Here is a 72089-nt window from a genome sequence, read left to right on the forward strand (position 1 = left end):
TTACTTTTGGGTTGTAAAAATTATCACTCTATGATTGAATTACTCTAGCTATGAATGGTTCGTTTCCAAGATAATAACCTGTAAGTGTGTGTGTGTGTTAAGTGTGGGGTCGTAAAGCGTGAGTATTTATATATTGTAGTGTGAGTTATGTGGTTGTAGTAGTTTAGATGGCGTGGCCTCCGAGATTCCTGACCCCGGGTTTTTGGGGCGCCACAACTAATGCTCACACCAAGAAGCTTCTTCAAGCTCATCTCAATTCTCTCCAACTGCACCAAATTCAATCTCTTCAACACAATTTGGATGTCACTGCAATAAAAACAGAGATTGATCAGGTCAAGAAGGATGTTTCTGAGAGGTTGGATGCTAAATTTCCAAACACAAACATGATTGACATCAACAGACAACTGAGGAAAAACTCTAATCTTGCAACCAAAGTAGACTCCCTGGATACAAGACTAAAAGCAGTGGAAGCCTCTCTCACTGCAATTCAATTACATCAAGCTCAACAAACCCAGTTGCTTCAAAAGCTAGTGGGTGCACAAACTTCTACCTCCACTCAACTTGATGCTAACAAAAAGGGGGAGAAAGATCCAATAGTCCCAGCTAGTCAATGAGAGCCAACAAGTGAGGGGGAGAGTGTGCTCAATATACAAGTCAATCAAGTAATTATTCCAGAAATTACTTATCCTAAGCCACCAGTTTTGGACAGCATTGATCTGATCCAGATAGCAGATGTTAAGTTGAATTCAAAGTCAGATTTTAAAAGGCTTGATGTTGTAGCATCTGAAAAGGAATTAGATGATAAATGAAAGAAGATTGATGAAAAAATTCAGAAGAAATTTGGTCAGATAAAGAAACCAGACAAGATCTTTCATCACTACTCTCAAGTCAAGCAAATTTATGTAAATGAAATGGGTCTGAGTTATTTTGAAAAGGGCCAAACTTCATGCATTAAGTCTCCAAAAGCCAACATGGTTTTGAAGCCTAAAAGAAATTATCCAAAGTCATCATACAAGAATCCCTTGGATCTCATGTTTGAGACTCCAAAACCAGATGAAAAGAAGCTGTTGTCAAGGTCCATTGCATTCTTCAAAGATCCAATTGATTCAGTATAAAAGAAGAGAATTGCCAAAATATACAAGAATGGGAAAAAGATCTGTATGGTGGCTGTACACCCTTAATTTGCAGCAGCTAAAAAGGAGGAAAAAGAAAGAATCAATCAAGAAAAGAGGCAAGCTGCTTTAGGTGCTAAGAAGCTCAAACAGAAGAAAGGGCAAGCTGTTATAGTAACCAAGCTTCAAGCTGTGAAAGCTGCAACTGAAATCTCTGAAAAGCAACCTGTAGTAGCTAAAGATCAGCTAGAGAAAATGCACAAGGAACCTTAATAAAAAATAAAGTTCAGATACAAGCTCCATTCCAAAAGAAAATTGGACTTCAGTGATGAGGAAATGGAAGATTACATTCCCAAACAGTCTACAACTTCAACTCAAACATCTAAGCCCTCAGTAGTACATGAGGAATTTATGGTGGATCCAATAAAGAATTTTCATGGTGAGCCTATAGTTCCCAAGGATGAGCCAATAGACTGGGAAAGTTTGCCTATACCTGAGCTTAATTTACCAATTTTCAACAAAGCAAAGAAGACAAAGATAAGAGCAATCAAGAAGATCAAGCTCGTGACTCTCAGAACCAAAACCTTAGCCAAAGCTCAACCAACTGTCAATAAGGGAGATCTTCTATATATCTGTGACATCAAGGAATTTTCAGATATAAATCTCTACTCGGATGAATTGGAAGAAGTAAGAGGGATTGATGCTCACAGACATCTCCCTAAAAGATTGGTATTCAGATACAAAGGTGGTAGAGAGATCATATGGCCCCTTCACAGAATTCTCCCAGAAAGTTGTAATATTTTGATAAAGATCTTCTCATCCTTCAAGAAGAATTTTGGATTCAACGTGACAGCCAAGAAATTGGTTCTAAAGAAGATAGAATAACTGAGGAGCAGAAAAGCCTCAAATGCACTTCCAAGAACTCTAACAATTCCCTTCACATGAAGTACGGTGCACTTGAGGCCTTACTGGCTGATGGAATTCATGGATGATAAAGGTGTTAGAAGATTCTTCAGATTGGATGACCAATTGAGCATCTCAAGCAAAGAGGCTCTACTGGAAATGCAAGAAAAGCTAGATCTGTCAAATGCTGAAGAATTTGAATTCCACAGGCATTTCCAAAATCAAATAGAAGAAAACAACTGGAAACTTGGGAAGAAATCAAGACCATCAAGGAAATAGAAAAAATCTGCTCAGACTAGAGGAGCACCTTGATAATGATTGTGAGAACTCTTTGTACACTCTACTTTGTTTAATTTTTCAAATAAAAAGTAGCACTTATTAGTTTTATCTACTATATTTCAATCTGTACATTTAGGGTGTTTTGTTATCATCAAGTTTCTCTTTATTTATGGCTACAATTCCAGTAGACATAAATTGGGGGGGGGGGATTGTTAGGTATATGTTGTGAACTTGATGATAAGTTAAACAAAACACCTTAGTAGATTTAACTTGGTGATTTTGTAGCTCTCGATGGGTGTTCTAATATAGTCCTGACGGATGATCTTTATAGTCCCGACGGATGACAACTGAACATCCATCGAGAGTGTAGCTTATGTAACAATAAGTATTGCAACATATTTCTGCAAACAACAATGTTTTTAGTCTAGTAGATTCTTTAGGATTCTCTAAGTCATGTTGACTACTAAATTGATATACAGAATAGGTTGACTAATTATAAATATGAGATGTCTTGTAATTCTGTATAAGTGAAATAGAGTCAAGTGACAGAAAGGCTATCAACGGATGATCTACAAAGGCTCCTGATGGATAATCAACAAGGCTCCCAACGGATGATCAACATAATCCCGACGGATGATAATATTCAAAATAGCAGTTGATAGTGACAACACAATCACATGCGTCGGGTGTTTGCAAATGAAATTTGGCAGCCTAATTACAGGTTTTAGAGAACAAAAAAGCATTACCATTTCTATGCAATTATGAAGATATTCAAAGATGTTAAAATAGAGTAGTGAAACAGCATGGAGTAAGACTAGATATAGTTTGTCTTATTATCTTGTCTTACTGTCATGTAACTCGGTAATATATAAACCAAGTGTAGCAAGTAGAACTAATAACTAAGTAAGCATTATTTTCAGAGAGATAGATAAAGCTTTATCTGTTAATAATTTCTCTGTAAGTTTGTAAGTTCTCTTGTAAGCAGATGTGTGCTATTCAAGCATCACAAAGTTCTCATACTAATATATATCTCTGGTGGATAAATTCAAATCCACCAGAAAGTTTTAAATCTTTGTGTTTTGATTTCAATTCAAGTTTCACTCCGCACTTCTTGCAAAATTAAACACTGTTATATATATATTAAGTAAGAACAGTCTTAAAATTTAAAAAGGAGCCAGAATTATATTCAACCCCCCTTTTGTAATTCTTGTTGCATTGCTTGGGAATAACAACGTACAACCAAAATATTTTTAATCACTAGAATCATAGAATTCTGTAAAAAAAACTGTAAACATGGCACAACAACTATCACTCAATAGTCTAAACAATCATTGAGCATAAACTGTTTTCAGTGGTACACACTTTATTTTTAACAAAAAATCGTGCAACCTGAAATTTTAAAAATTATGTACAATGTATTCCTGAACATTCCTAAAAAAGGGCACGAGTCTCGCACATTTTATTATGCTAATTATTTAATATAAAAACGTATTCTTATATCAAATTAAGAAAATAAACAAAAAATAATTATCAATAAACAAGAAAGTAATAAATTTTAATAGACTACAAACAAATAAAATATCTTCGTAACTAAAAAAGCAGTACGTGATGGTTAATAATAAATAACAAATATCAATTAATCACCATTACTCGGATTCAAATTTTGGTAAAATGGCACAGATTTTAGTATCAATCTCTTTTGATATTTTAGATATGGTATTTAATCGGTAATTAATGTGTCTATATATGCAAGATTATATTGAAAAGAATATAAAATAAAATTTGTGAAGAAAACGATCTTGAGTATAAAAATAGAAATTTGTTGAGCCATTAAAAGAAAAATGTATATATAAATGATTATTTAGATTTAAGAATATATTAATGAGATTGTTGTCGATGTGTTGCAAAATTTTATTCAATTATTATTCCTTTTATAAATATATTTTTTATTTATAACAATCAATTTCCTTAAAAAATCGAGGCTTTTTCATCGATTTTCGTCGGAAGAAAGTTTCAATCATTTATTTTTTGTTTATTTTTCTTAATTAAAATTTTGTTTTCATTCAGTATTCTCTCAATTTATTTGGATTTTGTTTGGTCTATTTTAATTGTGAGAGTTTGATTTAATTTGGTATATTTTAATGTTCTTCATGTCCGAGATTATAAATCTCTAGTATTTTCATAAGTTTGATTCAGTGATGTTGTGCAAGACATGCCTTAACATAATAAGATCAAGTCACATTGACAATCTTAAGATTTAGTTGACTTGTAATTTTTATGTGGTCTATAATGGTATTTCTTAAGTCTGTAAAAATATTTGAATAAATTAGACTGAAGTATTTTTCACTAAATAGACAAAAGGCTAGGAATAAATCTCTAAAGAAAGATCAAGCCTGATCATACCTCAGAATGATGATAAACAACTTGATGAAGAATAATATTGTAGATTGAAAATTATTCTAAGTCAGATGTCAAGAAGTCACAGATCAAGTAATCTCATGAAGTATATCGAGAAGTCAATCTTTACTCGTAGAGAAGTCACTTTACATGTAGAGAAGTCACATTACTTGTATATAAGTCAATTTGACCTATATAGAAGTAGAGATGTCGATAAGTCAGTTTGATATATAGAGAAGTGGAGATATCGACATGTCAAAACACATGTGGAGAAGTGGAGATATCGACAAGTCATTTACACATGTAGAGAAGTGGAGATATCGACAGGTCAAAACACATGTAGAGAAGTGAAGATACCGACAAGCCATTTACACATGTGGAGAAATGGAGATATTGAAAAGTCATTTTACATCTCGATACAAACATCTCTATACACTTTGAAGATCTCGATAAGAGCTTCATTTACAGAATGCATCAATCATGAAGATTCAAGATTATTTTCAATAAACCATTTTATCATAAAATAAAAAGTCTATAAATGCATCTTGAAGAGTGCAAGATGAAGGGTCAAGATGAACTGGACAAAGGAAGGTAACAAACCTGGAAGATTGTATATGCAGATTTGTAGCACTTAAAATAGAAATAGCCAAAAGCACTTTAGAAAATAAGTTAGTCTATTTTAGTGCAAATTTGTCTATAAAACATGTTACGGGTCCTTAGTTCTAGTTGTAACAAAACAGTCTAGAATTTCTTGTAATCTTTCAAGAAGGTGTTTTGAGTTCCAAAGTCTAAAACAAAAAACTTTATTTTCTTGAAAGTAATTTATAAAGTTTTGAAAAAAAATCAAGAAATATTTACCCCTATGTTCACTATGGTTCATAATAAATAACAACTATCAATTAATAACCATTACTAGTATTCATTTTTTGGTAAAATGGCATCAGATTTTAGTATCAATCTTTTAAAAAATTTAAATATGATATTTATTCGGTAGTTATTGTTTTGTATCTGCAAGATTATATCGATAAGAATATAAATTAAAATTTGTGAAGAAAATATTATTTAGTATGAAAATGAAAAAGTGTTAAGCTACTAAAAGAAAAATGTAGATATAAGTGATTATTTAGTTTTAAGAATATATTAATGAGATTGTTGTCGCATAACAATGAGATTGTTGTCGCTGTGTTGCAAAATTTATTCAATTATTTTTCCTTTTTTATATAGGATAAATATATTTTTATTTATAACAATCAATTTCCTTTTAAAAAAATCTGTTGGTTTTCCATGATTTTCGTCGGGATAAAGTCCCAATCCTTTTTTCGTTTATTTTTCTTGATTAAATTTTTATTTATTTAATAATCTCCCAATTTATTTGTATTATGTTGAGTCTCTTTTATTTGTGATTAGAGATTTTCGTGATTTTGATTAGTGATAAAGAATTTCACGGATGAATAGTTGAAAACAACAAGTACATATATTTTTATCATTTTCAAAAAACCCCTAATTAAAGGATAAATGATAAAACAGTTTAAGCTGTTGATACCTTATAACTTTTATTATTAAGTTGATTTCCTTTTTTCAAAAAACGTAATTAATTTTTTATTATATTATATTAATGTAATAAACGCGAAGCTAACTTTATTTTTAAAAGATTTTATTAGTAAACAAATTGGTTTGTAAAAAAAATACGGCATGAAATACCCTTTATCAACTGTAAAAAAAAGAAGAAGTACCCTTTATCATTTATGATATTTGTAAAAAGATTAAATGTTTAATTTTTAAATGCTATAAAATTTATTACATTTTTTTACAATTATATATTGAAGAGATAAATTTTTTACAAATGCTTGTAATATTTTAATTTTATTCATTATCAATAGAAATAAATTAAATCTTCACAAAATGTTAACTTATAAAATTATTAATTTTAACCGAAAATATAATTTTTAGTTTAAAAACAAAATAACTAAAATAAATTATATAGCTCAAGTTTAATTAATCATAAATAGATTGTTATAAAGTAAATAAAAGTGTTCGTTAGATAATTATTAAAACTTATAAATTTGATAAAATTATAACTTGCATTCAATATAGTTATAATGCACATAATATCAAAAGAAATATACTATATAGTTTTGTGAATATAATTACAAGGTATTCAAGTTATACCTTTTAAGAGAAAAAAGAATTATAACTACAAATAATATCATATTTTGTTATCCCCTCAAGATAATTTTCAAAAATTTATATATTTTTTGATATAAATTTAATATATCATACTCAATAATTTGATGTAAACTGTTATATCACGTAAAATAAAAAAAATAAATTACGTAGAATTTATCAACATTTTTATATTCTCATGAACAAGTTTATAAATTTTTATTTAAAAATTAGTTCAGACAAAAAAATTAGTTAATTTGTACGCAAAAATGAGATTTATAAAATATTAAAAATCTTGCTAAATAATATAAAAAAAGTAGGAATATAATATTGTGCCAAAAAAACAAAATAGAATATATAATTGGTAAATTAAAACAGGGGCTGGTGAATAATGTCATAACTCAAACAGTTGGATCACACCTTTTTTCCACTTTGTTATCTCCTAATATCCTCGCATCATTAATATTACATCCTGTCCTATCCACTATTGTCTATAGTATATTATATACACACACAACTATTATACACTAACTTTTATTTTATTTTATTTTGTATTATTGTCCTCAATATACTCTCCTTTCCATTTCTCTCTCTCTCTCTCCATCTCTCTCTCTCTGCAAATTTCACTGTCATGGAACCTCCTAACTCAGATCTGCCGCCGGCCACTCCAATTCCCAGCGCCACCGTCACTGCCGCTGCACAACCAAACCATCCACCCTATGATGAGGTATGTGTTTCTTGATTTTAAAGTTTTGATTTTTATGTGTGTTTCTTGATTTGTAAAGCTTTGATTTTTGTGAATGTTTTGTGGGTTTTTATTTGTTTTGTTTGTTGTTGTGTTAGATGATTACTGCTGCTATTTTAGCTATGAAAGAGAAAGATGGGTCCAGTAGACAAGCTATAGCTAAGTATATTGAGAGTGAGTACAAGAATTTATCAATTAGTCATGCTACTTTGTTGACTCAACATTTGAGGAAGATGAAAAACATGGGGAAGCTTGTCATGAATAAGCATTCTTATATGTTGCCTGGATCTGGTGTTGGGGTTGCCCCGTCACAGTCTCAGTCTCAGTCTCAGTCTCAGGCTGTTGTTGGGGAGGGTTCTTCTGTTGGGATTAAGAGGAAGCCGGGTAGGCCTCCCAAGATTCTGTCGAATGGTGGTGGGGTTGAGGCTGGAAATGGAGGTGGAGGTGGTACTTTTAGTGGGGTTTTGGGTGTTACTGCTAAGGTTCCTGTTGCGGTTCCGTTTGATCCAATTGGAGCGGTTCCAAATGTGGTTCCAATTGGTGATGTTAATGGTGTGAGTGGGGGTTTGGGGGTTACTGTTCCAGCACCTGCTCCTGCTCCTTTTGATCCGATTGGGGCTGTGCCGAATGTGGTGCCAATGGGTGAGGTTGATGGAGGGACAGTGGTTAAGAGGCGTCCAGGAAGGCCACCGAAGATGCAAACAGTTGCTGTTGAGGCTGAGCCGATTGCAGTGGCGGAGCCGGGTGTTGGGGCGGAGGTGGTTAAAGTTGGTGCTAGGAGGCCAGGGAGGCCACCGAAGGTTAGTAATGAAAAAGAGGTGGTTTCAGTTGGTAGGAAGCCGGGGAGGCCACCTAAGGTTCATAATGAAATTGTTGCTGTTGGAGAAGGAGGGTCAGTTTTGGGGAAGAGAGCAAGGGGAAGTCCGGTGAAGAAGACTGGCATGGTGTCTGTGTTAATGGGAATTGGTGGTGGTCTGAAGAGGGCGCGTGGAAGGCCACCTAAGATGAGAGCAATTGGGTTGGTTATGGGACAGAGACCTAGAGGGCGGCCTAGGAAGGGTACGGTTCACAAGCAAAGGGGTAGGCCCCGAAAGAATGTTGGTGGGGTTGGTAATGCAATAATTGTGCCTCTGGAGGGGATGGGAGATGCTGGAAGACCTTCCAAATTAGCTGTGAGAAGAAAGCCAAGAAAACTTAGTGGAAAACCTTTGGGAAGGCCAAAAAAGGTAATTTTCTTATAAATTTATGGTTAATTTCAAGTTTGGTAAATACTGCATCTTATTTGCTTTGCCTTATACATCTTAATTATCTTTAAGGTGGTAGATTTTATTAATATTCCGTGTTATAGGGAATATCAAAATTTTATTGAAATTAAAATGTTTTGTAAATGTTACAAGGATGTTTTATCCTATCTTTTGATTCTATTAATCTATAAGTTTTTTTGGTAACAAGTCTGGTTTTACATTCCTACTTAATTTTGGAGTATGTGCAATTTTTTCTTTTTATGTTTGATGCTAAGTATCTGCAAGTGGTGCAGTTATTGTATGTGTGTATTTCTTCCCAATGTTTTTCACTTGTAACAGCTTGAAATACAGAAAAATTTGGAAATAATATTGATTAGAAAATAAAATAGATTTGGAAAAAGCTGGAAAGATAGTCAGATATGAGAATGATATAGGCAAATAAATAAAACTTGGGAAAATTCTGCTCCGCTTAAAAGTATATGTCATCAGTTCCTCACCAGCTCATGTCCCAAGCGCCAAGCCTATGGTAAATAACTGAAATATTATAGGCGAGTAAACAAAGTAGAAAGTTACAATTAGTAAGTGGAAGAATTGTCTCGCTTACAAGTCTATATTCTTAATCCTTACCTCAAAAGTCTATAATTGTGTAAGTTAGTTAGCTGCCAACTACATTTGTTGATTAAACCGATGTTTTAACACCTATGATAATAAATGCTGCATTTGGTTATTATTCAAGTACCTTCACTAACATTTTATCTTTAATTTAGTGTTTGGTCGATTCGAAACTGCATGTATTTAAAACAGCCTTTTCATCATTTTTATAAATATGCAATTAATCTGTATCATTTTGGTACTCTCAATGGAAAATGTCGTCCTTTTACAATTTTAAATATGATAACTAGATCAAATAGTGCATGAGATTGTAGGATCATGAAAGAAACTGAAATGTACACTTTAGAGATCGTCCAAATTGTCAAGATAATATTGTAATGTTAGCACTAAGAATTAGTGATTTTAGGAGTATTATTTTCATATTAGCTGCAAGTTGATTCTGAAAATGCACCATATACACAAGGACACAATATTTTAAATTTAAATGAATTAAAGTATTGATTGATCTTGTTTATTATTAAATTATAAATATACCATCAGATAATCTATGTATGAATTGATTACTATATAGCAGCACCTAGTTTTATTACCCTTATAGTTACATTGATACTATGTTTCTTTACCCTTTCGTATTAATGTCAGGTGCGTGCATCGAATGAAAAGTTGAAAAAAAACCCTCCCTAAACTCTGTTTCAATCTATCATTCAAGAACGCTTGCATATGCTTAACCTACTTTATTTGTCCTTCATATTTTCCATCTTTTATTGGTCAGATTTCGAAATTGCCATAAGAATCTATTGAGGGTGGGGGGGGGGGGTTAAAATTACACTATTATCTCCTGATAACCTGGGCCCAAACACATTTATTCTGTGCATTCTTTCTGAAATTTATGCGAAAAATTGTTATTACTTTTGCAGTGCAAATGTTACATGAGAAGCACTCATTTAATCGCATGTTAATCAATATAAATTTTGATTCGGTCACTTAACTCTATAGTTTATTTTTTTTTATATAAAGTCTACCTCTCGCACTATGCATTGAAGAAATTATAGAAAATCTAAATTTATTTTACTCATCCCTTTTTGTTTATCTTAAATGACGTTTTACAAGTTTCCCTTCATCTTACTTTTTCCAACTAGAATTTGATGCACTTATAACATCCAAATTTATTCTACTTTGCACTTGGTTTTCTGTGAGTGCATCATAGTTGACTTCATTTCTCTTGATTCTCTACTTTATCTTCTAAAGTTATGCTATAATGTTATTCATTCCAAAAAAAATAATAACCAACCGAGTTTAATGAACATGAACTGAAAACTTGTGATAATTCCATTATTTGATAAATTTATAATTTTGTCAGCTCTGTAATGCACACTTAAATAGGGAGAGAATAATAATTCCTGGACGTGGCAATAACTGAAAAGATGGAGAGATCTAGAAATAGTATAGGTAATCAAATGGAATTGAAAGTTATAAATGATACTTTGGAAGAATTAGTCTTTAAAGTCTATATCCTGGCCTCAAAAGTCTAATATTACTTAGCAGAAGTAATATAGGTAATAGGTAAGTTAATATAGTAGAAAGTTGTTGGTGATACTTCGTAAGAATTTTCTTTGCTTTTAAAAAACATACTTACATGATCATTGACGCATGCGGTATATTTATTCCTTTCAGCTTGTCACATGTGTCGATTGATCTAAAATAATCTACAGTTATATTAACTATATTCCTTGAAACACATTTTCAGTATGGAGTGATTTTTGGCACCTTTAATTTGATGATCCTCCATTAAAGAAAAAAAAGTCTTGAAACTATGACTTCAAGTATAATTTTAGCTTTTGAGACAGCTCCTTGAGTATGTTCATATGTGTATTAGTTTTGCACTGATAATATAAAGGTAAATCTAAAACAATATGTTTTTTGTTGTCGAAAAGAAAAGATATAGACTTCATCTCTAGTTTAGACGAGAAACTTAACTGTATGTTTAAGTTTGGAACATCACAAACTGCTTCAGAGCTGATCTAAATGCATATGTCCTAATGAAGCTGAAGTCGAGAATAGGAGTGTTGAATATGGGTTTAATGTTCTCACCGCACATTATTAAACTTTTTGGTCTCGCTCATTGGCTCATTACACTACCTTGACAATTTGAACTATAGGGTGCATCTGCTATTCAATCATCGAACCAGCAACAGTCAATATCCTATCAAGACCTGAAGGGGAGATTTGAACATTTTGTAAGTCCACATCAAGTATTTTTTGCATTAGCAATTTTGTTTAATTTAGATTTGGAGAAGCATGGTTGGCATCTTGTTTATGTGTTCCCATCTTTTTATGCAGCAAACAAGAGTGAAACACGCTGTGGATGTTGTCAAGCCTTACCTGAACAATGAACTTGCTCCTGTTGCCCTAGGTGTGCTGCAAGAGATAGAAGGGCTTGCTTTGATGGATGTGTGTGCACCAGGAGGAGCTCTTATTGGTGAGAGTGAAGCATTACCAGTCCCAAATGGTGGACCATTTAGTGAGCAAAGGGGACCTGTCAGTGATCCAGTAGCAGCTTTGTCTGCTCAAGGGTCAGAACCTCCCTACCAAAATTAGGGTCTCTTCTATCTTCTAGGAAAAGAGCATCGTTTCGAGTATGATGATTCATGTTATGATAATCGAAATGATTGATATAGTGTCTGTAGAGATAATTGAGGTAGGGCAGGTGCAGTTAGAGAGACAGGATCTGTAGTGAATTTGACGACTTCAAAATTGACAAAACCTGTTGTAGTTTATATTTTCAAAGTCTGTTTGTGTGTAGTTATTTCGAATAAGAAGATTTTTAGGCCAATGTAATGTCCGTAGACCAGACCGTAAATGATCAATTCTCTATCTAATATGTTACATGTTCAGCTTTAAAGTTATCATTTGAAATGGAAGCATGGCTAAATTTTCTACAGGGGTGTAGTCAAAATCTGTGAGTGCTAGAATTCCAGTCAGAAGCAACAGGTATGTTTGTGTTTGCTGACGTGTTTCTGCAATGATCAACTGGTATGTGTTTGCTTAACATTATGTGTTTCTTTTATTTTAGCCGTTTACTGAGTAGATCATCAACTGTTCTTGCTCATGGTCGCATTATATGCTGTTTTAAGTGCATTACCTCAGCATTCTTGTCATGAAAACATGCCATATATCTTTTGCATGTTTGGCCTTGGTTTTTGTGACTTTTGGGTTGTCGGAAAACTCTTTGTCGAAAAGGTTAACAGATAAACACTGATATTAAACTCATCGGAATTTAAAGATGATTAATCTATAAATTAAATTTGTCTACTAATATTTTTTATGTAAAGAATATATATGAATATCTTTCTATCTATCATTCAATTTGCGGGAATTCTTGCATGGTAATCAGTAGTACATCTATGTGCTAAAATTGTGCAAACAAAAAAGAAACAGAAAAATTATCGAAAATATCATTTTTTTAAAGTTTGTTTTTGCAATTTGACCTTTTCAGAAAATATTTGGAAAAATATCTTTTTGCAACCAGATAAAACATCTTTCTTTTTTTCTGCAAATTATTCAAGTTGTTTTCTTTTGTTGTCTTTAAATTAAACAGTACCACTTATTGAGTAACGGAATTTGGGATGAACGATGATTTTAATACTAATTTTTAAAGTTGAAATAAATATTGATTGATTTAAGTTGCCAATACTATTGTAAAGTTGTAAAATGTATTTTAACAAATACTTTTTTTAAAGAAAACAGTTTTTTTTAATATTATATTGTTGCAAAATATTTTGACAAATGAAGGTATTTTGTAAAAAAGTTTCGCCACTTTATTATAAAAACCCCCCAAAAGAAGTATTAAAAGAATTTCACAAATATAAAATAAACGAAGCATGATCTAAAAACAGTACTAGTTGTGAACACAAAAGAAATATAATAAGATTTTGAAAAAATAAAATGAATGATACATGCTAATTTTTTAATAATATTGTGCGACAGTTAGATCGTTACAAATGTTCTTAAAATTACTAATTTATTCGTGATTCACACTTGATAATTTTTGAAAAGTTAATCCTAAACAACTTAAGGATTTTTTAAGAACACGATAACACCATATTATGCTGATGTTTTAAGTAACGGTCCAAAATAAAATCATAAAAATGAAACAAAATTTTTTGTGTAATAAAATTAGAAGAAAATTGGTTTCCATAAAAATTCAGCTAACACATTCAGAATAAAAATTACAAATTACAAAGTTCACGAAAACTGAATACAATTTTTATTAAATAAGAGTGAATAACTTTCTAAGACACACCTTTTGCAAGCGTTTGAATTCATGACAATACATATTCCTCTAAACGATCATATATTATTTTTGCAAAAAATATAATGGCGGTTTGAGAAATTTTAAAATAAGTAACTTATGACTTAAAATTAATAAGTGACTTAAAAGTGATAAGTAGATGAAAACTTATAAGTTATGTAAATGTTTGGTTAATTTACTTATAAGTCAGAATTTTTTTAAAATTTAAATAAACTAAAATAAATAATTTTTAAATATTATTATCTTAATTCATGATTTTTAAATTAACTTAACATTTAAAAACATATATTTAATACTAAAATTAATAAAAAAGTAAAAATCAAAATAAGTTGAGAAAAAGTAGTTATTACTAATATTCAATTTATAACTTGTAAATTCAACTTATAAATTGGATCGACAAACAGTGCAAAATAAATACTAAGTAACTTATAAACCCGTACACAAATAGGTCATATTTTATATAATATGTCTTATTAAAAAGTTAAGTGAATAGTACGCACTAACAAACATAACACCGCCAAATATAAAATAATGTTTGACATGTATATGTGATCTTACTGTTATCGGTATAAGTTGTACTAATTGAAATTGTTTTCGTTGTAATTATTGACAATATATTTATGTTGTAACCTAATGGATGAATAATTTATTTGTTTATACATATATTGATATATGTTTGCAATGGTGCATTCGCAAAAATAAATAAATTAAGTTAGTATACGCTTTTGGCCACTTCATATTTAAATGGTATTTGTAATATTTTAATACTTAGAAAGTAAAATAAATATAAGTGATTATGTGTGTCTGATGTATATCAATCAGTCTAAATATAGTGTAATTATTAATTTGTTTTTTAATTATTTAATGTGTTTATGTGCTAGAAATGTGATTGATGAGTCATACTATATAAAAATTGACGCCAATACTGTAAGTTTACTCACTGAATGACATATGATACTCTCTATCTCAAAAACTTTCTATTTTGGGATGTTACAACAGATTATTAAAATTTTCTAAAATAACACATTATCTTGATAATAACTCCAAAATTTACCTCTACTTTCTTAATTTTTTTCAACATAATTCATTTTTTTAATATATGTGTCTAACAACAATGTTAATAGCGAAGTATAAATCATACATATCTGTATAAATAGTTTACTTCATTTTTTATTTCATTGAATTTAATATAATATTTCGCCATTTCATTATGTTGGAGTGCGAAGTTAGATAGATGATAAATAAGAATATACGAGTATGTATGTGTGTGTATGTGTGACGCCCTCAATCTCGGGGTTAGGAAATGAGGACTCACACACCTTTAATCTAATAATTAAATATGCATAAACCCCGATTATTTTCTAAAATCACAACAACAAACACATACAAGACAAGATCACCACAAGTTCACTTCATCTTGTTTTTATAAAGCAACAATTCGGCCTAGCCGAACCTACACACACGCACACAACCCACATGCAAGTATCAAACTATGCATGCTATAGGATTAGAGCTCATAGATGGAACAAGAACGAATTTTCATGGAAGAATCCAAAAAAAATCAATTGTAGAAGAGTGATATACCGAGTGGAATAGAGAGAGAGAAAATGGTGATCTTCGAGAGTGAGAGAGATGAGAGAAAAAGAGAGAATGAAAGTGTGGCCGGGTGGAAAGAAAGGAAGGAGGAGAAAATGAGTGTATATATATGCTTAGAGGGCAGGGGCGTTTTAGTAATTAACTAATCCCCGCTTATGTTGATCAATCTTTTTCTTTTTACTCAAATAAGATAAAAACTAAATATAAATTATATCTCTCTCAAAAAGTTGAAAATTATTGCAAATGACAATTTCAAAACGTAGATCTCGAAATTAGCTTTCCGACCATTACTCATAATAAGGTTTTGAGCGTACGGTTGATTTTATATGAATTTCGCAATCTCGCCTTAATAATAACATTTTTCCACATAAAATCAATTTAAAAATGCAAAGACCACCAAATAAATCCACTTATCATTTTTAAAAAGTCTCTAAGACTACTAAGAAGATATCAAAACAAATCCCATGTTTTTATCTTACTCAGATAATTTTATAAAAATGCACGAAGGTTAATTAGACCTTTATTTAAGTCACATAATTCCTTAAAAATTCATAAAAATGTCACGGAACACATAGTTATGCACACAGACAACAACCTCACATATATAATCACATAACGACTCAGGTCTAATCATGGAATTTATCCTTCTTTAATCTTTATCCTTTTCTACGCGTACCGGGTCACGTTTAGCCTGACGGCCCGACGCTCAGCGTTTCGATTACGCTTCTCATTATCTTTTCCAATCAACACGTCTCTTAGGACGAAATACTTTATTTAGTCATTCATTTCATTCAATCACACATAATTTACATTTTATATTCTTTAATTCCTTATTAGGACGGGTTCCGTTCTACCTGACGGCCCGACGACACAGCTTAACTCCTAAGCTGACTCTTTAAATTGGAACGTTTTTATTTACACTCCTATATTCTAATATACAGCAAAGACATTTGATCAACACTTAATCACATAATTATAATCACATAACATACTTTATTGACTTGATTACGTCGCAAATTCTCAGTCGTCTCAATCTACCCTCCTTAAAAGGATTCTGTCCTCAGAATCTAATCTAAGCAAATAGATGGGGATACTTTTCTTTCATTTCGCTTTCTAATTCCCAAGTCGATTATTCGACTAATGGATTTCTCCACAACACTCTAACTAGAGGTACAACTTTATTTCTAAGCGTCCTTTCTTTTCGATCCAAAATTCGTACTGGTTGTTCCACATAGGACAAATCTGGTTGGATCTCCACTAGTTCCAATTCGATCACATGGCTCGCATCAGCATTATACTTCTTTAGAAGAGATACATGAAATACATTGTGCAGATGTTGCATTTGCGGAGGTAGCGCCAATTCATATGGCACTTTCCCAACTCGACGTAATACTTCAAATGGTCCAATATACCTAGGACTCAACTTCCCTTTCTTTCCGAATTGGGTTAAACCTTTCCAAGGAGATATCTTTAACAAGACTTTGTCTCCAGATTTGAATTGCACATCTTTCCGTTCTTGAATTGCGTACTTTGCTTGGCGATCTTGAGCTGCAATTAACCTTTTTCGAATCATTTCTACCTTTTCTTTCGTTTGTTGAACTAGCTCTGGGCCAATTAATTTGCGCTCACCAACTTCGTCCCAATAAGTAGGGGATCTACACCTTCTTCCGTACAACGCTTCATAAGGTGGCATGCCAATACTCGCGTGATAACTGTTGTTGTAGGAAAACTCAATTAAGGGCAAATGATCGTCCCAATTTCCTTTGAAATCAATTGCACAGGTTCGCAACATATCTTCAATTGTCTGAATTGTTCTTTCACTTTGTCCGTCTGTCTGCGGATGATATGCCGTACTCATTTTCAACTTAGTTCCCAAATGTTCATGGAATTGTCGCCAAAATCTCGAGTTAAACCTTGGATCTCTATCGGACACGATAGACACAGGAACTCCATGACGCATCACGATCTCATCCAGATACAATTTGATCAACTTTTCCAACGAAAACCTTTCAATTATTGGCAAGAAATGTGCTGACTTCGTCAACTGATCGATTACCACTCAAATCGCATCATGATTTGACTTGGTTTTAGGTAATCCTACCACGAAATCCATCGCTATATGCTCCCATTTCCATTCAGGTATATCTAGTGGCTGAAGCAATCCGCTCGGCTTTTGATGTTCCGCTTTGACTCTTTGGCACGTGTAACATTTACTTATTCATTCCGTAATTTCCTTTTTCATGTTGGGCCACCAATAACTTTCTTTTAAATCCTGGTACATTTTCGTACTTCCAGGGTGAATTGAAAATCTCGAGTTATGCGCTTCTTGCAAAATCTCGTGCTTTAGTTCCACAACATTAGGTATCCAAATACGTGAGCTAACACGGTATATTCCTTTCCCATCTTTTTGAGTTTTAATTTCTTCTCCCGTCAACCTATCCTTTTCGCGATTCATCACTTGCTCTTGACAGCATCGAATCTTTTCCAAAATTTCAGGTTGAAATGACATTGCATATATAGCTTCACCTCCAAATTCTGAAGTCTGCACCTCTATTTCCATCTTTTCAAAATCCTTGATTATTTCTTCTGATGATGTTAACAGATTCAATCTTTCTTTTCGACTTAAAGCATCGGCTACCACATTTGCCTTTCCAGGATGATAATTTATCACACAATCATAATCTTTGATCAATTTCAACCACCTTCTTTGTCGCATATTCAATTCTTTCTGAGTAAAGATATACTTTAAACTCTTATGATCCGTATAAATCTCGCATTTTTCCCCGTACAAATAATGCCTCCAAATCTTAAGGGCAAACACAATTGCTGCCAATTCCAAATCATGCGTTGGATACTTTTGCTCGTGCGTCTTGAGTTGCCTTGACGCATATGCTATTACCTTCCCGTGTTGCATTAACACACATCCGAGTCCTTTATATGAAGCATCACTGAATATCACAAATTCCCCTTTATCATCTGGTAGTACCAACACTGGGGCGGTTACCAACCTCTTCTTTAACTCTTGAAAACTTTCCTCGCACTTTTCTGTCCAAACGAACTTCTCGTTCTTTCTTGTCAACTTTGTCAACGGAACGACAATCTTAGAGAAATCTTGCACAAATCTTCTATAAAATCCGGCTAATCCCAGAAAACTTCTGACTTCCGTAGGAGTCTTGGGTCTTTCCCAATTCATTACAGCTTCTATCTTGGCTAGGCCTACTTTGATTCCTTATTTGTTAACTACATGACCAAGAAATTGCACTTCCTTTAGCCAAAATTCGCACTTTGAAAACTTAGCATACAGCTTCTCTTTTCGCAGAATTTCCAAGGAAATCCTCAAATGCTCCTTATGATCTTCTTCCGTCTTGGAGTAAATCAGTATATCGTCGATAAACACAATAACGAACTTATCCAAGTACTGCTTGAACACTCTGTTCATAAGATCCATAAATGCGGCTGGCGCATTTGTCAAGCCAAACGCCATTACCAAAAACTCATAGTGTCCGTATCTCGTTCGGAACGCTGTCTTGGGTATATCTTCTGCTTTAATCTTTAATTGATGATACCCAGACCTTAAATCAATCTTTGAAAAACACGAAGCTCCTTTTAACTGGTCAAACAAGTCATTGATCCGCGGTAAAGGGTACTTATTCTTGATCGTCAACTTATTCAGCTCGCGGTAATCAATGCACAACCTCATACTTCCATCCTTTTTCTTTACAAATAACACCGGTGCGCCCCACGGGGATACACTCGGTCAGATCACTCCTTTGTCCAACAATTCTTGCAACTGAGCTGCCAATTCTTTCATCTCGACCGGCGCCATGCGATAGGGAGCTTTTGACACTAGTTCTGTTCCAGGAGCCAAATTAATCGTAAACTCGATCTCTCTGTCTGGAGGTAGTCCAGGCAATTCATCGGGAAACACGTCCAGAAAATCTCTTACTACCGGAATATCCTCGATCTTCACAGATTCTTTCTCCACGTCCACGACATGAGCCAAATAAATGTCGCATCCTTGACGTATTAACCTTCTTGCCTCAATTGCCGTTAGAAATTTCTTCTCTTGCCTCTTTCCTTTGAATATCGCTTCTTCACCATCCTTGGTTCTTAATTTCACCTTCTTACTTTTACATTCTATTTGCGCTTCATGGTTTGACAACCAATCCATTCCTAGTATAACCTCAAATTCTCCCAACTTAAAGGGAATTAAGTCAGCAAAAAAGTGCCGACCTTCTATAGTCACATCACAATCAGGACAAATCTTACTAGCAATAACTTTCTCTTGATTTGCTACCTCTATAATCATATTAGGCTCTAGAGGGTACGCAACACAATTTAACTTATCAAGAATACTTTCAGAAATAAAAGATCTAGTTGCTCCAGAATCCATCAAAACTTTTACTTCTACTGAGTTTATATCAAGCATACCTGCTACCACGTCCACATCTTGCACCGCATCTTTCATCGTCATGTTAAAGGTTCTAGCTCTGGGTTGAGCTGATGGTGCTGGGAGAGACGGAGGTCCAACAATTCTGAGAACATTAGCCTTCTGAACAGGCTCCTTGCAATTCTTGGCCATATGGCCCACTTTACCACACTTGAAACAAGCCGAATCAGGCTTCCTTGCTCCACTTGGGCATTCTGAAGAGTAATGCCCCTTCTGGTTGCACTTGAAACACGTTATATCCAGCTTATTACACCTTTCCGGGTGTCTCTTTCCACAATTCCTGCATTCTTGCATCTGGGGTCTGTTGTCCTTCCCCGGTTGTCCAGCTTTCTGGAAACGGTTCTTCTGAGCTCCATTGCCGGGTTTAAACTTCTGGAACTTTTGGTTCTGACCTCCACCATTCTTTCCAAACTTCCCTCTGAACTTTGAGCTTCCTTGCTCTTTCTCAGAGCTTTCAAACTTCCTCTTTCTTCCTTCGTTTTCTCTTCTTGCAGCTTCCCGCTCACCTTCCACTATCATTGCTTTTTGAACCAAAGCAGCATAATTCTTGATCTCCAACATTGCTATTTGACTCATAATCCACGACTTAAGTCCCTGTTGGAATCTCTTAGCCTTCTTCGCTTCTGTATTCACGTACTCAGGTACGAATCTAGACAATTCCGAAAACTTCACCTCATATTCTGCTACTGACATATCCTCCTGTCTAAGGTCTAGAAATTTCATTTTGAACTGATCTTGCATATAGCTTGGCAAATACTTCTCCGGAAACATCTCAGTGAACTTCTCCCATGACAAGTCTTTGCCTTCCAACAACGCCTTAGAAGACTCCCACCAGAAACTTGCTTCATCTTTTAGGTAATAACTTGCATACTGAGCTTTCTTGTCGTCCTTAACTTCTGCTAACTCAAAGGCTTTTTCCATTTCTCTCAACCACGACTGAGCTTTAATCGGGTCTGGAAAACCTAAGAATTCTGGGGGATTAACAGATTGAAAGTGCTTGAAATTTCCAACTTTAGGGGCCACAGGTTGTTGCAAAAGCTGAGCAAGTCTGCTCATCATGGTGGTTTCTGGGTTTACTTCTGGGTCTTGGGTAGGAATTTCTCCTTCTTGGTGATCTGGTGAGTTGGACATTTCTTACAAACCTGATTGAGCAATTATTTAGCAATACGATGGCATGGCAGATATATAACAACAGTTTCTATAAAATCTCTTTTGTGGGTTTTAAGTTTTACCCAATTTTGCACATGCAATCCTATTACTACATAATTCTCATATCAGTGTTGTTTTATCATGGCACTGAATATGGTTTTATGATCTTTAAACATGGTTGTACGAAAACATGGTTATATAGAAACATAATATTAAGAACAGTTTATGAGATATTTTAGGTGCACAATGGAAAGCAAGACAATGGATTTATTTAAACAAGGGTACATAAAGATAGTTCTGGATATCACAGGTTCTAAAATACGGTACAATAAATAGCAGGGTTAAACAGAGGAAAAACTGGAAAATATCCCCCTATCTACCCCTAACTTCCAACTACTACTACTACAACACCGATCTGAAATACAACAAGATAAATGAAAAGGGATCCCGGCATCTGACCAAGTATCCCAAAGCCTACCGGCACTGAAAAATAACAATCTACGGGCTCAACCAACAGCCCCGTCTAATCGTCCAGAATCTCTCTCAACACAACCAACATCCAGCGAATGATCTTATGCAGCCTCCGGGCCTCAGCATCAGCATCACTAGTGGATGGTCCCTCATCCAATCTCCTCATGGCAACCTGCTCCACCAACTGAATCCTAGCTCTCCACTCTTCCATCTCTACTGAAGTCCTCTGCCTAGAATCTCGAATCAACCTATCCACCAAAGCTCCCAACTCAGGAATGCGGGAGTACAAAAAGTCTCGATCCTGGGCTAACTTGCCACCAACACTGACAGGTACAGTCTTAGGCATCTCGGACTCTAGCTCAGGGGCAGGGGTCTCTGAATCTGGCCTCAAGGGTGAAATCTGCATAGGGATCTCACTACTCTCAGAAGGGTCCTCCTCTGGGTCTGAACTAACATACACAGGCTCCTCTAGAGAGGGTAAAATGGGGTCCACAGGGGTACCAGTCAAACTAATCTCTGAATCTGAGTCACTACCACTACTAGGATCCTGAGAGAAAACACAAAACAACAACCAAGAAACAATGTTAGGGTTAAATAAAGCTTCCAGCTAATTCACACCCTAACTCTAGTTTCCACTTTACCAATCAACACTTTTCTTAGACTATACCTAATAGTCTAACTCAACTCTATATGAGTCAAACTCTCTCGCGATATAGATATATTCCCAACATACCCTTTTTAATCCTAACTTATCTCAGGGACTAGATCCTGTAGCTCTGATACTAACTTGTGACGCCCTCAATCTCGGGGTTAGGAAATGAGGACTCACACACCTTTAATCTAATAATTAAATATGCATAAACCCCGATTATTTTCTAAAATCACAACAACAAACACATACAAGACAAGATCACCACAAGTTCACTTCATCTTGTTTTTATAAAGCAATAATTCGGCCTAGCCGAACCTACACACACGCACACAACCCACATGCAAGTATCAAACTATGCATGCAATAGGATTAGAGCTCATATATGGAACAAGAACGAATTTCCATGGAAGAATCCATAAAAAATCAAGTGTAGAAGAGTGATATACCGAGTGGAATAGAGAGAGCTTCGAGAGCGAGCTTCGAGAGTGAGAGAGATGAGAGAAAAAAAGAGAATGAAAGTGTGGCCGGGTGGAAAGAAAGGAAGGAGGAGGAAATGAGTGTATATATATGCTTAGAGGGCAGGGGCGTTTTAGTAATTAACTAATCCCCACTTATGTTGATCAATCTTTTTCTTTTTACTCAAATAAGATAAAAACTAAATATAAATTATATCTCTCTCAGAAAGTTGAAAATTATTGCAAATGACAATTTCAAAACGTAGACCTTGAAATTAGCTTTTGACCATTACTCATAATGAGGTTTTGAGCGTACGGTTGATTTTATATGAATTTCGCAATCTCGCCTTAATAATAAAATTTTTCCACATAAAATCAATTTAAAAATGCAAAGACCACCTAATAAATCCACTTATCATTTTTAAAAAGTCTCTAGGACTACTAAGAAGATATCAAAACAAATCCCATGTTTTTATCTTACTCAGATAATTTTATAAAAATGCACGAAGGTTAATTAGACCTTTATTTAAGTCACATAATTCCTTAAAAATTCATAAAAATGTCACAGAACACATAGTCATGCACACAGACAACAATCTCATATATATAATCACATAACGACTCAGGTCTAATCATGGAATTTATCCTTCTTTAGTCTTTATCCTTTTCTACGCGTATCGGGTCACGTTCAGCCTGACGGCCCGACGCTCAGCGTTTCGATTACGCTTCTCATTATCTTTTCCAATCAACATGTCACTTAGGACGAAATACTTTATTTACTCATTCATTTCATTCAATCACACATAATTTACATTTTATATTCTTTAATTCCTTATTAGGACGGGTTCCGTTCTACCTGACGGCCCGACGACACAGCTTAACTCCTAAGCTGACTCTTTAAATTGGAACGTTTTTATTTACGCTCCTATATTCTAATATACAGCAAAGACATTTGATCAATACTTAATCACATAATTATAATCACATAACATACTTTATTGACTTGATTACGTCACAAAATTCTCAGTCGTCACAATATGTGCCTGTATTAATTAATATATATGTATATATTTATTGTATATATGTATGTATGTGTATATGTATGCACATATTAATTATACAAATGAATGACGAGGTGAATTAGATGTTATATAGATTTTAGTGTTGGGGTATAATTGTCATATGAATTAATTTGCTCAACAAACCCCCATAACAATATTTACAACCTATGAGACGGTGAGAGTATATGATACATGTCACATAATTATTAATAGTGAATTATAAATTGTACATATGTCTATACATAGTTTATTTTATTTTTTTATTTCATATAATTTAATAAAATATTTGGCCATTTCATTGTGTTGGAGGACGATGTTAAATTAATGACAAATAAGAATACATGAGTATGTGTGTGCACGTATATGTATGCATCTGTGTATGCATGCATGTATGTATGTGTTAGGGCTAGAACACGCGCTAATATTCATGCAAGTATACGCGATCACAAGTAATATAAAATTAATTCTAGTTCGTTACCACTTTGACTGGTTTAGGTTAATTTTAATCAATGTATTTATGCAACACTAGTATGATTATTATTATCCAATGCTAAGAAAAATAACAATTTGAGGTTGTTTAACTAAGATTAACTACGCGTTATACTAAAAAACACAAACTAGGAGATTAAAGAGAGCTGAATAATATATGACACAAACATGGGATTCTAACTTCATTAAATACTTCATTCAATAGCCTTTTCATTCTTAACCTTAGCATGTAATGGTGATGACACTAATCAGATTACACGAAACTGATAAACACCAACTTTCGTTGTACGAATACCATACTACCAGACATCCACAAAAGAGATAGAAGCTGAATAGACACCAATTATATTGAGACCCTATATGTCAATAGAATTTGATAACATAACGGATCAATGCACAAGTTATCTATCGTGATTATATAGGGCAAGTAAGATGGTTAAAATTACATACGAATCATGCATATCACATACATGAACCTATGCTAGCATGGCAAGTTCTAAATCCTTAAATTCACTTTCGCTTCATTAAAGATTAACACACTTTCTTATAAGTTCGTGACACTCATAAGATGAATAAGTACAACCAATACTAGGTTATCATACAATCACCACACACTAAGGCATCGAAATGAATTAGCTAAAGAAATCCATAAATAAATCCGTTAGAACCCCACGATAACGACTAGCCCATAATCAGACTCATCATCAATGTGGGTTCCGATGAAAGCATGGTATAATAAACGTAGTGTTTATACTGAATAAATAAACCAAGTATGAAACAAGAGTATAGGTTCAGGAATAAGAAAACTAGCATCCAAAGTTACAACTTAAAATAAAGAATCACAAGATTAAACTAGATCTTCTTCGCCTTGGTTGAATTGTGCTCTATGGTCTTCTTACGCCTCTCCTTGAGCTCTGATACGTCTTCTTATGAAAAACGAGCATAAGTTATGTTTATATAGCAGCCCATGCAGAGTAGAAGTCCAACAAATCAAAATTCCAGAAGAAACAAGATTTAATTTTCCCGACCCGGCGCGGCCGCGCGCTTGACCAGAGCGGGCGCGCTGACATTCTGCCATTTTGGCGCGGCCGCACGCTATCACATCGCGGGCGCGCCGTCTCTCTGGAGAAATTTCTAACTTCTTTCTTTTCTTGCTGATTTGAGCTGGTCTTTTCACTAGCTTTTATTCTAGACACCATCCTAACACCAAATTAGCATCCAGACAATGCCAATGTACCTGTATTCCTGATAAATGTCTGAAATGCAAAAACACTACAAAAACACGTTAAAACACCAACAACTTGAGTACAAAACATCAATCCAAAGCTTTACGGAGCGTTATAAAGTGTCATAAATGCCACTCAACATACCCCCAAACTTGAACCGATGCTTGTCCTTAAACATAAACAGACTCAAAGAACAAGAAATAAAAATGCATGAATGCAACGATCCCCATAAAATAACTAAACCAATCAACAAGCAAAATCTCAGCAAATGCAGTTATTCGCACAAAGATCAATCAAACCCCACAAATCAACTTACAATCCAGAAACGTGCGTGTGTGCAAATGCTTACAGATATACTATCGCAACTAGATCAATAATCATGACTCACTAATCATCAAAATAATCGCAAGGTTATAAATAGAATCAAAGCTAGACACAAAATAACTTATAACACTTCTATTCTTATATTGGAGTTTTACATGGATTCACACTTTTATTCTCAACACAAAAATAACACAAATATGCTTATTTGACTGTGCAATGAGTGAAGTCCACGAAAGACTTATACAATAATACCCATGTAGCGAGCGTTAGGTTAGTGGATCCCAGACTATAAAAGGCCTTAGGTCAACAGGCACAAAGTCCCCTAAGAACTTAATAACTCGAGTATTAAAGAGCCCACTCGTGATCAATTATACATAAACACATAATTTTTTTTTCTTTTTCTTTTTTTTTTCCTTTTTTTTTCTCAAATTTCTGAACGAGTGCGTTTCACTCCATCTCGTTCAACCCTATACTACTCATATAGAATGAGCCAGCTACTAGCCATTGGACACCTAGCCACAACAACTAGCCATGAAATCCAATTTTCTCCAATTTTTAAATATCCATGCTATTTTATCATTAAGAGAATATCCTAAATCCTAAATATAAACAAGAGATTAAACTTCGACAAACAAATAAACCATGACCATGATCTAGCCCTCAAGCAACCTATAAAAATTAGTGAAATACAATTGTCTCTAGCCTGCAAATCAACTCGACAAGACTTAACATCACTAAGCACGACATCCCTACACTAACATCAATATCATAAATCAATCAGAAAAATCATCTAAGGGATCATGTTATTATGCAATGCATGAAACTATATGAACAAACTATTATAACAACTACTAAAATAAAAATAAAAGAACTACTACATGGTAAATATGCAATTATATGAACTAAACTAGCATGAATATGCAACTATATGCGACTCACACAAAACACATAAATCCTTAACTACTACCCCTGTTATGGATAAAAAACTAAGGTTATTATTTGCTGTATTTATTACTAAGATTCGGGAGCTCAAGGCCTTTAATGGCTGCTCTCGTGTTTCGTGGCTCGATCTGCCTTTACGAGATGCCTACGTATCTCTGTGAATTAGAGAATCAAGCCAAAAAACGTAGTTCTGATTTGTGGGGTGAGGCCCCTTATATAGATGTTGGGAGTCCTTGAATTGGACTTGGTATAGGAGACTTGGTGGGCAAGTCTCATAATTAGAATGGACTTTGGAGTCCTAGATAGTAGGAAACTGATTCCTTATCCTTTTAGGTCCCCTTGAGGCTAATCTATAAGGATTTATATCCTTATCGGGACTCTTCTCAATAGCTGATTTTTCCCTTATTAATTAATTACGAAATTAATTAATAATCAGGGCTTTTGGGCCTTCTTTATTTCATCAGGCCTGATCTGGTCCATCAGGCTTAACCTTTCTGGTCTGAGTATCATATATCTTTTTATTGGGCCTAGCAGCCCACAACTTGCAGTATTTAATTATACTATCATAATTTATTTATCCCTATCATTTGCCCCCCAACTTTTGGGAAACATTGATTAGGTTTCGCAGAAGTTAAGTCTGTTTATTCTCTTACAGGGTTTCGTTTTCGCGTAAAGTGTGGAGCGACCTACACATTTACAATGAATTTTCCTTTTATTCAGGAATTATCTTAATTTCCAGGAATTTTTCCCTTATTCCCGAGATTTTTCCCTAATTTCCTGGGATTTGTCCTTAATTTTCCGGGATTTATCCTTAATTTCTGGATTTTTCCCTAATTTTCTGGGATTTGTCCTTAATTTCTGGATTTTTCCCTAATTTTCTGGATTTTTCCCTAATTTTCTGGGATTTATCCCAAATTTTCTGGGATTTATCCTTAATTTATGGATCTTTCCCTAATTTTTTGGATTTTTCCCTAATTTTCTGGAATTTATCCCAAATTTTCTGGAATTTATCCCAAATTTTTGGATTTTTCCCTAATTTTCTGGGATTTTTCCTTTAATTTCTGGATTTTCCCTAATTTTCTGGGATTTTTCCTTAATTTCTGGATTTTCCCCTAATTTTCTGGGATTTTTCCTTAATTTCTGGATTTTTCCCTAATTTTCTGGGATTTTTCCTTAATTTATGGATTTTCCCTAATTTTCTGGGATTTTTCCTTAATTTTTGGATTTTTCCCTAATTTTCTGGGATTTTTCCTTTAATTTTTGGATTTTTCCCTAATTTTCTGGGATTTTTCCTTAATTTCTGGATTTTTCCCTAATTTTCTGGGATTTTTCCTTAATTTCTGGATTTTCCCTAATTTTCTGGGATTTTTGCTTTAATTTCTGGATTTTTCAGATTTCCAGCCCTTTTTCGACCAGGATCCTAGTCGAAATTTCGACCTGGATCCTAGTCGAAATAGGGGTCAGCCTTGCCATCCTGGTCGAAGGAATTCGACTAGGATCCACGACCTGGAATTCGACCAGGATCCTAGTCGAAATTTCGACCTGGATCTAGGACCTGGAATTCGACCAGGATCCTAGTCGAAATTTCGACCTGGATCTAGGTCGAAAATTCCCCCACTTTTTTTTTTCAGCTTCTGGTCTTGAGCCTATCGACTAGGATTTCGACCAGGATTCTAGTCGATATTTCGACCTGAATCCTGTTCGAAAATTCTTTGGTTTTCTTGCTTCCTGGTCGAAGGATTTCGACTAGGATCCACGACCTGGAATTCAACCTGGATTCTGGTCTTTATTGCCCGTTATTTTCGGGTGTCTGCTCGAAAAATTTCGGGCATGATTCACGACCTGGATTTCGACCTGGATTCTGGTCTTTATTACCCGTCATTTTTGGGTGTCTGCTCGAAAGATTTCGGGCAGGATTCACGACCTGGATCTCGACCTGGATTCTGGTCTTTTTCTAGCCTTCTCCCTTGGGCCTTACATCTTTTAGGGCTAAAATTGAATTTTCCAAATCCTAATTGGATTTGGGCCTGGCTTTCTCTATTGGGCTTCTTCTTTATTCAACTTGGAATGGGCCTTACTTGGGCCTTCTCTTTTTCCAAATCCTAATTGGATTTGGGCTTTGATTTGGGCTTGTATCCTTCCAAATCTTAATTGGACTTGGGCCTCTATTTTTCCAAATCCTAATTGGATTTGGGCTTTTTATCGGGCCTCTTCCTAATTATAATTGGACTTTAATATATTTAAATACCTCCTTTAGAATTCTCTAGAATTCTTGGGAATATTCTTGAATTTTTCTTCCCTGTTCATTTATTTCCTTTAGAATTTCTTGGAGTATTCTGGAACGTTCCACTTCGGGCCTTTCTTCTTTGGGCTTTTAAACTTACTGGGCTTTTTGTCCCTTAAGACTATCGATTTGCGTTTAGCCTCAGCCAGGCTTTTCTGATCGTTTTCTAGTAAACGTTTTATTCTTCATGAAACTTGTTTTCATGGATGTCCTAGTCTTCACGAAATTTGTTCTCATGGACTCTTTAGCCTTCGCGGAACTTGTTCTCATGGACTCTTTAGTCTTCGCGGAACTTGTTCTCATCGGGCGCCTAATTTTTCAAGAATTCTCAAGGAATTTCATAGGAGTTCCACCAGAAAACCTTTAGGAGGGTCTGGATCAACCCTACATAGGTTCCCGTCGGCTATGAGGCCTTCATGTGGCCCGGTCGGCGAATTCTGCTCTTTTTGGACGTTTGGCCCTTTTTTTAGTGAGCGTTATGTACTTGTTCTCGTGAACATTCTATTCTTCACGAAACTTATTTTCCTCTGTGAAGGTTCTAGTCGGCCTAATCCTTCCTTGTGGAGGGCTAGGCGTCACTGACTCTTGGTAGCCGTGAGCGTCTTACTCTTCGTGAAACTTATTTCCCTCCGTAAGGGTTCTAGTCTTTACGAAACTTGTTTTCGTGGAAGTTCTTGTCTTCATTAGGAACATCCCTTGGCTCTAGTTCATGGTTTTCTTGGAACCTTCTCTTAGGGGCCATCCCTATTAGTTCTGGACGTCTCTAGACGTTCCTTTGAGGACATCCTAGTCGGCCTAACCCTCTATGTGGAGGAGTCAGCTTCAAGGACTCTTGGTCGGCCATAGAGACCAAGCCCTTGAGGCCCTGGTCGGCCGTAACCTTAATGTCTAGAGCTTCCTGGCCCTTCGGGATCCTATTTCATGGAAGTTCTTGAACTTCAATATTCTCAATATCAATTCGTGGATTTGACTTCTCTCTTTTTTATTCGAGGGAGTGCCTTGCCGGGTGGGGACCTCATCCAAGAAACCTTGTTAAAGTTGGCCTAACCCCTCTTATCTTTCCATTGGTTAAGTTTGTTCCAATTAGGCGTACAGCTTCCTGAGGCGGGGATGTGCGGGGCCCATGCCTTGTATTTGGTACATCTATTCTTTTTAGAACTTTCAGTACTTCACAAATTAAAGGAGGAGCTTGGCTGGCTTAGGGCATCCCTTGGAGGCCGGTCTGGCGGAGCCCTTTCTAAGGGATCTCCAGTTGGTCAGGCTTTCTCTTGAGGCTGATCAGCCTTCTTTGGTAGGATGGAGTTTGTAATGTGGACTCCAATTGACCATATACATTTTGTGAAGTTAGATTTCCAATATCTTTTTCTTATTAGGCCAACGCCTACTTCGCAGCTTCTTTCACTAGGAGTGCAAAATGAAGGAGTGAGCACATGGCCTTGGAGGCATTGATGAAGAAACTTGAGAGAAAGTTTCAGGACTGGGATTCTAGAGCTCTCTTAGCGTTTATCGACGGTCAGAAGACTTATTCAAGATGATGGACACCCATGATGATGCGTTAATATGTCCATTGGCTCTGTTCATAGCTCTTACCCGGATATGGTAAATTTGCGGGGCTTTCCTAGCCTTTGGGTTGTTTCTGAGGTTACCATTATTGGCCAATCATCTGATTTTGGACTATAGATTGTCCTTCAGTGTTTAGGCCTTGCATGGCTTTGTTTGTCGTGTGTGGCTTTTATCTATTTACGGTCCTTTATGGACTTGAACATCTTCAGTATGTAACCTAATTGTTCATCATGACTTGATTTCTGATCCTTCAGGATCTCCTGCATTTGTAGTTTGATTTCATATTCGTCTTTTATTTTCGAACTGTGGTCCTTCGGGAATTTTATTCATTGGATGCTCGTACACTGGTCGACCTTATTCCTCCTTTTACTACTAAGTACCACGAACATGTCTTTCATGTCCTGAACATATTAAACCTTCAGCTTCGAAACGTGCCAGGTATGAGGCACTTTGTCACTGCTCAGGGTTTCCGGCTTGTAGGATCCTCGTCCTCATGTTTTCTTGACCTTATACGGTCTTTCCCAGTTAGGGATTAGCATTTCTTTCTCTTCAACTCCCGAAGCCTCAATCTTTCTTAAGATCAAGCCTCTTTGGTAAAAGAACCTTTCTTTAACCCTTTTATTAAAATAGAGGGAGGCTCTTCATTGATGCTCTATATTATCAAATTATTTCCCATTATCCGTGACAAGAATGCGTGGGATTCCATATCGGCACATGATATTTTTCCACAAGAATTGCGCAACCTGTTCGGTTGTGATTTTGGCTAAAGGCTTGGCTTCAATCCACTTAGTAAAATGATCAATGGCTACAATCAGGAACTTCCTTTATGCCATGGCCATGGGGAAAGGCCCAAGTATATCCATTCCCCACATAGAAAAGGCGATGGGTGAGTTGATGGAGGTCAGCATCTCGGGGGTTGTCTAACGACAGGTGCATGCTTCTGACAGTGGTCACACTTTTTCACATACTCTTTGGCATCAGCCATTATTTCTGGCCAATAGAAGCCTAAACGGGTTATCTTGTGAGCTAGTGCTCTGCCCCCCAAGTGTTGTCCACAAATACCTTTATGCACTTCTTCAAGAGCCAAGCGTGCCTCATCGGGCCTGAGACACCTTAAATAAGGAACCACGAAAGACCTTTTGTACAAAATCCCATCTATTAAAGAGTACCTTAGTGCCCGAACAGTTAACTTCCGTGCTTCATTTGCGTCGCTTGGCAACCAACCGGTTTGAATGTGAGCCTTAATAGGATCAATCCATGACGTCCCCAGGCCTATAGGAGCGACAAGTTTAACATCTATGCTTCTAGTCTTCAAAACACGGAAGTAACTTTGATAACGCATCTGCCTTAGCATTTTCTTCCCTTGAAATGTGCTCAACATGGCATTCATTAAATTGGGCTATCACAGCCCTTACTAGGCGGACATACTTAGCCATCGTATCATCCCTTGCCTCAAATTCTCCCTTTACCTGGGATATAATCAGCTTGGAGTCCCCACGGACCTTTAAGTTTTTGACTCTAAGTGTTCCTGCTAGGCCAAGGCCAGCTATCAGGGCTTCATATTCTGCCTCATTATTTGTGGTTGGGAAGTCTAGCTTCATAGCGTACTCAATTAAGAACCCATCAGGGCTTTGCAAAACCAATCCTGCTCCACTGGAGTTTGTTTTTGATGCTCTATCAAAATAGAGAACCCAATATTCTTTTTCCTTACCATCCTTCTATTTGCCCCCATCATCGACTCCCTTGTCTTGTGGTGTGGTATCTCCCTGCCCCCCGACTTCTTGGTAGGGTATGGTACACTCCAACACGAAGTCAGCTAGCGCCTGGGCTTTTATTGCCGTACGCGGCTTATACTTGAGATCGAACTCTCCCAGATCTATTGCCCTCTTAATCAATCTCCCACTTGCCTTGGGATTGTGAATGATATTTCTCAGTGGCTGATTTGTTAGCACCTCAATCTGACGAGCCTGAAAGTAAGGACGCAGCTTTCTCGAAGCCATTACTAAGGCTAGAGCAAATTTCTCAATAGTTGAATAATAACACCATGCAGAATTTTGCTGACATAGTATACGGGTTTCTGGACTTTCAGTTCCTCCTTAACCAACACCGCGCTCAAGGCGCTCTCTGAAACAGCCAAGTACAAGAATAAAACTTCACTCTGAACTGGCTTGGCCAACAACGGGGCCTGGCCCATGTACTTCTTTAACTCTTCAAATGCCTTCTGATTTTCCTCACTCCATACAAAGTCTTTGATGTTCTTTAGTGACTTGAAGAATGACAAACACTCGTCTCCTGACTTGGAGATGAATCGTCCTAACGCAGCAACCCTTCCTGTGAGCTTCTGAACATCTTTGATAGTTTTTGGTGGTTCCATGTCCAGGATCGCCTTTATTTTATCGGGGTTAGCCTCAATTCCCCTTTTTGAGACCATCAATCCCAAGAATTTTCCAGATCCTACTCCGAAAGCACACTTCGTAGGATTCAACATCATCTTGTGGTACCTCAGGACCTCAAAAGCTTCCCTCAAATGGGTTATGTGATCAGTCTTTACTAGACTCTTGACTAACATGTCATCAACATAGACTTCCATAGTCTTACCAATAAGATCCTTAAAAATTCTATTCACCAACCTTTGATAGGTGGCTCCTGCATTCTTGAGACCAAACGCCATAACAAGATAACAATAAACACCAAAGTCAGTGATAAATGATACCTTTGGAATGTCATCCTTATGCATTTTGATCTGGTTGTATCCGCTAAATCCATCCATGAAACTCAACATCTCATGTCCAGCAGTGGCATCAATCAAAGTATCAATTCTAGGCAGCGGAAAACAGTCTTTGGGGCAAGCATCATTCAGATCAGTGAAGTCTATACACATCCTCCACTTTCCATTAGCCTTCTTTACCATTACAGGGTTTGCTAACCACTCCGGAAATTGGATCTCCTCAATGAAACCAGCCTCTAAGAGCTTTTCTACTTCCTGTTTTATAGCCTCTTGTCTTTCCGGGGCAAAATTTCTTTTCTTTTGTTTCACTGTCTTCCGGCTTGGATCCACGTTTAGCTTGTGAGTAATTAACTCCGGGTCTATGCCTGGCATATCAGCTGCTGACCATGCAAACACATCACTATTTTCTTGCAAAAATTTCACCAACTTCCCTCTAAGGGGCTCCTCTAATGTGGCTCCAATGAAAGTCATCCTCTCAGGATTCTCGGGGTCTAAAGGAACCGAAACCAATTCTTCTACCGGCCTTCCTCTATTCTCATCATTTTCTCGAACATCCATATCTTCAATAGGAAGAACCTGCCCCCCGACTCCATCTGCCCTCAAAGAGGCCACATAACAGCTTCTAGCCATTTTTTGATCTCCTCTCTCTTCTCCAATCCCGTTTCGGGTGGGAAACTTCATGACTGAATGGTAGGAAGAGGGGACTGCCTTGAAGGCATGTATCCCTGTTCTCCCCATGATAGCATTATAAGTTGAACTAGCCTTTACCACCACGAAATCCAGCATCTGCGTTGCTTGTCTTGGCTCCGTACCTATGGTGGTTGGCAATTTGATTATCCCTTCCACAGGACATTCTACTCCAGCAAATCCATATATCGGCATATCGGTTGGTGTCAACTGGGAGTCGTTATACCCCATCCTTAGAAAGGTGTCGTGGAGCAAGATATCCACAGAAGCACCATTATCCACAAGGACCCTCTTAACCGGGCTATTTCCTATTATCGGTGTTATGACGAGCGGGTCGTCATGGGGAAACTTCACGCCCTCTAGGTCGGAATCATCAAAAGCCAATGTTACTTCTGTCCTGGCCCTCTTCGGGGCTTCGCCAACAATATGCATAACCTCCCTGGTGTATGCCTTTCTGGAATTTTTGGACAATCCAGCAGCAGTTGGACCTCCAAAGATCGTGTTTATCACAGGTCCTCGAGGGCGTCGTGGTCCTCCAAAAATTGCATTTATAACCGGCCCTCTAGGTTGGGGATTCCGCCCCTGATCGTCTTGGTCCCTCCTACGATCTTCAAAGTTCTTCCTTCCATTATTGTTTCTGTCCCCTCCATCTCCAGTATACTTGTCCAACCTTCCTTTTCGAATCAAAAACTCAATTTCATCTTTCAATTGCCTACACTCATCGGTGTCATGGCCAACATCCTTATGAAACCTGCAATACTTGCTCTTATCTAGCTTGGCAAGATCAGCCTTCAAAGGCTTAGGCCAGCGAATATCTCTATCTTTCTCAATCTCCATCAAAATCTGACTTCTAGGAGCACTCAGCTTAGCGTATTCAGTGAACTTTTGCCCAGGTCCTCCCTTCTTGGGGGTTGAATCAGGGTTTTGTTCGGTTCTAGGATATTTGTCCTTAGCGATATACTCCAGATCAGTTTTTCGCTTCTTGCCTCCAGTGGGCTCATTACTTACTACGGTCTTCCTCATGCTTTCTTCAACCTTGATATACTTCCTTGCCCTCTCTTGGAGTTGCAACATGTTTTTAGGGGGACGTTTGGCCAAGGACATCTTGAAAAACTCATCCCTGGTTCCTTGTTGCAGTGCTATCATGGCTACCTTATCATCAAGGTCTGGGACTTTTAAAGCCTCCTTTGTAAAATGATTCAGGTAATCTCTCAAGGATTCCTTAGCTCCCTGCACAAGACTCATAAGAGATGCTGAACTTTTCTCATGGACTCTTCCACTGATGAATTGCTTAATAAAAGCCTGACTTAATTCTCTGAATGATCCAATAGAATTTGGGGGCAGGCGGCTGTACCATCTTTGAGCCATACCCGATAGGGTTTGAGGGAAGGCCCGACACTTTATAGCATCATTCACGGGTTGCAGCAGCAGTGCATTAGAGAATGTCCTAACATGATTAGCGGGGTCTCCCGTGCCATCATAGGCTTTGATAGTGGGCATCTTGAATTTTCTTGAGATATGGGCATTCATTATCTCTTCTGTGAAGGGTGGAGTTGGATCATCAGGATCTCCAAGGGGAAGGAGATTGCTTGGATCAGTTCTTGGGATAGCAGCCCTTCTTCTTACCGGACCATCCAGGTCTATGACAGGAGGAGGATTTCTCCCCCTAGGAGGTATCTGGGGTCTGGTGGCCTGGTGAGCCTCCAAATCACGCCTCAGCCTTTGGATTTCAGCCTCATGAGCCCTGATCCTTTCCTGCACTTCTTGGGGATTCGCCCCTGGGGTGCTTTGGGGGCGTTGCCTTCCATCGGCCATTGGCTCTTTTCCAGGACGCCTCCTTCTCGGGGCCACTTCATCATCCGAAGATTCGGAGTCTCTCTCCGTGTAAGGACCAGAAAATTCCCGATCCTCAGGGATAGGACCCAAACCTCGTATATAGGGGGCGACTGCCCTCGTGCTTCACTTCGCCCAGCATATCCGCTTCCTCCAACCTCAGGGTGAAGGGGCATCCCATAAGGGGGGTTAGTAGTAACAATAGTTGAATATTCATACCCGACGGGTCGAGAATTCACAGGTATATGTACTTGTTGAACTTGAGGATTCGTACCTTTAATAGTCGGGGGAGTTGTCCCTTGTGGCTGAGGTTGAGTTGCCCCTGTCTGGGCTTCCCCCTGAGTAGATGCATAAGTTGAATGGGGAGGAACCTCCACGATTGATGAAATCACCTGGGTTGTCTCTGATGGTGTTCCTTCCTCTAGAGCTCCAATTGTTCTCCGTGTTCTCGCCATGGTTGTTGTTGTGCTTTCCCACAGACGGCGCCAAATGTTATGGATAAAAAACTAAGGTTATTATTTGCTGTATTTATTACTAAGATTCGGGAGCTCAAGGCCTTTAATGGCTGCTCTTGTGTTTCGTGGCTCGATCTGCCTTTAAGAGATGCCTACGTATCTCTGTGAATTAGAGAATCAAGCCAAAAAACGTAGTTCTGATTTGTGGGGTGAGGCCCCTTATATAGATGTTGGGAGTCCTTGAATTGGACTTGGTATAGGAGACTTGGTGGGCAAGTCTCATAATTAGAATGGACTTTGGAGTCCTAGATAGTAGGAAACTGATTCCTTATCCTTTTAGGTCCCCTTGAGGCTAATCTATAAGGATTTATATCCTTATCGGGACTCTTCTCAATATCTGATTTTTCCCTTATTAATTAATTACGAAATTAATTAATAATCAGGGCTTTTGGGCCTTCTTTATTTCATCAGGCCTGATCTGGTCCATCAGGCTTAACCTTTCTGGTCTGAGTATCATATATCTTTTTATTGGGCCTAGCAGCCCACAACTTGCAGTATTTAATTATACTATCATAATTTATTTATCCCTATCAACCCCCAAACTTAAAATATTCACTGTCCTCAGTGAAGGTAATAGAAAGAAATCATGCATACCTAATCAGAACTAGGATCATCAACCTCAATGGGTAGAGTGCCAGGAGTGTTTGGAGGTGGATACACCGAGTCCTCACCGAATACTGGCCAGTGGATGTCAACTCTTGTGGCTCTGAAAGCAGTCCCCAATACCTGGGTGAGGTCATGTGTAAACCTGTTATGGATGTCATGCATCACATCCATTCTCCTAGCTAGGCGCCTATACTGCGTCGTACTCAAACCAACACCGCCCTGTGCTTCATCCTGTTGCTGCTGCAATCTCGAAGGACCAGCCTCCTCTCCCAACTGAGTTCTCCAAGCTGCTCGACGAGCCTACGAAGTCCCACCAGCATAAGTCTGATCCGCTGGCCTTCCATCTGGAAGATGGTCATAAGAATATCCAAGCCCCTTAGGATCGGGCTTCCCACCATATTAATTTGTCATATTCAATAATGTCGAACTATCAATCGGAGCACTAGGGAGCTGCAGCTGCTCATGTGCGGGCCAACGAATGCCAACCGCCACGCACAACTTTATCATAATGGACGCATAGGGTATCGAACCTGTAGTACTCCCTCACAAAAAACTCAGAATACCCTGATGGATAACCATCCCAAGATCCACATATAGTCTCCCTGCAGAATTCCCCACAATAAACATGCACGCTCCACAGTAATCTCATGCACGTGAGAAGATGGCATGATATTAGCACAAATAAAATAATTCCATGCACGTGCAAACATGTTCATGCACGAAGCAGGGAATGTGGCATACTCATTCGTGCCCTTCTTGAACTTCCAATAAGTCTCAGGCACACACAAGGTAGCAACAATCAAATCCAAGTTAAACTCCTCCGGAGTTTTCTCGTTCCAATTCTCCTGCTCCTCCTTCCTCTCGGGCTGCTCAATCACCCTACGAATCGCCTCAGCACTGTAGTCCACCGTCACCCCCTCACTACCGTGAAACCGTTCTTCTTCGCCTTAGTATTAGCATAAAACTCACGCACCACACTCATGGGCACAACAACGGGTGTCTCGCAAAAGACAACCCAGCCCATCTCCAAGATCATCTCCAACAACTTACCATCTTTCCACGATGGCAGAAAATCACGCTCCTGGGCTATCGACTTCGAAAGCAGCCTCACATACTCCGCCTCATCCTCGGGTGTTAAAAGCCTAGGCCTCACACCACCTGCACTCGAAGAATTGGTGGTGCTGCTGCTTACTTGAGTTCGTAGAGATATTAGAATTAGTTATGGAAAAGGAGTGGGAATTGATTATGGGAATACTGGGTTTGATTTGGAGAGGGAAATTTGGGATGTGGAAGAGAAAAATTCGGGTGGGAATTGATTTTGTATTAAAAGTCTCGAATTTATCTTCAAAAATTGACTTAATTTTTTTTCAAAAATAGGGATCCAGCGCGGCCGCGCGCTACCTTGGCGTGGGCGCGCCGTGCTACAGACATTTCAGCGCGGCCGCCCCGCCTGGCAGCAGGGGCGCGCCCAGTTTCTGGAATTTCAGCGCGGCCGCGCGCTTGACCAGCGCGGGCGCGCCGTGCTACTGAAGTTGGCCCTGAAATTTTCTATTTTTCTGATTTTTTTTTGTGTTTTTCTATTTTCTTCCTGCTTCCTCTACCTACTAATGTACAAAAAACTTGGGTTGCCTCCCAAGAAGCGCTTGGTTTACGTCGTTAGCTTGACGTAGAATCTCGAGATCAAGTAGACAATAAAACAGCACTAACCACCTCATGGTTTGCTGTATCCCCATAGTAGTGCTTCAACCTCTGACCATTTACCTTGAATGCTTGGTCTGGATCATTCTCAAAAATCTCCACAGCTCCATGCGGAAACACAGTTTTGATTATGAAAGGCCCTGACCATCTCGACTTCAATTTTCCAGGAAAAGGACGGAGATGAGAGTTAAATAACAGAACTTGTTGGGACAACATAAATGACTTGAGCACTAGACCCCTATCGTGCCACCTTTTGACTTTCTCCTTGTACATTTTATTGTTTTCATAAGCTTGAAGCTGAAAGTCGTCGAGTTCATTCAATTGAAGCATTATCTTCTTACTAGATGCATCCAAATCAAGGTTCAACTTCTTCAAAGCCCAATACGCTTATGCTCGAGATCCACAGGCAAATGATACCCCTTTCCATGAACCAACTGAAACAGCGACATTCCCAACGAAGTCTTGTATGGTGTTCTATATGCCCAAACAACTTTATCAACCTTCAAAGACCAATCCTTCCTTGATGGACACACAACTTTCTATAAAATACGCTTTATCTCCCTGTTGGACACCTCAGCTTGACCATTAGTCTGAGGGTAGTAGGCTGTAGCAATGCGATGATTCACATTATACCTTTCATCATGGAAGTGAACTTGCGATTGCAAAAATGCGATCCCTCATCACTGATTATGACTCTTGGAGATCCAAATTGTGTGAATATCTGCTTTTGAAGAAAATTAAGCACTACCTTCACATCATTTGTCGGCAAAACCTTGACTTCCACCCATTTCGACACATAATCGACCGCCAACAAGATATACTGATTATTGGAAGATGAGACAAACGGCCCCATAAAGTCGATTCCCCAAACATCGAAGACTTCAACCTCGAGAAGCACATTAAGAAGCATCTCATCCTTCTTGGACATATTACCCACACGCTGGCATCCATCACACTTCAAAAAAAGTGATGCACATCCTTAAACAATATAGGCCAAAAGAATCCAGCTTGAAGGACCCGAGCTGCTGTCTTCTCTCCACCATAGTGGCCTCCATAAACAGTCGAATGACAGTCTCGCAAAATCCCCCCTGTTTCGCTATACGGAATACATCTCCTGATGATTTGGTCAGCTCCTTGCCTAAACAAATATGGTTCATCCCACATGTACCACTTCACCTCATGAAGAAACTTCTTTCTTTGAGCGTACGACAAGTCCGGAGGCATGATATTACCCACAAGGTAGTTCACAATGTGTGCAAACCACGGTTCTTCCTCTTGCACTCCAAACAGCTAATCATCAAGAAAAGACTCATTTATCAATGTCTTATCTTGTGAAGTTGCACTTGGATCTTCTAAACGTGAGAGATGATCAACATCTTGATTCTCAGTACCTTTTCTGTCCTTGATCTCTAATTCAAACTCCTGAAGCAAAAGAACCCATCTAATCAATCTAGGCTTTGAGTCCTTCTTCGAGACGAGATATCGAATTGCAGCGTGATCAGTGAAAACTGTCACCTTCATCCCAAGCAAATAAGATCGAAACTTCTTAAAACCGAAGACGATAGCCAAAAGTTCTTTCTCAGTAGTAGTATAATTCAGTTGAGCACCATTGAGGGTCTTACTAGCATAGTAGACCACATGAAATATGTTGTTATTTCTTTGCCCAAAAACTGCTCCAACTGCATAGTCACTTGTATCGCACATCATCTCAAAAGGTTCATTCCAATCAGGTGCAGTTATGACAGGTGCCATGATTAAACTCTTCTTCAAGAACTCAAAAGCAACTAGGCACTCATCATCAAAATTTAACGGGATATCCTTCTCCAGAAGATTGCACAAAGGTTTAGAATTTTTTGAAAAGTCCTTGATGAACCGCCTATAGAAACCCGCATGACCAAGAAAGCTGCGAACTCCCTTAATAGAAATTGGTGGAGGAAGATTTTCAATGACCCCCACCTTGGCCTTGTCCACCTCAAGACCCTTAATAGAGACCTTGTGATCAAGAATAATGCCCCGTCGCACCATAAAGTAACATTTCTCCCAGTTGAGAACCAAATTGGTCTCAACACACCTTTTAAGAACGTCGCCAAGATTTTGGAAGCACTCATCAAATGAATCACCAAACATAGAGAAATCATCCATGAACACTCCCACATTTTGACCAATTATATCAGAGAAGATAACCATCATGCATCCCTGAATTGTGGCCGGTCCTCCACACAAACCAAAAGAAACTCTTCTAAAGGCGAAAGTACCAAATTGACAAGTGAAAGTAGTCTTTTCCTGATCTTCCGGTGTAACATAAATCTGAATATAGCCCGAGTAGCCATCCAGAAGACAGTAGTACTCATGCTCAACCGATCTGTCAAGCATCTGATCAATAAATGACAGAGGGAAGTGATCCTTTCTCGTGGCCTTGTTCAGATTCCTGTAATCCATGCAAACTCTCCACCCCGTGACTGTTCGTGTAGGAATGAGCTCAATCTTCTTATTAGCAACAACGGTGATACCTCCTTTCTTTGGTACACACTGAACTGAACTCACCCAAGAACTGTCAGAATTGAAATAGATGATCTCTATATCCAGCCATTTGAGAATTTCCTTCTTCACAACTTCTTTCATGATCGAATTGAGCCTTCTTTGTTGCTCAAAAGTAGGCTTGCTGCCTTCCTCTAGCAGAATTTTATGCATACAATAGGAAGGGCTGATTCTCTTAATATATGCTATCGTCCATCCAATTGCCGATTTGAATTCTCTCAGAATTCTTAAAAGTTTTTCCTCATCACTACCTGAAAGGTCAGATGCAATAATAACAGGAAAAGTAGATGCATCACCTAAAAAACATATCTTAAGTGTTCAGGTAATGGTTTAAGCTCAAGTGTAGGAGCTTCCTTAATAGATGGCTTGAGGCGCTTGGGAGATTTGTTCAGCTCCTCAATTCCAAGAGATTCAAAAGCTATATTCATCTTCCTCTTCCAGGGAGAAGCATTCAGATATTTCAATTGCTCATCACTTTCATCATCTTCACTATCCGAATTCCCCAATAAGTCCTTTTCTAAGGCATCAGACCTTAACAATTGATCAAGTTCTGAAGTAACCACAGAATTGACCAACTCCACTTTTAAGCACTCCTCATTTTTCGTAGGGAATTTTATGGGATTGAACATATTAAAAGTTACATCCTGATCCAGCATTGCATGGTGAGCTCACCCTACTGCACATCTATTACAGTTCGGCCAGTAGCCAAGAACGGTCTTCCAAAGATTATGGGAATCTTCTTATCCTCCTCGAAATCAAGAATTACAAAATCAACAGGAAATATGAGTTTATCCACCTTGACAAAAAAATCCTTAACAATACCTCGTGGATATGTAATAGAACGATCAGCCAGCTGCAGAGTCATATAAGTAGGTTTTGGATCAGGTAAGTCCAACTTCTTAAAGATTGACAAAGGCATCAGATTGATGCTAGCTCCGAAGTCACATAAGCATTTGTCAAATGACACTTTTCCAATGGTGCAAGGAATAGTGAAGCTTCCAGGATCTTTAAGCTTCGGAGGCAACTTCTGTTGCAGCACAACACCACATTCCTCCGTGAGAGCCACTGTCTCTAAGTCATCTAGCTTTACTTTCTGAGAAAGTATACCTTTCATAAACTTTGCATAACTAGGCATTTGTTCAAGAGTTTCAGCAAAAGGTATGTTTATGTGAAGTTTCTTGAACACCTCCAAAAACTTTTCAAACTTCTTATCCGGCCTTTTCTTCTGCAGCCTCTTAGGAAAGGGAGGTGGAGGATAGATATGTTTCTCCCCTGTATTACCCTCAGGAGGAGTGTGTTCAACAGTAGTCTTCCTTGGTTCCACTTCAGCTTCCTTCTGCACTTCTTCCTCAGCTATAGCTTCTTCATCCGAAACTTGAGAGTGTTCGGGAATTGCAACCTTCCCAGACCTTAATGTAATTGCCTTTACCTGCTCCTTAGCTTCCCTCTTTCCTGGTAAATCAGTGTCACTAGGAAGTGTACCAGGTTGACAATTTAACAAGGCATTGAAAATTTGTCCAATTTGATTTTCCAAGGTCTTGATAGAAACCGCTTGGCTCTTGCACATGAGCCTCAACTATTCCAATTCAGATTTTTCATTAGACTGTTGCAACTGGAGTTGTTTCCTTGGTGCATATTACGGTTGCTGAAAACCAGGAGGGTTGTATTGCTTTGCTGGATACTGCTGATAAAGTTGTTGAACCGCATTCTGAGTGTTGCTCCAGCTAAAGTTAGGATGATTACGGTTCTTAGGATGATATGTGGCTCGTACAGGTTGCTATGACCTCTGAAAGTTGCTCATGAACTGAGCTGATTCACTAGAAATGGCACACTGATCAGTCTCATGGGCACCAACACAAATTTCACAGACACTAGTGATCTGATTAACTCCACAATTAGACAGAGAATCCACCTTCATCGTCAAAGCCTTAAGTTGAGCAGCTATAACAGTAGCTGCATCCAACTCCAGAACTCCTGCTACCTTGCCCTGAGATAGTCTCTGAGTAGGATTATGGTATTCATTAGAAACCATCAGTTCAATCAATTCATAAGCTTCATCGTAGCTTTTAGCCCACAAGGCTCCTCCTGATGCTGCATCAAGCATGGGTCTAGAAGTAGCACCCAAACCAGTAAAAAAGTTAATGATCATCCAGTCAGGAATCTCATGATGAGGACACTTCCTAAGCATCTCCTTATATCGATCCCAAGCCTCACATAAAGATTCTCAACATTGCTGAGCAAATTGAGTAAGTGCATTTCTGATTGCAGCAGTCTTCGCCATATGAAAGAATTTAGTTAAGAACTTTTGAGCAATATCCTCCCATTTGGTGATAGACCCTAGTGGTAGAGAATGTAACCAACACTTAGCTTTATCGCGAAGAGAGAATGGGAAAAGCCTCAACTTAATAGCATCTTTAGAAACTCCATTGAACTTGAAAGTGTCACAGATCTCGATGAAATCTCTGATATGCATGTTGGGGTCTTCTTTCGGAGAACCCCCAAACTGAACTGAGTTCTGTATCATCTAAATCGTGCTCGACTTGATCTCAAAGGTATTAGCCGAGATGGATGGTCGAACAATGCTAGACTGAATATCATTGATCTTCAGTTGAGTGTAGTCCATCAAAGCCTTTGGATTTGCTTCTGGTTCTCCCATTGCAACAAGAACCTCTTCTTCTTTCTCAACTAAGATCTCTTCTTCAACTTTCTCCTCTACTGCAACTTCTTCCTCTGCTTGATCCAGTATTCTCTTACGAGACCGAGAATGCGTATGTATACACGCTCGCTAAATTACCTAAAACACGTTAAGGAAATAAGTAAGTAACAATGTCTGAGTCACTGAACTTTAACGACCAATGATGACAAACACATAAACTTAAAAATTAACACTGTAGTCCCCGGTAGCGGCACCAAAAACTTGTTAAGGCTAGAACACGTGCTAATATTCACGCAAGTATACGCGATCACAAGTAATATAGAATTAATTCTAGTTCGTTCCCACAGGGACTAGTTTAGGTTAATTTCAATCAATGTATTTATGCAACACTAGTATAATTATTATCCAATGCTAAGACGAATAACAATTTGAGGTTGTTTAACTAAGATTAAATAAGAGTTATACTAAAGAACACAAACTAGAAGATTAAAGAGAGCTGAATAATAAATGACACAAATATGTGATTCTAACTTCATTAAATACTTCATTCAATAGCCTTTTCATTCTTAACCTTAGCATGTAATGGTGATGATACTAATCAGATGACATGAAACTGATAAATACCAACTTTTATTGTACGAATACCATACTACCAGACATCCACAAAAGAGATAGAAGCTGAATATACACCAAATATATTGAGACCCTATATGTCTATAGAATTTGACAACATAACGATTTAATGCACAAGTTATCTATCGTGATTACATAGGGCAAGTAAGATGGTTAAAATTACCTACGAATCATGCATATCACATACATGAACCTATGCTAGCATGTCAAGTTCTCAACCCTTAAATTCACTTTCACTTCATTAAAGATTAACACACTATCTTATAAGTTTACGACGCTTATAAGACGAATAAGTACAACCAATACTAGGTTATCATACAATCACCACACATTAGGACATCAAAATGTAGCTAAAGAAATCCATAAATAAATCCGTTAGAACCCTACGATAACGATTAGCCCATAATCGGACTCATCATCAATGTGCATTCCGATGAAAGTATGGTATAATAAACGTAGTCTTTATACTGAATAAATAAACCAAGTACGAAACAAAAGTATAGGTTCACGAATAAGAAAACTAGCATCCAAAGTTACAACTTAAAATAAAGAATCACAAGATTAAACTAGATCTTCTTCGTCTTTGTTGAATTGTGCTCTACGGTCTTCTTACGCCTTCTCCTTAAGCTCTGGTACGTCTTCTTATGAAAAACAATCATAAGGTATGTTTATATAGCAGCCCATGCAGAGTATAAGTCCAATAGATCAAAATTCCAGAAGAAATAGGATTTAATTTTCTCGACCTGGCGCGGCCGCGCACTTAACCAGCGCGCGCGCTGACATTCTGCCATCCTGGCGCGGGCGCACGCTATCACAGCGCGGGCGCGCCGTCTCTCTGGAGAAATTTCTGACTTCTTTCTTTTCTTGCTGATTTGAGTTGGTCTTTTCACGAACTTTTATTCTAGACACCATCCCAACACCAAATTAGCATCCAAACAATGCCAATGTACATGTATTCCTGATAAATGCCTGAAATGCAAAAACACTACAAAAACATGTTAAAACACTAACAACTTGAGTACAAAACATCAATCCAAAGCTTTAAGGAGCGTTATAAAGTATCATAAATGCCACTCAACAATATGTATATATGTATGTATATATGTATATATATACATATGTATATGGACAATGTTAAATTGACGACAAATAAGAATATATGAGTATGTATCTGTCATCTATGTATGTATGTATGTGTTTATGTGTGTGTATATGTATGCATATATGTATGTATGTAGGCATGTATTAATTTATATATATGATTATATTATTGTATGTATATATGTATATATGCATGTATGTATTAATGTATATATACACATATTAATTATAAAACAATTAATAATTTTTAATAAATGAATGATGAGGTGAAGTAAATATTACATAGATATTAATGTAGGGGTATAATCATCTTATTAATTAAATTTCTCATCAAATCCCCATGTTGTTGTATTATATATAATAGATGAGTATGTATCGATGTATGTATGTGTGTATATGTGTATATATATGTGTGTGTATGTGTGTGGATGTACATATACATGTATGCATATATATATATATATATGTATATATATGTATGTATGTATATATGTATGTATTGTTAGTATTTGTGCCCTAGAGATAACACTATGATGTTTTAGTTTAAGACATTAGGATTATTAATGTTTATGTTCTATCGATTATTCCCTTTATAATTTATTAATTCTTAATTTTACTGTGATATAAATGTTAGATTAATAAATGTCCTTGGAATATGATATGTAATTCTATATCTCTAAGTACGTGACTTAGAAATGAGATTATGAGAAAAGTATCAATATTCCTCAAGGTCCCTGGTCGAGTATTATTATTAAGGGACAATAATACTGTATTAAGACTGGTGTGTTTGTTGACTGATGATCACATCTCATTGATCATAGGTATGATGATACTAAAGTCAAAAACACAGGCATATGTATATGTACATGGTGCTGGACAGACCCAATGTGAGATTCTACATGTCTGTTGTGTCATAAGTAATTCTCACAGTGATAATGATATAATGGTCCTTACACCTGAAGTCATTATATTTCTATATGAGAATTAATATACATTAAATCCATTAAAAGTTATCCTTGACCGGGTAATGATAAAAGTGGACATTGCGTATATTATGAATCGTATGAGAAATATGAATGATCTAGATGGGATTTAACCCTCCTATTTTAGAAGTGATATTATTGGCCTCTTGTGTGAGCTAGACTATGAAATGCGTGGCCACGCTCAAATATTGATTTGATATGATAGTCTACTCATTGATCAAGGAAACTTGGATTAAACTATGATGAGGATGACACATTACATGCCTCTAGTTTAATCTATAATATTTGGTTAAATGGATTATATTACATTGTACTTATTCATAAAAGGTTTAATTGATCACCGATTCAATTATTATTACTTGGGTAGCAATGATGTATTACTAGATGCCGCTCATTGTTTATGATTTTAAATTAGATTTAAAATTCGTTGCCAACGTAATAATAACCTATAGGGTCACACACTAAGAATGCTTGAAGGATTATTTAATTTAAATTGGATTTAAATTATATTAGAGTAATTCGAATTATTTATGATATTAATTAAGTATGACTTAATTAATTAGATAAATATTGATATTCGAATTTACTAATATTAATTATGAAATTTAATTGTTAAATAATTAAGTGAGACTTAATTATAATATAAATAGGAATTTCGAATTAATAATAACTCCTAATTAGTTAAGAGTTATAATTAGTTTTTCTACTCTCTAAATAATATCTCTTGTGTGGCTGATTTTTCAGCGTGCAAGACTTTTACTAAAACCCTAGCCACTAAGAGAGAAGATGGAGAGAGCAAGAAGAAACGGGTTTGTGCTAGTACACATCCAATCCTTGAGTTCAAGCATTTGTGTGGATACCGATAAAGCGTAGATCGTGAGAGCGAGATGCGTGGTGATTGAACAAACTTTGGATCTCCATTAGTCAACCAATTGGTAAAGCTTCTTAAGGTAAACAATCTGATCTATGAATTAAATATATGTTTTTCGCATGGATCCTGCGGTGGGTTTCGAAAATTCTGATTTTTTACGTTTTTAATTACTGTTTCCGTTGCGTTTATGTGCTCGAAACCCATCATGTATGTATGTATATATATATATGTATATATGTATGTATATATATATGTATGTGTGTATGTATGTGTGTATATATGTATGTATGCATGTGTGTATGTATGTATGTATGTATGTATGTATGTATGTATGTATGTATATATGTATGTATGTATGTATGTGTGTGTGTGTGTATATTTGTGTGTATGTATGTATGTATGTATGCATGTGTGTATATGCATGCATATATTAATGTATATATGCACATATTAATTATAAAACAATTAATAGTTCTTAATAAATGAATGATTATGTGAAATAAATATTATATAGATATTAATTGAGGGATTTAATTATTGTATTAATTAAATTGCTCATTAAACCCCCTGTTGTTGTATTATATATATAATAGATAGATTGGTGTGTCTAGAACAACAACCAAATTAATTAGCCTACACAGTCAATGAACGAAAAAAGGGATACCCATAGGTTATAAAAACTGACCTACCTGACCCTACCCAACAAAAAAAATTCTTAACTAAAATTTAGGATTAAATTTTTTTAAAACCTAATTAAATAAGTTGGGTAAGGTTTCTACTATTTTTTACACCAACCTAGTCGGACGACATGAATTGTCCACTTGTAAGGATGTATGGTACAAAATTGTGTCTGACATGCACATACAACCATCTATTAATGATTTTAGAATTTAGAGTACTGAAGGAATAAGTTGCTTCTCGAGGACCATTATACTAGCCTATGTTTTTTTTTGAATTTCCAGGTAGCTTATTCTAGCCGACCCAAACTGATACAACCCGATTGAAATTTTAACCGATCCAATCCGATGAAATTTAAACCAAATTTTAATTGGGTTAAGAATTACTAAAACCGATTTAAATGGGCCGGGCAGGGTTGTGCGTGTAACCCGACCAAACCGACCCGCGACACTCCTAGAACGAAATTTATTACCAAGACAGGCTAAAATAATGACCATGAACACTATTTTTTTACAGCAAACAGATGTGAAATAATGCAATTAAGAACAAAAAAAAATTTAAATGAATTTAAATGCACATCAGTATAAGTCGATGTGTTATGGCTTCATGATGTTGCTCTAGAGAGTATGGAGCTTGACGTATTAGTGTCAGCCACGTCAACATCATAATATAGTCTACTCTTCGACACTATATTATCTTTAAAAAGTATTAGATTAAGTTTTAGATCTTTTCTAATGAAATTCATAATAAGTTACGGGAATTCAGTTGTCTTGTTCTATTAGATTGAAACAATATATATCATTTTTATATTTCTTAAATTTAACGTAATTAATAAAATTATTAAAAGGCTTTTTCTGTGAAATTATTAATGTACCTTGATTATGTTTGCCTGCAAATTTGTTGCACTGGTTCCCATCATCCTTCTTTCGGCACGATTCATTAAGATAAAGTTGTTTGCTTCGATGGAAACTTCGACTAAGATCATTATTCTGTATCTATTTTTGATATCAAAGTAAACATGATTTACAGTTCAGATTAAGATATGCATAATTATTGATACTTTAAGTAGGAAGATTAAAATAATAGTTTGTGAAACTTTTATATTAACATCTTCCCAACAACAGAAATATGACTTTTGCAAGTACCACAATAAAGAGAAGACTGGTTCTTCTCTATTTCCGTTTCACAACTTCACAATATTTGATGCCACCAACTATTATTTTTCTCAACACTAATCAATTTTACTTCACAGAATACATGCCTTTGTAAAAGGTAGAATTAAACAACAAACTTGGCAAATTTCCTTATCCAAAAAAATTTAAATAACATAAGAATTTGTTTGATTTTAATTTGCAAGTACTTTTATGTAATATCATTCATTAGCTCACTCAGTTCCTTCAATGTCATTGTCGTTATAACATGAAGTACTATTTGCTCTATCATTGTCGGATCCACAGTTTCACCATGTATAGAGCCTTCGTCAATAAACGCGTTAGGAAATAAATTAATCACATTCCTTTAACGTTGATCAAGAATAACAAAGAGATATTATGTAAATGTCACGTGAAAATGAAAAAAATGTTGATGTGTTTAATTTCTTACCGCTGCTTTATAGCAATTACAGAGTCAAAATAAAGGTCAAGATAGACCTTGGAAGACGGAAGCGTGCTTAGTTGAACTGAGTCTGTAAAAAGAAAAATTCAACATTCGATTACATTAACTACTGCTAGTAAATACATAACATATAATGTCATATATTAATATTTTTTATAGTTCTTTAAATGACTTTTTATATTTGCCGTACTCGTAAAAATTTTGGGCTTCGTACTTGTCACAATGACAATTATGGGCTTCTTGCTCTTTACATTTAGTATCATTAGTTGAACAACGAGATCTCCCTAAACTGTAACTCTGCTAGAATTCCTACAAAATTGAAAATATGATAAATGATACATGTATAATATACTTTTTGAATGAAATTTTAACATCTCTTATTCTATAAGTTTATTAAATTTTTACAAATTCGATAATGGAATTCGTTAATACTCCTTCCATCGGTGATTCAGAATTTCAAAATCATCCTGTCTCCATATCCTATTTTGATATGATACAATTCTTCATAGCGCTCAACGACTTCAATGATATCTAATAAGCATACACATTTTCAACTATATATGAAGACATTTTATTATTAATACTATATTCACGTTAAATAAATGTAATATAACCTGTTGAAAACTCAGGAAAATATAGATTAACTTACGAACTTGCTAGAGTGAATAGATGTCCCAAATCAACAAACTCGAATTTGTGAATTGAGATATGGAATCATCCACTTCTAATTTTTCAACATATGTTGCGTATGAAAAATTTATTAGAATGGTTGATGAGATATGCCTTAAAGAACCGGTTGTATTCTTATTATAAAAGTTGGAAATTATACAAATTCCACCCTCAAGCAGTTTTACTCTTTTCAATATAGTATTTCAGTTGTACACATAAATGAAAGTTTATACATGAGAGTTCCACCATTGAAATTGCATACAAATATGCGTATAAGTATAAAAATCGACCAACAAAAATGTGGGAAATTAAATGTCCACCAAATTGCAAAATTCTTTAAGCATGGTTAAAGAAGCACATAATATGATTTTTTTTAATTATAAATTAATATAAACTTACTTCTTCGACATTCCAAAAAAAAATCTTTAATTTATATATAAAAACCTTGATAGCTCTATATAGCATAGGCTACAAAAAGAATTGTTAACTACTTCCTTTGATTTATATATTGAACGATGCACTTTTAAAGGCATCAGTTGTATTTAACTTAACAACAAAAGCTTCAAGGATGCCGTCAGATCTGAAGTTTAGAAATAATAGCCTTGTATCAACATGTCCGGGTAAGCTGAAATAAAGAGTGAATGGCTTGGGTGAACATTGTTGTTGTACTTTTATATCAATAAACCGATCATATCTAATCTTTTTTCACCCGTGGTTGTCACTCCTCGAATGAGAACCTTACCATCGCGTTCAATCTCACAGCTAAAGTGCTATGCTACAAACAAATATTCAGCACCTTACAAAAGTGCTTTTGTAAGCAAAAAAGTTAGTGTAAACGTATAGTTTACAAATATAAAGGACCGTATCAAGGAACACACTGTAATTAAAGAACATATTTTAGCTACATAAGAGAGTAACATATATAAAAAATTCAATTTTTAGTATTCTAATTCTATTTGGTGGTTTCTTGTGATATTTGTTCACGTGTTTTGCTGCTATATAGTTATAGATTGGGTCATTAGGAGTGTGTAGGCATCTTTTTATGATTATTGGTTAAAGTTTTTGATTCGCCAAAAAATTTGTGCCGCCCATGTGTTCTTGATTTTTCTGGCATAGTTTTTGATTGTTTACCTGTTTAATTAGTGTTATAAGTTTCGTATGAGGTTATGCTTCCGTTCATGTTAAGTTTAGTAAGCTTTCAGTTTGTTAGTGTTTCAGGTTTCCATGGAGCTGTCGGCGACCTTTACTTTTTTGGTCACTTTCCTCTTAGAATCATTTTATTTCAGAATTGTCTAATTTTCCCTCTCAAAATCTAATTATGTTGGAAGAAATTAACAGAAGTACACAAGTTGTAAAAAATGTTATAAGTACAAACACATATAGTGAGAGTTTTTAAAGTTCAGTATCTCAAGTGGCCTGACACACATAGTACAGGTACACAAAGTGCACTTTACTTTAAAGTTTTTAGGCGTAACATTATTATTTCAAAGTAGACAGTACAAATCAAAGAATACAATTTTTTAATAACTAATTATTGATGAATACCTAAAGAATACAATACAGAACTTGAATAAATTTTATTAATACTTCATAATAAACCAAAATAAACTTAAATGCTGTAATCTGCTTGTTTTTTTGGGAAAATGGAAAATGTCTAAAAATTAAAGAGAAAAGTGGCCGTAACAACTAAACTGAGGGAATAAATGTATTACTGAAAAGTAATTTATAAAATTTCCTCATCTTTGACCATTCATCATAAGAAATCCTTGTCACGGAGCCGGGGTACCAATGTAACCAATATTCAAAAATTTTAAAAAGTCAATATATTTAAATTTTAGTAAACACCTGTTTGAAATTGAATTGAGTTGTCATCATTATGTTAAGTTGACTACATTAAGTAAAATTAAGAGAGAAATTTAGCTTTGTCTCATGAAGTGAACATATGGATGCTGGATATTAATGTAGTTTTTGATTAACAGAATATTAGAAATTGCACATGTGCGTGATAAAATTTGTTAGGTCACACACACACTGTAGAAGGGGGTTGAATACAGTGTCTAGTATAATCAAATCGAATTAAGAACACAAGTATGAAACACAGAATAATATTATTAATGAAACAGTATTACAATGGAACCGTTCTCTCTCAGTGATGAACAAATATCACGAGAGCTGCTAGGATTACAATGAATAATATTCTCGATTATGATAACACTTATAGTGTAAACCCTATGCTGTGTTTATATAGACACACAGTTACATGATAAACTTCTAATTGATATCGAACATAAGTCTGTATCCTAAAATATATCAACTAGTTATCTTTTCTTCCAAGTATTCTATTCTTCATAGAATTCTTCTCCATGCATATCACTTCTTGTGTTTGTCTTATTCTTCTTTCCTTCAATCAGTCGTCTTCCTCATCTGAATGTCTTCTTAAGTCCTGATATTATCTCCTGATAAATATCTTCTGATATCTTAAGTTCTGATAACTTAAGTTCTGATATCTTAAGTTCTGACTTCAGTATAACAAATGATTTCCAGTTAAGTCCTGATTTGTCCTGTTAGTTAAGACCTGAAAACTAAACACAAATCATTATTATACATGACATCACAAATATATCTAACAATCTCCCCAACTTGTAAATTAGCATAATATACAAGTTTAATAGATATTTGATGATGTCAAAAACATTAAGTACAAATGCATATGAGAATTTGACTAAGTAACTACAACTCACAGTCTTTATAGCTTTTACCATCCTTAAAGTCTGATATCAGCTTTAACCTGTATAACCTTCAGAATTTAACAGTTGCAGTCCTTAATTTGGCTTCAGTGTGTAATCTCTCTAATGTCAGGAGTTGTTCTGAGATAGTTCCTTAACAAACTTCTCTTAGCATATTCAAGTTCATTCTTCATCCTCCTTTTTGCATCTTTAAGTTCAACTGTATCTTCACCTATTTGAAAGATAGCAGCCCTGAGATCATTTATTTTTTCTTTCCTTATATCCTGATCTAGTCTGATGACATAGGCTTTATTAGACTCTAGATTGAATTCAAGTCCTTTAATACCAAGAAATGTAGTGATGATTTTGGTGGTATTAGGCTTCATCTCAACTATATCACCATTGTAAGCTCTGTACTTAGGATAATATGGCCTGTCAGACTTTACAGAGTAAAGTTTCTTTTGCCTTTGAATATCAGATTTTAAGTAACTGGCAACACCATCTGTTTACCTGTTTTTCACTTGAAGTAGAAATATCACATGTTGCAATTCTTTAAAGTACTTCAAATGAGTAACATTCTTTCTAATCTGGAATACCCTCCCATCTGTGGCGCCCTCCAAACCCGGGTCAGAAGTTTGGGGTCCACACACACACATCTTATTTATAACCTGCTTATAACAATAATAAAGATAATAATAATATGCAGTGACCCTACTTACCAACTACCACGGACCGCAACAGTTTAAAGTATGTACACAAGCCAAACACACACTTATATTACAAACCGTTCAAATCCCAACTATCCAAACTCAGAACTGAGTATTAAACATTATTACAAACTTTTACAAACTTAAATTACTCCAAAAGGTGCCTACTAGCTTAACTCGATCAACCTAAATCCCTAGCTCTCGCGCTGGACTGGGGATCCTCGTTACCAACATGTTCCTTCTTAACTGGAAAGGAACATAAACAACATCGCACAAATGAGCTAACTAGCTCAGCAAGTCACAATGACAAAACTGAGAATAATGATCATTAAGTGAAAAGGGTTATGATATCAAGTGAACAATGAATTATGATTTAGAATTGGATATTATATTTTCATTTTAAAAACCAAGGTTAGGCTGCTGATCAGTCACGCACTAACCCCGAGCAAAGTACACAGCACTGCTCTAACTACTGGATCCAAGGCACACATTGGCCTAACTTGACCATTTATATGGTCTGACCACGAATTTGGTCCATAATTTTATAAAAACAATCCAATTCCAACATAATAACAGAATAAACAATGTAAAGCAATAAACAGAATCATAAACAACACTTGATGTTCGATAATGAAATGGTTTCAATCTTCATAAGGATCAATATGGCATTTTAAAAGCTTGGCTGTTAGGTAATAAAAGAATTGGATAACAAAGGAATCAACGTTTCAAGGTTTCAAGGATTTGGTCTTTCAAAGCATAAGATACAATGGTTTGAATATGTAAGTAATATGGTTCAGTGTTTGGTATTTAGTTTGTATGTATTTATGGAGTAGTATCATATTTTTGAGGTTCGTATTTGGGTATACAACAATCAATGGTTTAGAAAGAATTAGGTTTATGGCTCAAGATCAATATCTGGAATCAGGATTTAGGGCTCAGTGCTTCAGAGCACTTGCAATATAAAACAGGATTATCAATCAACTACAGTATATCTCGAGAAAGTTCAGAACACTTTCCTGGTACTAGCTTGCTATACAACACTAACTTCTAATCACAACCGTCTACTCCTCGACTATCTGTTTCCCTTCCCTACGCCTTGCCTCTTCTGCTCATATATCATAAGCATCTATCAATACTCTGCTTATACGATTCTATTCGACATACACTTCTATCTACCCTTCGTTTCACCCAAATCCGATTAATGGATTGAAAGTTATGCTATAAACAAGTAAACACCGAACATATAGACCGATAGTTAATCAACAAGTCACACATATAGCATATAACACACCAAACAATCAATGATATATCATTTATAAAGGAGTCTCAGGTCATAAACAGGCTTACGGGTATTTAAAATAATTTTTGAAATATTTTTCGAAATTAAAACGGGTCGTTGGATCAATTTCAGAGTAATAAACAGGGTTCGGTTGGCCAAATCTAACTTCAAAAATTTTTTATAATAATTATCGAGCCTTGAAAACAATTTAAAATAATATTTTAAAGCTCGAAACTATTTTTCAGAATTTGTAAATTATTTTTTAAATAATTAAATCTAATTAAATAATTAATTAAAATCAATTAATAATTAAATCAATTAATCAATTAATATTCAAATTAATTGACCAATTAATCAATTAAATATTAACTGAAATTAATTAACTAATTAATTCAGATTTATTTTTAAATTAAAAACAAATTTTGGAATTAAAATAATAATTATTGGAATTTTTGGAAATTAAAAACAATTTTTAAAATGATTTTTATAAAAGAAATCCTATTTTTGAAAATTAATAAAACAGAAATACTATTTTTACAAGTTTTGTAAACAGAAATCTTATTTTTAAAACTTATAAAAATACAGGGACTAAACTGTAAGGTTGATCAAACTACAGGGGTCAAACTGTAGTTTGACCACCTTCTTCACCATGTCGCCATTGCCGGCGACACCGAGCTCGCCGGAAACGTGACAGAGGCCTCGAGTGGCCGTGAAACACTCCAGAATTCAAGAATAAACCATATGCAATTCAATTATGTAAACATAATCTGCAAACACATCCGAAATCGATCGAAACGATCGAAAAAAAACTCCCCGCCGGCGAGTTTATATAAAAACCGTCGAAACTTCAAACGAAAACTCCGTTCGATCCAGGAATCGTCTGATAACGTTCTATATATGAATATATTGCAAATTTCAAGGGGAACAAAACCCACCCCTTTAGAACATCTGATAATCCTTAAATAAGAAACCCCCAATTTTAATCAAGAACATTCAAACGAATATAAACCTTAATTATACAATTCGAGAATCAAACCCTAATTTGAACATGTTATTGAACTCCAAATCGATCGTATGACATGCCAAAATGATCAGGAAGAAAAGATCTACAACATGCAAGCATCAAATCATCCAAACAATAACTCGGACAAAAATTCACACTTTTAATTCTTAATAATTCGAATATAAAATAGTTTATAGGAAAATAACCTTTAATTCTGGGTTGAGATTGATGGCTGAATCAGATAGGAAATTTTTCAGGCTTCGATTCGAGTATATGTACGCCTTAATCCGATATCGGTAACGCCTCCGAATTTGTGTTTGATTACGAAGAATAGTTTATAATTATAGTATTTTCTCTGTAAAAACTCTGTAAATACTGTTTGCAGATGATTTCTGGTACGAAATAAAATACGGTAAGGGCTATTTATAATTACGGAAAATTAGTATCCTGTTGGATCTTTCCAGATATAAAATGGTACGTTTATTTGTAAAAACTGATCCAAACGGTACCGGTTTTCGGGATAAATATCCAAATCAGTACAATTTGTACTGCGGTCTTGGTCTCAGCGCCTGGTTACACGTATTACGAGGTTATAATTGTGATAGTTTAATAAAAAGATCCCGTTTATCGAAAATACGAGTTTTATTGATTTGCCGAAATGAATAATGTATCAAAAATGTTGCGCCGGAACCCGCGCAGGACAAACCGTACGCCGGATCGAAAAAGTCGAAGCATGGAAAATGCTCAGAATATTGCAGTTAGGTTAGGAAGGAGTTCTCGGAAGAGTTTCGGGTTATAAAAACGTAAAAACGGATGACGTCGGTTGGTTCCTGATTGTATAAAATAGTATTTAAATACTTAAAAAAAAGATTTTATAAAATCCATATATTTCTTATAAAATCATAAATCAACATAAAAATAATCAAGAAGATATGACAATTATCTATATTTTATTTTGGACATATAAAAATTAAAATACTCATTTAATATTATTTTCAAACATCCAAACACATTCAACACTTAACAAATAATTCACAGAAATGATACTGAACACATATGTAACAGTTATTTATTAACTGAATAATTACACGATATATCCCAGATATTACACCATCTGTCATGAAATACAGCATGATATCTTCTTTCAGTACAGAGTGGAAAACCATTTGTACAGACTCTAGTTGATTCAGTCTTTCAGGAGTTGTTCCTACTCCTGGTTCACTCAAGAAAGTTGGATTAGAGGTAGTATTATTTACTCTCTTTTCTTTAGAACTACCCAATCCTAATTTGTCTCTAGCTTCCTTTCCTCGAATAACTCTTGTTTCAAAACCACTTGATGTAGTCTTCAAAAGTTGAGTAGATTGTAGAGCTTTAGTAAACCCAGGTAGTAGAATTTTTGAAGGTTTAACATGAGCAATGTCAGAGGTTTCCTTTCCTTTATCTTCTGATATCAAGCCAACTTGAGCTCTGTCAGAGGTTGCTTGCTTCATTGTAATATCAGAATTTACTAAGTCCTGATCTTGAACAACATGAGCTCTGTCAGAGGCTGTTTGAATATTCTTCTTCTTCAAAATCAGACTAGTATCTTCATCAGATTTTGCTTCCAGATCCATGATTGGCATATATACCTTTACAAGTTCATCAACTTTAACTTTGCCCTTGGATCTAGGATCAACTTCCACCTATGATTTGAATTTGGATTCAGATTTGATTGCCTCAGAGTGTGTCTTCTCTTTAATCACAATGCCCTTAGGCTTAGGTGGTTTCTTTGCAATAACTTGAGCTTTAAACTTTGACTTGACATTTTCTGCTTTAAGTCTGGCTTCTTCTTTCTTCAGAATTTCAAAGTCCATTCCTGGATTGTATTTGAGAAATAGTCTTTTTGAAATTTCTTCATCCAACTTCTGTAACTTGGGGTCTTGATAGTAGACTGATGTTTCCTTCCCCTTAAGCTTTAGTGTCTGCATAAACTTCTGTGATTCTTGACTTTCACCCTGTATCAGAACATCAGGCTTAGTCAGAACTTGCTTATCAGAACTTATTCTTCTATCAGCATCTGAACTTGATTTCTGTGTAGAAGTTCCTGCTTTCCTGAATGAAGAGCCTTTGCCTTGACCATGACCTCTACCCCTTTCAGAGTTTCCCTGATCATCATTTCCATCATCCTTTTTCTTCAGTGCTAAATCAGATTTGCATTTGGATTTAATCACTTTCTCCCCCTTTTTGGCATCATCAGGTAATAGGAGAGAGATAAGTAATTCCACTGAAGATTGGATTTCATTTAGTTGAACTTGTTGAGAAGCTTGATTCTTCAGTACTTCAGCAATCTAAGCTTGCTGTTTCTCCTGAGCTTTCTCAATATACCCAATGCGGTCAAAGGCTGGTTTAAAAAACCTGTTCTTTTCCAATTTGACATTCATGTCTTGCTGAATCAGAGTTTCTTGAATTTTGTTCACCTTGGCTTGAGTTATTGAGTGTTGACCTTGAAGGTACCTTGTACTCAATGCAATAACTCTAAGCTGTGCTTTGAAATCATCATTCAGTAGCATCTCATCAGCTTTAGCCAGGTGCTTAGCAAGAATTTTTTCAGTAGGAACAAAATCAACTTTGTTCCACTCCTTGATCCATTCTTGTCCTCTTGGAGTTTCACTCCAAGGTACTGGTGCATCCCCTCTCACAAACTTTTTAATCAAATCAGCTTTATTAACTGCTGGTAGAGGTGCATGTCCTGAAGGACCAGCTGCATCAGCATTTTCATTTATAGCAGTTTCACCAGTAGTGTCAACATTTGCAGCATCAGAACTTACAGAGCCTACAAAATTAGCTTCCTCTGATAAAATGATAGTGTGTGAGGCTATAGAGGTTTCAAAATCATCCTCTAAGTTCTGATCAACATCCAAAAACCTAATATCTGAACTTCATCATCTAGATTCAGAAGAGGTGTTGTTGGAATATCTACATTGAGATTAGCATCTAAAATTGGTGTTGTTGGTGGAGTATGTTGAGGAATGGTTGGAGCTTCTAAGTACAGAACCTCAAGCACAACCAAGTTGTGAATATCTATTTCAGCACTTGTACCTGGGTCTTCAGCATGTACTTGTTCAATAATAAGAGACATAAGAGGTGTAGGCACTCTGTCTTGAGCAGTGTCTTCAGCTTGAATTGGTGACAGTGGTGGTGTAGATTCAGCGGCTTCAGCAAATTTTGGTTGTGTAGATGGAAGGGATTCAATCACAATTGGCTCCTTTGAGATCAGAGATTCCTGATCCCCTTCCTTAGCTGCTGCTTCCACATCCTCTGAATCTGACTCAACTGTGTCCCTGTTAGCTCTTTGTTTCTTCCATCTCTTCAAGGGTGGAGAGACTTTGGGAGCTTTGTCATCAGAATTTATCTTTCTAAGCCTTTTGAGTGGCCTAGAACTCCCAGTTTCCTGAACTTTCTGAGAAGAGACCTTCTCAGCTACTTTTGCAACAGGTTTTGATGGTTGAACCTGTACCTCCTCATCATCAGACTCATTTCTTAAAATTATCTTCCTTCTTTTCTGTTGTGTCTGAGGTACAGTCTTTGTCCTCTTTGCTCTAGAAGAAGAAGGCTTCACTGTAGATGCTGATGGTTGAGTGGTATGTGCTGATGTTTGTGGTTGCTGTGGTTGAGTGATGGTTGGTTCTGGTGGCTGTTGTGTGTTGGTGGGTTGGACATCAGGATATAGCAATGAATAGGTAGCAGCATCAGCATTTACCAGAGCTTGCTTTACTGATAAATGGATTTATAAAGGTCTCAAAACTCCCTTCTTGTTGTCAGCAGTGAAAAGATCAGTAAAAGCTCTCTTTTCTAATCTAAAAGGTTCTATGAGTTCACCTGCTAGTTTTGGTTCATCTTCTGTACAGTAATTGTAAATTAACTGACAGAACCTAGCAAAGTTAACTACATTCCTGTCCTCTTTCATTCTATCTCCTATAAAACATAAAACAGTCTTTGCATAATCAAAATGAGACTGGTTTAGGAGTGCATACCCAATTTGTTGTGTCAGAAAAGGAATGGCATCAAAATTTGAGCATTTGTTGGCAAACGTCTTCGTGATGCAATCGAAGAAGAAGCTCCATTCCTTTCGAATATATGGGCGTTTGAGTTGACCCAACTTAGCCAAACTCCGTTCATACCCAAGATTAGCCATCATTTGTTGTAGCAAGGGCTCTTCCACAGCAGAACTGAATTGACAGGATTCAGGTAGGTGTAGAGCTTTACGAACTGCTCCTGGAGTAACAACATACTCAACCTCATTTTTTGTAAATACGATGCTTGGAGTCCCATGCTTACCACCATCATCATAATGTCCAGTACGCCAGAATGTCAGAACTTGAGTTCCAGATATACTGGATGGCTGTGTCAATGCGAACCCAATTTCACTATGAGATAAGAAATCCTGAATAAAATGAAATTCCGAAGGAGCTTCACTCTTAGTTAGAATGGCAGCATAGTTGTTGGGGACGAACTTTGCTCCATCAAAGATTATATCCTTGGGTGCCATTGAAAACGAGAGAGAATTTAGAATGCCTGAAAAGTGTTTGATAAAATGTCTGTATAGTAAACCGTCAGAAAATATGAGAGAATAAGAAAAAGAGAGATAGTGAATAGAATAGAAATGTAAATAAAAGATTTGAAAATATTTTATCTCTTTTACTTAGACACCCTACGTGACAACAATTATGGAGAAGTGGAACAGACGTTACGCCTTTCAGGCATGCAGCAGTTAAAACAAAAGTTAATGGGTACGAGAAATAAGTAATGATTACTATGCACATTCAGTTTTTCCAAAAAAAACTGTTCCCACGAAACAAATGATTATGACTTCTTTATCTCACGTAATCCAATATTCTGATAAAATATAACCATTCAAGTATTGACTTAAAAATAAATCAAGTAAATAAATACTGCCACGTAAGCATCAGAACTTGATTATTATCAGAATTTAAAAGTCATCGGAATATGGCTTCTTTACTCAAAAAATGAATGTTTATTTCTTTAATTCTTCACACAAATACTGATATGGTTTCAACAGAACTTAATCATCAGAACTTCTATCAAAACTTATCCTCAGAATTTATGCAACTGACACTTAAACTGTTCATCTAAAACAACATTGATCACCATAGTAATTTTCATCATTCATATGGAGTGTAAGTGTGTGCTTTAATCTAAATATCAGACAAAGAGTAAAGTCTGATTCACTTCAGTACATCTTAGAAATAAGGCATAACTAAGAACTTTGCTCAATATCTGTCATTAGTCTGAAGTCTACTATAGAATGAGTTCATGCATGAGTCCACCTCAACTTTTTTGTGCTCATTTTATGCATATTTTGAAATTCCTTTTTATAGTGGCTTCTCAGTGTAAGTGAGTCACGAATGCTTACCAGAATTTATGCTGTTATCAGAGTATTTCTCCAGTAATCAGAGAATGTGAAAAGTCACCAAGAAAATTTTATTTTGCTTTTCTAATGCATATTACTTAATACCAGCAATGCACTTGGGTCTTCCCTTTCACATATATTTTTCTCTAGATCTCAAAGGAGTACCTGATTTTTATTTCTTTTTCTTTTCTTATTCTTTTGATAAGTGAGGCTTATCAGCACTTAGTACATCCATAAGATTTACAAACATCAGAACTTAACAGATAAGAAGCACCATTCTAGTTTTTGACTTAGTAATAAGATACACAAAGTAAACCTAACTAAGCTCAACATCAGAATTTGCTTGTGTCAAAAGATTTCCACATAAATAATTACTTCAAACATGGGATATTTAGTATATTAGAAATTACTAGGTCAGTATCTAGCACATTTATCCTCATTGGATTGAATAGTCAGAGAAACATTCATATCACTATCAGAGTTTAGAAATTCGCATCAGACAACAATCAGCACTTAGGTAAATTTCAATTTAAGCACAGATTACATAAAGAGAGTAATATCTGTAAATACTGATCATAAAGTATAATGTATCAGATCATAAATTAAACAGATTTAGAGAAAGAACCTGAAACCATTCCAAGTTCATTTACCAATCTTGTAAAAGTAGCTTCACATAGTGGTTTTGTGAAGATATCTGCTAGTTGTTGATCTGTTGGAACAAAATGCAATTCCACTGTACCTTCCATCACATGTTCCCTTATGAAATGGTACCTTATGCTGATGTGCTTTGTCATTAAGTGTTGAACTGGATTACCTGTCATAACAATAGCACTTTGATTATCACAGTAAATAGGAATTTTAGAAAATTCTAATCCATAATCCAGTAACTGATTCTTCATCCAAAGAATCTGTGCACAACAGCTTCCTGCAGTAATGTACTCCGCTTCTACAGTTGATGTGGAAATTGACTTTTGTTTCTTGCTAAACCAAGAAACCAATCTGCCTCCAAGAAATTGGTAGCTTCCACTTGTGCTTTTCCTGTCAATTTTGCACCCTGCAAAATCTGCATCTGAGTAACCTATTAGCTTAAAGTCTGATTCCCTAGGATACCACAATCCCAGATCAGCTGTACCCTTAAGGTACTCGAAAATTCTTTTCACAGCTGTTAAGTGAGGTTCTCTTGGATCTGCTTGAAATCTTGCACAAAAATAGGTAGCATACATGATATCAGGTCTACTTGCAGTTAGATAGAGTAGTGAGTCAATCATACCTCTGTAATCAGTAATATCTACTGATATACCAGTATCCTTATCCAATTTTGTTATAGTGGACATAGGAGTGGATGCACTTGAACAGTCTTGCATTCCAAATTTCTTCAACAAATTTCTGGTGTACTTAGATTGACAAATAAAAGTTCCTTCTTCATTCTGCTTGACTTGAAGGCCCAGAAAATAGCTAAGTTCTCCCATCGTACTCATTTGATATCTTGACTGCATTAGCTTGGCAAACCTTTTACAAAGTCTGTCATTTGTAGAACCAAAAATGATATCATCAACATATATCTGCACCAAAAGTAAGTCCTTTCCATGGTTGAGATAAAATAAAGGTTTGTCAATAGTCCCTCTGTTAAATCCACTTTCCAGAAGAAACTGAGCTAATGTCTCATACCATGCTCTTGGAGCTTGCTTAAGGCCATAAAGTGCTTTATCAAGTCTGTAGATATGATGAGGAAATTTTAAATCTATAAAACCTGGAGGTTGTTCAACATATACTTCTTCTTCCAATTCTCCAATAAGAAAAGCAACTTTTACATCCATTTGAAAGACTATAAAATTTTTGTGAGCAACATAAGCCAAAAATATCCTTATGGCTTCCAGTCTAGCAACTGGTGCAAATGTTTCATCATAATCAATTCCCTCCGGTTGAGAATATCTTTTGCAACCAGCCTTGCTTTATTCCTTGTAATTATGCCATCACTATCAGTTTTGTTTCTGAACACCCATTTTGTACCAACAACAAATCTGTTCTTTGGTCTTGGCACTAGGGTCCAGACTTTATTTCTTTCAAATTCATTCAACTCTTCTTGCATTGCTTGCACCCAATCAGCATCTTGAAGAGCTTCTTCCACTTTCTTTGGTTCAGCCTGAGAAAGAAAAGAATGATAGAGACATTCATTTGATGTTGCTGTTCTAGTTCTAATACCTGCTTTAGGATCTCCAATAATCAAGTCAGGTGTATATGCTTTAGTCCACTTCCTTGCAGATGGAAGATTATCTTTAGAACTGGATGCTCCCCCATGATCCATGTTGTCTCCATCAACATTATTTGATGCTCCCCATGAAATCATGCTCTTTGAGTTGGATTCTTCAGAATTTGGGTTTCCAGAATTATCAGAACTTGGCCCATCAGAACTGGATGAATCAGAATTTGAGTTTCCAGAATTATCAGAACTTGGCCCATCAGAACTTGATGAATCAGAACTTGAAGAGCCTGTTCTAGGTTCTGATGCTTTTTGAGATGTGGTTGGATCTTCAATATACTCCCCATGCACAGGTGCATTTTCCTTTGGCGTAGTCACCACAGTTTCAATAACATCAGAGTTTAACCCATCAGAGTTTGCAGTATCAGGATTTAGACTATCAGAATTTATAGAATCAGAATTTAAAGCTTCATTCTCAAATCTCAGCTGATCATGATCATTGATATCTTCAAGTCCAGTAATCTTCTTATCATCAAAAGAGACATTGATAGATTCCATGACAACCCTTGTTCTTAAATTGTAGACTCTGAAGGCTTTTGTGGAAAGTGGATATCCAACAAAAATTCCTTGATCAGCTTTTAGATCAAATTTAGATAGCTTTTCCAGGATGAGTCTTAAGAAAAAAACACTTGCATCCAAATATATGAAAGTACTTCAGATTTGGCTTCTTTTTCTTCACCATCTCATATGGTGTCTTTCCATGCTTATTGATAAGTGTTGCATTCTGAGTAAAATAAGCAGTCTGCACAACTTCAGCCCAAAAGTAGGTTGGTAACTTTGCTTCATCAAGCATAGTTCATGCAGTTTCAATAAGAGTTCTATTCTTTCTTTCAACAACTCCATTTTGCTGTGGAGTTCCAGTAGCAGAAAATTCCTGCTTTATTCCATGGTCTTTGCAGAACTCTTCCATAATCATATTCTTGAACTCAGTGCCATTATCACTTCTTATAATTTTCACAGAGTCTTTGACCAACTTATCTAGTTGTTTGACATGATCAATCAAGTTAGATGCAGTTTCACTTTTTGTGTGCAAGAAATACACCCATGTGTATCTGGTAAACTCATCTACTATGACCATAGCATATTTCTTCTTTGCAATAGACATGACATTCACTGGACCAAATAGATCAACATGTGATAGGTGATAAGGCTCAAGAATTGAAGATTCAGTCTTGCTCTTGAATGAAGATTTTCTTTGTTTTGCCTTTTGACATGAATCACAAAGGCCATCAGGAGCAAATACTGATTTTGGCAGTCCTCTCACAAGATCTTTCTTGACTAGTTCATTTATATTATTGAAATTTAAATGAGAGAGTTTCTTGTGCCAATCCCAGCTTTCTTCAATTGATGCTCTACTTAACAGACAGATTGCAGAACCATCAGAACTTGTTGAAAGCATGGCTTCATAAATGTTACCATGCCTGTATCCCTTTAGAACAACTTTGCCTGTAGATTTGCTTATAACTTCACAGTGTTCTTCAAAGAAATCCACATGATAACCTCTGTCACCGATTTGACTAACACTCAGCAGATTGTGTTTAAGTCCTGAGACTAGAGCTACTTTTTCAATGATGACATTCCCAAGATTGATATTACCATATCCCAGAGTTTTTCCCATGTTGCCATTTCCATAAGAAACACCCGGGCCAGCTTTCTCCACAAAGTCTGATAGCAGGGCTTTATTTCCAATCATATGTCCTGAACATCCACTGTCCAAAACTAGGATGTTTTTCCTGTTGCCCTTTAACTCAGCAGCTTCAGAACTGCTATCAGCATTTGCCATCAGGGCATAGTTCACCTCATTCTCAGAATCTGAAGTGTTTGTCCAGCTTTTCTTCTTTGTGACAAGTGCCTTGCCTTTGTCACCTTTTCCTTTCTTGCAATCAGGAGATATGTGGCCTTTCTCACCATAATTGTAGCATTTAACATTTAAGTAATCTCCTCTGTCAGACTTTCCAATTTTGCCTTCAGATTTTCTGAATCCCTTCTTATCAGAACTTCCACTTTTCCTGGAAAACTTCTTTCCCCTTCTGAATTTCCTGTAGGCTATCTTTGTGATACCCTTCACCATAAGAGCATACAATTTCATCATCTCTTCATCATCATCCATCTCAGATAGACTTTCAGTTTCTGAATCCTCATCACTAGTAGAACTTGATGACTCAGTATCAGACTTTGTGATGAGAGCCTTTCCTTTGCCTTTCTTTGAGACAACCACTTTGGGGGATTCCTCCTCAGCCTTAAGAGCAACTATCTTGACTTTCTACCATGCCTCTTGTTTATTTGATCCATCTCAAGTTCATGAGTTTTGAGCATACCATAAATTTCATCAAGAGTAGTTTCATCAAGAGCATAGTTGTCTCTTATAGTAGTTGCCTTCAAATCCCAACTTTCAGGAAGAGCTAAAAGGAATTTAAGATTAGTATCTTCAAGATCATATTCCTTATCCACCATTGACAGATCATTCAAGAGTTTGACAAATCTGTCATATAAACCAGTTAATGACTCATCAGGTTTTGAGTCAAAGTGCTCATACTCTTGAGTAAGTATAGTCCTCCTGTTCTTCTTAATTGAATCAGTTCCCTGACATCTTATCTCCAAGGCATCCCATATCTCCTTTGCAGTCTTGCAGTTAATTACCCTGTTTGACATGACATTATCAATGGCACTATGCAGCAAATGCCTTACCTTTGCATCCTTGGAAATAGATGATATATCTTCAGCTGTATATCTACTTTTCTCCTTTGGTACAGTCTGTGCTGGCTGATCTGCAACTACAAAAGAGAGCTTGGTTGGCTTATGTGGACCTTCATTAATTCTGTCAAGGTATTCTGGATCTGTAGCTTCCAGAAACATAGTCATCCTCACTTTCCATATGGGATACTCAGAAGGTTTCAGTATGGGAACCCTAATAGTCTCATATCGATTATGGATTTGAGTCTTTGGAGTTTCTTTAGTTTTGGTGGGCTTGGTTGGAGTCTTCTCTTCTTCAAAAATGATTGTTTTGGATCTTTACTATATATGTGTTAACAGACTGCTTTGATACCACTTGTTAGGTCATACACACTGTAGAAGGGGGTTGAATACAGTGTCTAGTACAATCAAATCGAATTAAGAACATAAGTATGAAACACATAATAATATTATTAATGAAACAGTATTACAATGAAACCATTCTCTCTCAGTGATGAACAAATATCACGAGAGCTGCTAGGGTTACAATGAATAATATTCTCGATTATGATAACATTTATAGTGTAAACCCTATGCTGTGTTTATTGATAAGTGGCATTTTACACCACTTAGAACGTCTTAAAATGGCTTAAATTGGTGTCTTGAAATCAAGTATTTTGTGTATTTGATGCGTTTTTCTAGTGTTTATGCATTTCAGGGTATTAGTTGCATTTCGGGGGAGGAATCATCAAGAATAAGCCTTGGCATGTGTTCACCATTGCGAGAGGAAAGGAATGGGCAGATTACGGCGAAGAAGCGGAGCAAACTTGGATTTTTTCCAGTGGAGGCCTGCGCGCCCGCGCAGCTATGCTGAGCGGCCGCGCAAGGTCGGGGAAAAAGATAAATTATTTTAGACTTCTACTTCTGTTTGGCTTCCAACTTCTATGTAATCTGAGTTTTATGGGACTATTATATAGGTAAATTTGAGACGTTTTCGTAGAGAGTATTAAGGAGATTATGTTTTAGATTGTGTTTTACGCAAGAAGCGAAGGAGATAAGGAAGAAGACCGATTTAGCACACCGCAAGGAAGAGGAAGCATATATTCTTGTGATACTTGTTTCGTTGTAACGTTGGATGCTAGTTTTCTTGCTTTGACTTATTTACTCTTGTGACGTACTCTGTTTTAATATAATTAGTTTAGTTATTATTTTCTTGTGTTTGTTTGTCATGATTTCATATGAACCCATGATGGCGATAAGTTCTATTATGGGCTAATCGTGATCATGGGGTTGCAACGGATTTATTATGGAATTCTTTAGTTAATTGTTTAATACTTTAGTGTGTGATGATTGCATGATATCTAGTATTGGTTGTGCGTATTCGTCTTATGTGCGTCGTGGACATATAAGATAGGGTGTTAATCTCTGGTAAAGCGACGGTGGATCTTGAGATTTAGAACTTGCCATGCTAGCATAGGTTCATGTACGTTGAGCATGATTAGTGGGTAACTCTAACAGTTTTATTTGCCCTATGTAATCAAAAGGAATAACTTGTGCTTAATTCATTGTGTTGTCAATTTCTGTAGACATATAGGAACTCAACATAATTGATGACTATTCAACTTCTATCTTAATTGTGGATGTTTGGTAGAATGGTATTAGTACAATGAAAGTTGGCTTTTATCAGTTTCGTGTTATTCGATTAATATCATCACTGTCACATGCTAAAGGTAATAACAATGGCTATAGAAGGAAGTAATAATGAAGTTGTGATCTCATGAGTGTTTTATTATTGATAAATTGAAGTGTTAGTTAAGTGGTTAATTAAGTAGTTAATTATAGTTAATATTTAATCAACAATTTTAAGTGTTATTATCTTAACATTGAGAAGTAATCATACATTGGTGAGTGAGTTTAATTAGACAATAATTTAGTCTGAGTCTCTGAGGGAACGAACTAGAAAGTATTCTATATTACTTGCGAACGCGTATACTTGCGTGAATATTAGCGCGTGTTTTCACCCTAACAAGTTTTTGGCGCCGCTGCCGGGGACTCGGCGTATTTGTTTATTTTATGTACTTAGCATCATTGGTCATTAGGACTCAGTGATTAGGACGTAGTAGTTACTTACTCTTTTCGGTTGTATTTCAGGTACTTTAGCAAGCGTTTATGCAAACTCGTTCTCGTGCTCGCAAGAGGACTTTAGATACAGCTGAGGAGACAGACGAAGTTCTTGATATTCCGGAGAAGTTAGATTTTGAGGATTCAGATTCAGGAACTGAGCAGAAAGAACCAGTAAACATGGGAGATCGTATTGTTCAAGCTGATCCAGCTCTTATGGATTTTTCTCGGCCTAAAATTGATGACATTCAGTCAAGCATCCTTCATCCGTCTATTCAAGCTAACACCTTTGAAATCAAGCCGGGCACTATTCAGATGGTGCAGAATTCTGTTTCTTTTGGAGGAGCGGCAACTGAAGACCCCAACATGCACATAAGAAATTTTGTCGAGATCTGCAGCACTTTTAAGTATAATGGCGTGACTGATGAGGCTATCAAGTTGAGGCTTTTCCCATTCTCACTGAGGGATAAGGCTAAAGACTGGTTACATTCTGAACCAGCTGGGTCCATCACTACGTGGCAAGATCTTGCGCAAAAGTTTCTGGTGAAGTTTTACCCAATGGCAAAGACTGCTGCTATTAGGAGTGCTCTTACTCAGTTTGCGCAGCAACCTACAGAATCTATGTGCGAGGCTTGGGAACGCTACAAGGAAATGTTGAGAAAATGTCCACATCATGGAATGCCGGATTGGATGGTGATCACTGGTTTCTATAATGGTTTGGGGGCCCAATCTCAGCCCATGCTCGATGCAGCAGCTGGAGGCGCCTTATGGGCTAAAAGCTATACTGAGGCGTATAATCTTATAGAGACGATGGCTGCAAATGAGCATCAAAACCCAACTCAGAGGATGACGTCAGGCAAGGTAGCAGGTATTCTGGAAGTTGATGCAGCTACCGCTATCGCAGCCCAGCTCCAAGCGCTATCAATGAAGGTCGATTCTCTGGCTACGTATGGAGTTAATCAAATAGCTATGGTTTGTGAGCTTTGTGCAGTTTCTCATGCTACGGATCAGTGTTCTCTTGTCAACGAATCTGTCCAGTATGTGAATAATTATCAGCGACAACAGCAGCCTGTGCCAGCGACCTATCATCCTAATAACAGAAATCATCCAAATTTCAGCTGGGGGAATAATCAGAATGCTATTCAGCCACCATATCAGCAAGGAGTGAGTAAACAGTCTAACCCACCTGGATTCCAGTAACCACAACAGTATGCTACAAGGCAATCATATCCTCAACAGGGAAGTACAGCTGCACCTACTAGTGCTGATTTTGAGGAACTTAAGCTGTTGTGCAAGAGTCAGGCGGTTTCTATTAAGACCTTGGAAAATCAAATCGGTCAATTAGCCAATGCAGTGCTCAATCGTCAACCTGGCACTCTTCCCAGTGACACGGAAGTATCAGGAAGGAAGGAAGCTAAAGAGCAAGTCAAGGCTATTACCTTAAGGTCTGGAAAAGTAGCTGATGCTGAAAAGGCAAAAGGAGTCGAAGCTGAAGTTAGAGATGAAGAATCTAAGCAAAAGGAGAAAGCGGCGGAACCAAGGAAGACTACTGTTGAACACACTCTGCCTGAGGCTAATACAGGGGAGAAACAGCTCTATCCTCCACCACCTTTTCCTAAGAGATTGCAGCAACAAAAGCTGGATAGACAGTTCGGGAAGTTTCTGGAGGTGTTCAAGAAACTTCACATCAATATACCTTTCGCTGAGGCTCTGGAACAAATACCTAGTTATGCGAAGTTTATGAAGACTATTCTTTCAAGGAAGGTGAAACTGGATGACCTTGAAACCGTTGCTCTCACGGAAGAATGCAGCGCTGTTTTGCAGCAAAAGTTACCGCCAAAACTGAAAGATCCAGGAAGCTTCACCATTCCTTGCACCATTGGCAATCTAACTTTTGACAAGTGCCTTTGTGATTTGGGAGCAAGCATTAATCTGATGCCGTTGTCGATCTTTAAAAAACTGGATCTGCCTGATCCAAAACCCACATACATGTCGCTACAATTGGCTGACCGTTCCATTACTTACCCAAGGGGCATAGTTGAGGATGTGCTCGTCAAGGTGGATAAGCTCTTCTTTCCTGCAGATTTTGTTATTCTGGATTTTGAGGAAGATAAGAAGATTCCCATAATCTTGGGGAGGCCTTTCTTGGCCACTGGCCGTACCTTGATAGATGTGCAAAAAGGGGAACTTACTATGCGGGTCCAAGATCAGGATGTGACCTTCAACGTATTCAAGGCAATGAAATTCCCTACAGAAGATGAGGAGTGCTTAAAAGTGGATGTGATTGATTCTGCGGTTACTTCGGAACTCGATCACATGCTAATGTCTGATGCATTGGAAAAGGCCTTAGTGGGGAATTTTGACAGTGATGATGAAGATAGCAACGAGCAATTACAATATCTGAACGCTTCTCCCTGGAAGCGAAAGCTGGACATACCATTTGAATCTCTTGGTACTTCTGACCTCAAGAACGCTGAAGGGAAGCTCAAACCATCAATAGAGGAAGCACCTACCTTGGATCTCAAACCATTACCTGAACACTTGAGGTATGCTTTTTTAGGTGATTCATCTACGTTACCTGTTATTATTTCATATGACCTTTCAGGTAGTGAGGAAGACAAGCTCTTAAGGATTTTGAGAGAATTCAAATCGGCTATAGGATGGACCATAGCAGACATCAAGGGGATAAGTCCTTCATATTGTATGCATAAAATTCTGTTAGAGGAAGGTAGTAAGCCAACTGTGGAACAGCAGCGAAGACTGAATCCGATCATGAAGGAGGTGGTGAAGAAAGAAATTCTGAAATGGCTAGATGCAGGCATCATTTATCCTATTTCGGACAGCTCATGGATGAGCCCCGTACAATGTGTACCTAAGAAGGGAGGTATCACTGTGGTCGCTAATGAAAAGAATGAGCTCATCCCTACTCGAACAGTTACAGGATGGAGAGTATGCATGGATTATAGGAAATTGAACAAAGCCACAAGGAAAGATCACTTCCCTCTTCCATTTATTGATCAGATGCTTGACAGATTGGCGGGACATGAGTATTTTTGTCTTCTGGATGGTTATTCCGGGTATAATCAGATTTTTATTGCACCAGAGGATCAGGGAAAGACTACCTTCACTTGTCCATTTGGCACATTTGCTTTTCGTAGAGTTTCGTTTGGGTTATGTGGCGCCCCGGCCACCTTTCAGAGATGTATGATGGCTATATTCTCTGACATGATTGGAAATAACGTCGAAGTGTTCATGGATGACTTCTCCGTCTTTGGACACTCATATGATGAATGTTTGAATAATCTGCGCGCCGTACTCAAAAGATGCGTGGAAACTAATTTGGTGCTTAATTGGGAGAAATGTCATTTTATGGTGCGTGAAGGCAATATCCTTGGGCATAAGGTCTCTAGCAAGGGTCTGGAGGTGGACAAGGCCAAGGTGGGAGTCATTGAAAATCTTCCCCCACCCAATTCTGTGAAAGGAATCCGTAGTTTTCTTGGTCATGCGGGTTTTTATCGGCGATTCATCAAGGACTTTTCAAAGATATCTAAGCCGTTGTGCAATTTGCTTGAGAAAGATGTGCCTTTCAAATTTGATGATGAATGTTTGGCAGCATTCGAGACTCTCAAGAAGAGTTTGATCACTGCACCAGTTATTACAGCACCAGATTG

The 72089-nt window shown here is 36.5% G+C and overlaps 1 protein-coding gene and 2 non-coding genes across 3 annotated transcripts; 2 read left to right on the top strand and 1 right to left on the bottom strand.

The window, feature by feature from the left end:
• The first annotated feature begins 7387 nt into the window (after window positions 1-7387).
• Window positions 7388-12349, top strand: LOC141713211 (uncharacterized). The gene is made up of 4 exons (XM_074516518.1): window positions 7388-7581; window positions 7698-8825; window positions 11615-11692; window positions 11796-12349. The coding sequence occupies exons 1-4, from the start codon at window positions 7486-7488 to the stop codon at window positions 12051-12053; spliced, it is 1560 nt and encodes a 519-aa protein (XP_074372619.1). The 5' UTR covers window positions 7388-7485; the 3' UTR covers window positions 12054-12349.
• A 30844-nt stretch (window positions 12350-43193) lies between these two features.
• Window positions 43194-43300, top strand: LOC141716453 (small nucleolar RNA R71). The gene has a single exon (XR_012573163.1). It is a non-coding gene; the product is annotated as a small nucleolar RNA R71 (small nucleolar RNA).
• Window positions 43301-68991: 25691 nt separating this feature from the next.
• On the bottom strand, window positions 68992-69098 carry LOC141715445 (small nucleolar RNA R71). Its single transcript, XR_012572209.1, has one exon. It is a non-coding gene; the product is annotated as a small nucleolar RNA R71 (small nucleolar RNA).
• Between the last annotated feature and the right edge of the window lie 2991 nt (window positions 69099-72089).

Source organism: Apium graveolens, chromosome 3 (assembly GCF_009905375.1).
Source record: "Apium graveolens cultivar Ventura chromosome 3, ASM990537v1, whole genome shotgun sequence".
In the NCBI taxonomy this organism is placed as follows: domain Eukaryota; kingdom Viridiplantae; phylum Streptophyta; class Magnoliopsida; order Apiales; family Apiaceae; genus Apium; species Apium graveolens.

Coding starts and splice junctions, on each gene's coding strand:
- LOC141713211 (XM_074516518.1), top strand. CDS start 7,486: ATGGAACCTCCTAACTCAGATCTGCCGCCGGCCACTCCAATTCCCAGC. Junction 7,582..7,697: donor ACCATCCACCCTATGATGAG/GTATGTGTTTCT, acceptor TTGTTGTGTTAG/ATGATTACTGCTGCTATTTT. Junction 11,693..11,795: donor AGGGGAGATTTGAACATTTT/GTAAGTCCACAT, acceptor CTTTTTATGCAG/CAAACAAGAGTGAAACACGC.